Source organism: Prenolepis imparis, unplaced genomic scaffold (genome assembly GCF_030444845.1).
Source record: "Prenolepis imparis isolate NDT839.2.m4 unplaced genomic scaffold, iyPreImpa1.0 SCAF_5, whole genome shotgun sequence".
NCBI lineage: Eukaryota > Metazoa > Arthropoda > Insecta > Hymenoptera > Formicidae > Prenolepis > Prenolepis imparis.
In genome coordinates, this window is record NW_028141163.1 from 19,647,806 (window position 1) to 19,719,894 (window position 72,089).

At 31.7% G+C, this 72,089-nt stretch overlaps 4 protein-coding genes and 2 pseudogenes across 6 annotated transcripts; 3 read left to right on the forward strand and 3 right to left on the reverse strand.

The window, feature by feature from the left end:
• Positions 1–10,673: 10,673 nt before the first annotated feature.
• LOC145936508 (uncharacterized) lies at positions 10,674–17,883 on the forward strand (annotated as a pseudogene).
• Positions 17,884–26,037: 8,154 nt separating this feature from the next.
• On the reverse strand, positions 26,038–30,250 carry LOC145936273 (uncharacterized). Its single transcript, XM_083038320.1, has 12 exons — positions 30,207–30,250; positions 29,930–30,116; positions 29,252–29,428; positions 28,913–29,002; positions 28,504–28,542; positions 28,196–28,288; positions 27,958–28,083; positions 27,634–27,726; positions 27,302–27,555; positions 27,056–27,206; positions 26,813–26,978; positions 26,038–26,731 (listed from the first exon to the last, which is right to left on the reverse strand). The coding sequence occupies exons 2-11, from the start codon at positions 30,114–30,116 to the stop codon at positions 26,857–26,859; spliced, it is 1,332 nt and encodes a 443-aa protein (XP_082894446.1). The 5' UTR covers positions 30,207–30,250; the 3' UTR covers positions 26,038–26,731; positions 26,813–26,856.
• A 1,684-nt stretch (positions 30,251–31,934) lies between these two features.
• LOC145936719 (THAP domain-containing protein 2-like) lies at positions 31,935–35,035 on the reverse strand. Its single transcript, XM_083039182.1, has 5 exons — positions 34,819–35,035; positions 34,346–34,450; positions 34,185–34,229; positions 33,044–33,167; positions 31,935–32,280 (listed from the first exon to the last, which is right to left on the reverse strand). Exons 1-4 carry the CDS (start codon positions 34,969–34,971, stop codon positions 33,156–33,158), a joined length of 315 nt encoding a protein of 104 aa, XP_082895308.1. The 5' UTR covers positions 34,972–35,035; the 3' UTR covers positions 31,935–32,280; positions 33,044–33,155.
• A 58-nt stretch (positions 35,036–35,093) lies between these two features.
• On the forward strand, positions 35,094–42,650 carry LOC145936509 (uncharacterized; annotated as a pseudogene).
• Positions 42,651–48,355: 5,705 nt separating this feature from the next.
• LOC145936510 (uncharacterized) lies at positions 48,356–49,108 on the forward strand. Its single transcript, XM_083038760.1, has one exon. The coding sequence runs from the start codon at positions 48,356–48,358 to the stop codon at positions 49,106–49,108; it is 753 nt and encodes a 250-aa protein (XP_082894886.1).
• Positions 49,109–50,785: 1,677 nt separating this feature from the next.
• LOC145935958 (uncharacterized) lies at positions 50,786–55,881 on the reverse strand. Of its 3 annotated transcripts, none has more exons than XM_083037790.1 (9): positions 55,343–55,876; positions 54,879–55,009; positions 54,450–54,578; positions 54,145–54,250; positions 53,873–54,044; positions 53,632–53,800; positions 53,204–53,452; positions 52,490–52,544; positions 50,786–52,046 (listed from the first exon to the last, which is right to left on the reverse strand). In XM_083037790.1, the coding sequence occupies exons 4-9, from the start codon at positions 54,237–54,239 to the stop codon at positions 51,818–51,820; spliced, it is 969 nt and encodes a 322-aa protein (XP_082893916.1). In that variant the 5' UTR covers positions 54,240–54,250; positions 54,450–54,578; positions 54,879–55,009; positions 55,343–55,876; the 3' UTR covers positions 50,786–51,817. The 3 variants fall into 3 exon arrangements, 2 of the variants coding, with proteins under 2 accessions (XP_082893916.1, XP_082893915.1); XM_083037789.1 differs by having other exon boundaries at positions 53,204–53,455; positions 55,343–55,875; XR_014425309.1 differs by having other exon boundaries at positions 51,953–52,046; positions 52,490–52,605; positions 53,204–53,455; positions 55,343–55,881.
• Between the last annotated feature and the right edge of the window lie 16,208 nt (positions 55,882–72,089).

A 72,089-nucleotide genomic window follows, 5' to 3' on the forward strand; every position in this document is an offset into this window, starting at 1 on the left:
GCTGTGTCCGTGGTCCTCAACTCGACCATCTGAGTTACAGTTCTTTCGATGAAATCTGTCAGATCATGTTCATCTAACAGGGTTTCCATACGGAACTTCCAGTTGCTAAAGTTTGTTCCATCAAACAGAGGAACCTTGTATCTGTCTTCTTCCACCATGTTGTAGGTTAGTTTTCACAAACAGATTTCCGGAACGAATATGTACGATTAATTTACTTATTTCCCGTTGCGTTGACCTTTTACTTTTGCTGGGCGTTTTGTTGTGGGCCCATAACCTGATAATTATATAGCAGTGGTAGTAAATAAAGTAAGGTTTTATTTCGTACAGTAATATCTCAACGTACAATAATAAACGTGTCGTTATACAGAGTAACCTACAAATTAGTGCAGCGCCTTTTTCTAGTAACTAACAGCATAAAAACAAAAAGAAACTAAGAAAGGAAAACGGAAAAACATATTGCACGCAGCGCTATCTGTATCATGAGACAGTGTACAAATTGTCCTTTTAACAATAATTATATTATATTTTATTATATAATTATATGGATGTATAATACATACCTGTCTCTTTGTTCTTATATGTTTATCTCTCTCTTCTATCTCTCTCTCTTCTCATTAACTTCTTTAATAACTCAATAACTTCTTTAATAACTCTCCGTAATTTTGAAGACTGATCTTCAAAATCAAAAATTACGGTTAATTGTCAAACTGTCAACTATTAACCCTCACGATGACAGCCGCTCAATGTTACGAATATAACGCACAACGCGAATCGAGACAGCCAATCAGCATCGCGGAAAAGAGGCTTCAAAACTTCGATAAAAACGAAATTCACCCAGGTAACACGCCTTTTTTCAAAAAGGAAACATACTAGCACGCAGCGCGCGCTAACGCGCGCGCCTTTTTCAACCATTAATTAATTGATTAACTAAATACTTAATTAATTAATTATTTCGGCTTGCACACTCTTTTAATTTCTGCCTTGTCTATAAATATTACATACCGACAACTGTCGCCGCGTGGTTTATTCGGGGCTGACTTGATTATTAAAGGATTATTAATATTTAAGGACGAGCGATAAATTAAACTTTGGCATATTTCAAAAGTATATTGTTTGGACAACAATTTGCTGCCAAACAGATGTCGGCTTGCACATTTTTTAAATTTCTGCCTCGTCTTTATATGTATACTCTTTTAATAATCAAGTCAGCGACGTATAAATCGCGCGGCGACAGTTGTCGGCTTTCGATATTTAAAAACGAAGCAGAAATTGAAAGAGTTTGCAAGCCGACATCTGCTTGGCAGCAAAATGTTGTCTAAACTATATACTTTTGAAATTTGCAAAAGATTAATTTATTGCTCGTCTTTAAATATTAATACACCTTTAATGAAGTCCGCGTCGAATATACCGCGCGGCGACAATTGTCAATATTCAATATTTAAAGAATTATTAAAGGAGTCTTAATATATAAAGACGAGCGATAAAATTAATATTTTGTATTTTGTGTGCATATTTCAAAAGTACATTGTTTCGTATCACTTTGTATTGCGAAAATATATATCCATTTACATTCAGAAGAAGACAATTTCCAGTGAAATTGGCATTTGCTATGACCATAAATAAATCACAAGGACAGACTTTCGATAAAATTGCAATAGATCTTCGAAAAGATATTTTCAGTCATGGACAGTAGTAATACTATGCCGGTTCTAACTCAGGTCCTCTGAGGGGGGTGCGGGGCGCGGGGGGTTCTCCGGGGCGAGGGGTATGACGTCGCGCGGGGCAGGGGTATCTCGTAGGCGCGGGGGCTGACGTCACGCGGGTGGAGGGGGATGTTTCGACAAAGGAGGGGGGGTCTAAGCATGTTCGGCAACTGATTATCTTTGTGATTTATGGCTACCCGAAGCCATAAAACTATGTTTTTCATTTTATGGACATTTTATCATTAGGAAAGGAATGAAGATTTTAGGGCCGACGCTGCGACGAACATGTCAAACGTTATTTATAGGGGTGCAAATGTAAAAGCGTTGACGTTCGGCAGCTTTGTACCCTCGCGGAAAATCGGTCGTAAACGAGAGCGAAACATCTTCCTTAATATTTTTTTAAGGAAGAATGCAACGCATCGGCGCCAACGTTCGGCAGTTTTGTACCCTAGCAGAAAATCGGTCGTAAACGAGAGCGAAACATTTTCCTAAATATCTTTTAAGGAAGAATTGCGATAATTTTGAGAGGGATGGGGGTTGAAGCTTATGGAGAGAGTCTGTCTCCACATCAAAAAGTCTCGAACAGTCGCCGAGCGAAGTGAGTGTAAAAAAATAGTGAAAAAAGGACTGGAGGTTTTCTGCGCCGTACGCTCCCCGAAATAGTAAGTTGTACAATTTATTTAAAACTATTGTACAGAATATTGCAATATGTTTAGATATATATTAAATATTCATATTTTTCAGATGATCGATAGCATTGTGCAAAATTTACGACCGCAACACATGGTGGAGCAAGGCTTAACTGAACGAGAGTGGGTGAGAATGGTAAGGTGGGAACATCGGCGAATGTTTGCAGAAATGTGGTGTGAAACTGCGGAGGCGCGGGAAATGGATACCGTTTACAATGGGCTATGGGAAAACATGTACGCTCTTCGGGAGCTGTTTGACCTAGAGCCATATCCACCTGAACCTGTGGTGGAAAATTGGAACTAGTAAGTATTTCTTTTTAATTATAAATTATTAAAATAATTAATAAAAATTTTCTGTTATGCAGGAGTCCCCGCCCAGCCGTCGCCTCCGCTTCTCACAGCACCTAGCATTCGGCTGCCTCACCGCCTCGCATCCACAATCGTCGGCTTTACCATAGCCACCTCCATCACCGACAATTTTTATATATTATGATATTCATTTATATTTTCATCTTTATATTTTCATCTTTATATTCTTATCTTTATATTCATTTATATATATTTTTAAAAATTTTATATCCATTTTATATTCACATTTATATATTCTCATTTATATACATTTATATCCATTTATATTCTTTTAAACACACACACACACAAATGTATAATACACATTTATTCATAATTAAAAATAATTAATATTAAATTAATATATTCATTTTAAAAATTCCTCTTTTCCTTCACTGCGTCATCTCTCGCATGCGCCTCTCGCTCTCTCTCTCTCTCTCTCTCTCTCTCTCTCTCTCTCTCTCTCTCTCTCTCTCTCTCTCTCTCTCTCTCTCTCTCTCTCTCTCTCTCTCTCTCTCTCTCTCTCTCTCTCTCTCTCTCTCTCTCTCTCTCTCTCTCTCTCTCTCTCTCTCTCTCTCTCTCTCTCTCTCTCTCTCTCTCTCTCTCTCTCTCTCTCTCTCTCTCTCTCTCTCTCAATATTCAATATTTAATATTCAATATTCAATATTTAATTCTCGATATTCAATAGTTTACTAACCCCGCTCACGAAATGTTATCGAACTGTCACCGAACTTTCAGCGATTACATTCGCACCTCTTTCTCACAATATCATCGACCCTCACAATATCAATCAGACACGCGGAAAAGCGGCAACAATACAAGCGATACAAAACACACACTTCATGCGTATCATGATTTTTTTCATTATGGACTAGATTAACGCGCGCGCTTTGCGCGCGCCATTTATGTTATTTTTTATTTGTTATTATCTTTCTGCATATAATTTTTATACAAATTGTATTGTAATTGAAATATATTATTGTCTATTTTGTTTCTTATATATTGGATAATTGCAAAAGTTCGTGCCCGATTTGAAGTTATTACCACCATCTATGCAAATCGGGCACGAACTTTTGCAATCATCCAATATTATTGTCTGTTTATTACAGCATTAACATGAACAAATATTTTTATCAATATTATGATACACATCTGTTACTACTATCATATTACATTCTAGATTAATTTAGTGTTTTTTTAAAATTAAATTAATAGTTTTATTTTAAGAGCATGTATAACATACAATATACTTATATAAAGATAACAGTTTTAACATTTGAATTTCTCTTATTAATATATAATAATTTTTTTATTTTACATGATGAATGATTTTATTGGAGATAATGTATCCTCAGAATTATATGTATGTATATAGGAATGTAGAATTATTCATTCCCATAAAGCATTCTTCATCACAGGATATATTATTAAACAAATATAAAAAAAATAAATTTATAAATTATTATTGAAACATAAGTTTATTAATTTGTAATTATTTTAAATATATTTATAATTAATATAAAATTTATTAGAGTAATTACAATTTACATTGTAAATTTAAAACATTTAAAACATTTTTATTGAAATATTTCTGTATATACATAATTTTTAATTAATCCGTTTTGTCTTTCTTTTCCTAAGTAAATTTTTAATGATTCCCAGGATCTAACTCGCGAAAATGCAACATAAAGTTGTCCATGACTGAAAATATCTTTTCTTAAATCAATTGCAATTTTGTCAAATGTTTGTCCTTGTGATTTATTTATTGTCATAGCAAAGGCTATTTTAACTGGGAATTGTCTTCTTTTAAATACAAATGGATAAATATTTTCACAATATAAATTTATGCGATTTAAAAAGACTATCTCTCCTTTTTTATCACCAGTCAAAATTTCACATTTTAACAAATTATTTCCTAATTCTAAGATTAACAGCCTTGTTCCATTACATAAGCCTTCACTGATGTTCAGATTTCTAATTAGCATGATAACCGTGTATTTTCTTAATCGAAGTTCATGAGGTGAAAGACTCGTTGGATTTAAAGTATTCAAATACTCTGTTAAAATAGCTTCATTAATATCATGATTATCGTTAGTAGTTTCAGCAGTATCTATACTTGTATATACTCTTTCTGTTGATTCATCAAGTAAATTTACAACTTGTTTGTTTATTTCGTCTACATCAACATTTCGTGCAGAAAGTATAGCACGCTTTGCTGCAAGTCTATACTGATTGTGTTTAATTATTTCTTCGTATGTATCTTTTACTATATTCGCATTTAAATCTGCTATACATCTCAATGAAACTTGAACATTATTAGACTGATCATTCAAGGTACCATTACCCAAATCTAATAAAAAGTTAGCAAATTCATGTTCATGTGATAAAGTACGCATATTTTCTGTCAATGTAAAAATTTCGAAATGTTGCCATAATGTGCTAAATTTTATTGACAAATTTACAGTTTCAGAACGTGTAGCATTTTGTTTCACTGGCAATAATTGTCTGAAATCCCCACCAAGAATAAGAATCTTACCACCGAACAGTATATTATTTTGCATTAAATCTTGCAAGAGGCGATCCATTACTTCAAGAGCATATCGCGGTGCCATTGGTGCTTCGTCCCAAATAAAAACGTCTGTTTTTTTCAAACAGTCAGCTTCTTTTGATTGAATTTTTATATTTGATGTTGAGTCAGTAAAAAGAGGTACAGGCAAACCTAAAGTTTTATGTACTGTTCTACCATTTGGCAGTAACGTTGCAGCAATACCAGTGAAAGCCATTGCACTAACAACTTTGCCTTGAGTTTTGAGTAAATAGTATAACGTCGTGTAAACGAAAGTTTTCCCTGAACCTCCTGGACCGTCAATATATAAACATTTTATCCGTTGACTATCGTCTTTTTCTAAAAGAGTTAAAACATAATCAACAATATCTTTTTGCTTATAATTTAACTGACTGTACTGTTACTGACCTAGTAAAACTTCTCTTTGCAATTGTTCCATATCTTTTTCCTCATATTCTGTTGTTATTTGTTTCATTTCTGGAAATTATGAAAGTTCCCAACCTTCTTTGCGAAGTAATTGATCGATTTGAGCATAAGCTTTTCTTATTCCAATGATTTGTCTAAATTTTCGTATATAATCTTCGGACATTGCAACTTGAAATTCATTCCATAATTCTTTTGGGTGCACTGGTTGGCAATGTATTAGTATTCGGACAAAAAGTAGCCTAAGACGTCTTGGCATCATCCAGACAGAAGCTTCGTTCATTGCACGTTTCCATTCATCATCATCTTCAATTAGACCCAAAGCCAAACATGCGGAAGTAAACGTTTGATGCAATTCACCATTGACTGTTTTTAAATCATTATAACTTATTGCTCCTTTAACATTCAATAAAAGGATACGCAAGTGGAATAATTCGATTTCAGTTGGGCTAACTGAGTACATGCGTCCGATACAGTTGAATTTACACTGACGTTTTTCCCAACGATTAACTTTTGCCGTCAAGAATTACTTTTTTGAATGTATAATGTAAAGGTATATGTGTATACAAGTACTGACGTGCATCAACATCTCGTTTATTTAAATCAAAATAGTCCATTAACATTGTTATACGTTCTAAAGCAGATTGTACATTTTGTTCGTTTAAATAATTAGAGATAATTACATTTTGTTCGTTTGACAAATGTACAGGTAGACGAATAATAGCATGACTTTTCTCTTGCAATGCTTTACCTGCAATGCGCCAGCAAGCTTCAACTGGCCCTACATAACGTGCTTCGATAAAATCCTTGATTTCATCATGAACAATCTCTATATCATTTACATTTTCTCCTATGACTACAGATGCTGCATCATGACCTTTATAAATATATTTATATAAATACTTTACCGAGTTGATAGTTGAAACAATTTCAACATTAATATGACAATTAAAAATCGTTGATAATATTGGATAATAAGGAACAACAAATCGATTATCCACTACAAATCCTCCGGGTTTCTCATACGAAATGCTAGTGTCCCTTCGACGATATTGTGGATAACCATTTTCATCCATAGTTGTTTCCTCGTGAAAGGGTTTTGGAAAATGTTTTGAACATTTTCCATTTACTATACACCAATCACCACAAGGTCCATGAATCATATTTTTCATGATAATTTCATGCAAATTTTTATCAATACCACGATCGGGAATTTCAGCGGAAATATACTTATCAACAGTTTCTGAATTAGTAATTTTGCAATTTTGTTTCAAAGTTATTAACATATGTATGTGCGGCAAACCACGTTTCTGAAATTCGATTACATAAACAAATGCTTGTACCTCACCGAAAAATTCTTGTCGAACAATCAAATCTATCATATAATCTTTTTTTATATCAAAAACTCTAGCGCAAATATCAGGTCTATCAGCAGGTTGTTGACCAGGAAGCAAATTTTCTTTAATTTCAAGCCAATTTGGATTACATGTCATTGTAATAAAAACATCTGGTTTGCCATATTTGCGAACAATAGCCATCGCATCTTGATAATTTTGCATCATATTTCGAGGTGAACCAATAAATGTCGATGGAAGAATCATTATTCGTCCAATTTGAGTATTAGCGTTAGTTGCTACTTTTTCTAAATAATCAATCAATCCTTTATGCGTTTCCACTCTCAACTGTTTTTGATTTTCTTTGCACCAATTAAGTCTGTCTTTTTCTATTTTTACATAGTTGTCAACAAGCCATTGTTGAAATAGTCGTTTACCCATTATAAAAACATTAACATTATCACGTATAGCCATTCGGTATTGAACATACATAGATCTAGTTACACGTTTTCCGTTGGTTTGTTTAATATCATCACGCCAACCTTGTGTACCGAATGGATAATACATTGGATAAATCCAAGGTTCAACGTTTGGATTCATTATACTAACATATTTTAAAGTTTTATCACGTTTGTTTCTAATTGTAACATAACAATTAGGAATATCTCCATCTGCAGTAGTTGAAAAAATTGCAGCAACTTCGTTGATTCTTTGAACATTATATCTTCCGCGATCAATACCAGTTTTTTTATTTAAAAATCCCATTTTTAAATTAGGCACATTTAAACCTAAATTTTCTTGATTACGAACTTCTTCGTGCATCATTTGATATGATTGAGCAAATATATTGTTGCTGCGGATAATATCATCTAACGTATGCAATAATTCTTCATCGAGATTTGAATTTACATTTAAACGACATTCAGTAGCTTCGTTAGCGTCAAGAATAAAAAGTTGTCCATAACTTGACTGTTCATTTATAGCAGGATATAATGCAGTGTTAATTTGATAATAAACTTGACCTTGAATTTTGAAACAATAAGGTCCTCGTCTTTGTGCATTGAAATTATTCAAGTTAGCATTGAAAGATGCAAATGAAAATGCACTATTGTAACCTCGCAGATTTTTTAAAAATTCTTTAGATTTCTGATGATTTCTGAAGAAAATAATTGTTGTAGTTCATTAGGAAGTGATGGTAGAGGTTCCAATATAACTTTTCCATGACTACAACAATCGTTGAATGAATTACCTTTATTGTAAACTTTTTCAGCCTGAAAATGCTTTGCTCTACAATGTTGGCATTCTACATCCATTTTTCCTATATAATGTTGATTTAAATTATGATAGTCTATACTTTGAAATCCTTTATAATTGGCTCGGTATTTTTGTATTCTTTTTTTGTTTGAATCTGTGATATTATGTGCTTGCAGTAATTGTTCATTATCAGTTCTAGAAAAATTATCATTTACATTCACTGAAATTGGCTGATTTATTTCTATAGTATTTTCAACGACCTTCTCAAGTACTTTGTCGATAGTTGACAATCTTTGGATTACATTAACATTATTGTTATCAAATTTTGAATTCATAGTTGTCAAAATATTGTCGCTCTGTAATTTTGATATGCAGTTGTTGACTGTTGTAACAGAACTGCTCAAAGTCGACATTGTAATAACAGGTTGTATTACTGATGAAGCGCAACAAACATTTTCAACGATCAAAGGATATTTTGATTTACACATTGTAGATGGTCCGGCTATATTGTTTGCTGCATTTTCTTTCTTTCTCTCGCGGTATTTTTGTTGATTTAAAGCCATTCGTTCCTTTTTTAATCGTTGAAATTCTTCCTCTTCCTCTTGAGTACGAACAGCTTTTCGTCTACCCATTTTCAATTATTGCTAACGTAACTTATGTAAATTAAACAAAAAAATATTATATAATGTTAAATTTTATTTAAATAAAAATAGCACAACAATTTAAAATCAAATATTAAAATATTACATAAAACATAAAATAACTACTTTGATTTTATACAGTTGTCAAATTATAAAATTGAATAACACAATTATGTCAGAAATCAGTCCAATAATAAATAACTAATAATAATTAAACAATAATATTAAATTAACATTCATAAAATTTATTTATATATACCTAGAGAATATATAGAAAATATATAGAGAACATGTAATTTTATCTTGATAATAAAATACTTAAATTTTTAAATTAAATAATAATTTTATTATAAATGTTAAAAATTAAAAATGTCAAATATCACTTAAAATATCAAGTTTTTAATTATAACGTCAAATATGTATGTCAAATAATTGTATTTAAAGTTCAACTATGTCAAATTTTCAAATAACCAAACAAATCTTTGTCTTGGCAGGAAAATATAAATAATCAGTAAATCTGAAACAAAATATTATTTTTATTAGTTTAATATTTATATTTATCTTTTATGTAATGTATTTATTATTAAATAAAGTGAAATAAGGTGAAGAATGTGTAAAATATTACCTGAATATACCGTTTCGTACAACGAATATACCGTTTCAAGTTAAATATCATAAAGATTTAACGATGATGAAATGTCATCCACTGTATAAAGAAAAAATTAATTTAGAATTTTTAATACATAAAAATCATTCACGAAATTATTATTATCATTTTAAATAAATTATATATATTCATATATATATATATATATATATATATATAATATACATATATACATATACACAATTAAATTAAAAATTTTAATATTTAAATACAATGTATTGTATTTGTATTTACATAGAGTATAAGTATGTTATATTCTGAGATTTTTAATTATATATTTAAATATCAATTTTTTAAATATGACATTATTTATATTTAAATATTTAAATTTCTGTATCTTTCTAATCTGAATCATATATGTATATTATATTTAAGAAAAACTTACCTTATTATTTATATCTCAAACACTGTGTACTATTAAAACAAGTAATAATTTTTCCTCTGTTTAATAATTGTACATATCTATCATAACCTTAATAATCTGCGTGTTATGACAGTTTCATTAATTTGTGTTAAAAAACAAATCGATATTATTGATTATCGAAATCAAACAAGAGGTCTCTACTGTGTCTCTTGTCGACTCTTAAAAATTACAAAATCGTCATATTGACGTTGCTATGCTAATATATTAAATAAATTCGAGAAACATCCAAACTTGTGTATGAAGTTGAAATACCGAATTGTATTATTGTGATTTACTAAAATAAACAGTAAGTATTATATAAAGTTATATTAATTGGGACAGCATTATATATTATAATATTTAATATATACTTGTTAGAAATAATATGTAAATTGTAATGTGTAAGTTTTTAACCTCTTAAAATATTAAATAATCAGTTTTTTATTTGCTAAAATTTGTAATTATATTTTTTTATAAAATTTCATAAATACAATATATAAATATATACATATATATTTATATATATTTATGTATAAAATTTCTTTGTACCGAAAATAACAGATTTTTTAAATATAAAATTTTATGTTACATTTGTATTCTGTTAATATATTTTTTACTTAAAAATTGTAGGATAAAATTACAAAAATGAACAGTGAGTCAGACATTTACAATGACTTGTGCAATACTCCAACGTTATATGTTTCACCAAGGGAACTTTTCGAAGTTATGTTATCTAATGATGGTACAGTGTAAGTATTAAACACTCTTTATTTATAAAATTATTCTCATCAATTCAGTATTGTTGTTATTAAACTTGTAAAATTTCAACAGATTAGAGATAAAAGATTTATATATATATATAATATATGCTCAATGTCATTTGAATCTCAATGAGAAATGTTAGTTGAATCGATATCGATTTGACCAATCATTTTCCATTAAGAAATAATTGATATATGAAAAGTATTTATTAAAAATTTTACTTAAATTTTCATTAATTTCTTATTTTTAAATAACAAATGTAAAATATCAATTATTTTTATATGTATTTTTAAGATGTTTTATCAGTATGGTAGAACGAGTCGACAATAAAATTACAGTTAAAACTAAACATGGTGAGGTTGAACGGTGCCGAGTAGTTTTAACAAATAACAAAGATTGGAAAGTTCAAGTTACTATATGGGGCGACAACATAAATCGAGTTATACATAATATCCAAACGCCGTTTGTATGTTTTTTAACAAAATTAAAGTCATACTTTATCACAAATATTTATAATAAATTAATATACAAGTAAAAATATTAATTATTATTATAGGAACTACTTTTAACTTTTATATATGTAAATATATTAATTATTATAAAATGTATTGTAAAATTAATATGACTTTTAAATAACATCCTCATAACAAAAAATAAATTATTAAATATATAAATTTCATAAAAAAATAAAATGGTTTTCTTTGCAGTAAAAAATTGATAACAATAAACTGAATTTTAAACATTTAGAAATAATATTAATTTACTATAAATATTTGTGATAAATTATATCATATATGAAAAAATTATAAAAAATTTATTAAAAATGCTCAATTAATTTCAGTAATAAGAAAGTTTTTAATTCAAATTTATATGTTCATATTTCAGATAGAATAAGAAATTTTATTCTTACAATTAGTTCTTACAATTAAGTTCAAATATATGAAAATATTCTGTTCTTTTAATAAGTAAATGTTTTATAATAATAATTTTTTTATCATTATTATATAGGTGATACATATATTCAGAGCTTTTTCTCAACCTCGTCATTTCACAAGTTTGGGAAATGTCCCAATGGATTTGACAATCAAAGATTATACTATCGTAAACGTCAGTGGAAAAATTCGAAATACTGAAGAAATTAAATCTTACAAACCAGTTACCATTCCAAACATTTTGAATTCTAAAAATAAATATGGTGATTATAATTTTCATTTGAGAAAATGTACCACATATATATATGAAATTTAAATTAGCATATTCCCATTAAAGTCAAATTTTTATATTAATTTTATAAATATAAAATTTTTGTCTAAAAATTTTTTCTAAAAGTTTATTTTTTTAATTTTAATTTTTTATTTTTTATCTGATATTTTTTAAATTTAATTTTTATTAATTAAAAGATTGTAAAATATGTTGTATTTTAAATTACAATTTCATCTTATATAATTGCAGTGACTTTGGAAGCCTTTCTAAAATATAATTTCACAGAAGATACATTTGGTGAACCTGTATGCATTTCATCAGTAGGATGTGGAAAATACAGATTTGAAATACGATGTAAAGACCGTAAAATTCTTAATAAATTCGAAATAAAAACAAAGCTTGAAATATCTGGCATTCTTAAAACTGACAGAATGCCAAATTTCTTGCTAATTGAGAACATATCAGATATAAAAATCATACCGGGTACCATCTCAGATGAAGATCTTGCGAAAGCAGTGTTTCTTCCAAGGAAAAGGAAGTCTGACGATGACATAGAAATGGTAAATATTTTATTAAAAACGATATAAAAAACTTTATTTAAAGAAAAAATAATTATTCATTTTAATATTCACAGAAGTAATTAAAATATGCACAAATTAAAGTGACGGAAAAAATGCGAGTATCTGAAGATCAATCACCAAGTTTCGTTTTTTCAATAAAGAATGTAAAATTACTTGATGGCGAGAAAATGTGAAAACCTTAAAAAAAGTCTTAAATGAACATCATTTTTCTCCGAAAAAAGGAGGTTTTTATTATAAATTGTTCAATTAATTTATATAACTGTGTAAACTTAATTCAACACATTTATTATATTATCAACTTGTGTTACATTTTTCTATAAAAAAAATTATATATTAATTTAAGAATATGTATATGTAAATGTATTACATTTCTAAAAGAAAATGACAAACTTCTTATTGTAAATTGTTAAATTAATTTATAATAATAATTGAGTTAGAATCATAATAATAATATAATTATAACTGCGTTTTCTCTAAAGATTTTTATTGTAAAATGTAAAAAAATTCATATTTTTTAAACTATGTAAACTTTATACAACGTAAAATTTATTATTTTGTAACTTGCGTAGTATTTATCTATAAAAAAGTTTTGAATTTTTGAATCTTAAAAAAATGATCCAATTTAAAATAATTAAACTATTTGTAATCTAAAAGAAATATTTATATTACTAAATATAATATTTTTAATAAATAGATTTTTAAATCGAAATGACGATTTAATAAAATTAAAAATAACATATTTTAATTTTTTTTAATTTATTTATTTTAATAAACAAAATTTATTTTTAAATTAAATTTTATTATTTTTTAAAATTAAAATTAAAATTGAAAATTTATTAATATTTATTCTTTTTAACTTTCTCTTTCATTTGTTTTTCCAGAAGAAGCAAATGTTTTTCTCCATTTTCTAACGTCAAAAGTCATAAATTTTACGAGATCAGAGAGTAATTATTTATATAATTTATAAAATAACACAAAAATAAGCATGGCTTTAACAGAAATTACAAATACAGATTTGTTTACAAGTAAAGAAATTTTGGAGGAAATTGTAGAAAACGATACAACTTTGTAAGTTATTTTATTAATAATATGCTCGAATAATAAAATATTAATTAATTAATTAATTTAGATATTTACTCAACTAAATTATTAAATTATTAAATTATTATTATTATTATATTATTTAATTATTCAATTATATTTAATTATTTACTTTACTTAATTAAACATATATTTTTTTAATTTAATAAAATATATTTTTTACATTATAGTGAAATAACAGGTTATGTCAGTTCAATTTTTCAAATTAAATCAACGGAAAAAAATGGTAAAAAAATACATCTTTTTAATTTCATTATGAGCAACGGTGAAGTTACCATTCAAATCACAGCTTGGAATGATTTACCTTTAAATATGCTGATTTAATAACTAAAACAGAACAGGTAAATTATTCATATATATTACTGAAAATTTATTTAATATTATTGAATAATTTGTTATTAATTAACCCTACACTGGTCGCTTACTTTCTTATTTTTGTTTCTATAAAAATCACATTGAATTTTTTTTCTATCGTTTTTCTCACAATACGCAAGCAATAAAACATTAAAAAAGTATAAATATATTAAATAATACTTAATGTTTCTTCTAATATAGAAAATAATCTTCTAAATATTTTCTCAGTGTATTTATCATAAATTTATCTTTTTTAAAAATAAATTTATACATGTAATAAATAATAGAGCAACATATTGTAATTATAAAGAATTATTATATAGTTATTAAATAATGACTTTTTTCAACATTTATTATAATAATTAAAATGAATTATTGAATTATAGGTTTTTACTTTGCAAAAGGTGGTACCCAAAATTCCTTTGAAGAAAGAATTTCTACATAACGCGTCTTTTCCATATGAATTGCTAATCCGAAGTTGTACAACTATCATATCTTTTGGCATTTATAAAATACCACAACAAATTGAAAATATTATTTTAATTGAAATGCATAATGCAAGAGCAAAAAATGGTTTAGTAATAGGTAATTTGATATTTTGATCTTATATAGAGAATATGTCAACTTAAATTTTAGTTTAATTTTTTTATTATCGTCAGAGTTAAATTTTTATTTTTTGAACATAAGCTGCACTCGATAAAACTTAAACAAAATTCCAATTTCAACAAAAAAATTCAATTAATTATATAAATTAATCATCAAAATATTTAAATATATTTACAGAAATGATTCATTACGTGAAAATGATTTTTGAAAAAACATCGAACAATTTTTACATCGGAGCGATTACAGATAGTTACTATAAACTGTCTGTTTTGGTAACAATTGATGGAGATTTTGAAGATGATATCACTTATGGTTCGCAAATTAAAGTGACAGGTAGAATGCGAGTACCTGATAATAAACCACCATATCTTTCGGTTTCTTCAATAAAAAATGTAAAATTATTTGATGGCGAAAAAATGTCCTTTTTGAAAACCTTGAATGGATATCATCCCATTCCATAAATTTAAATTTATTACTTATTGTAAACGTTCTTATTGTTATGTACTTATTGTTCAACTAATTCATACTGTAAATTGCGCTACGTTCTTCTATAAAAAATATTTTTTAAGAATATGTATATATAAATAAATTGTTTCAAAAAAAAATATGTTATGTTTTTATCTAAAGTTTTAGATATTTATAATTCAAAAATAAAAGTTATAATCTATCAGTTAGTTTTTTATTTTATCATTTATTAAAAACGAATTTTTTTATTGTAGTAATAAAACCATTTTCCATATAGACATATAGATGTCGACATAGCATTGTACTAAATATACGACTATTTTTTTCTTTTAGAATAAATAACACAGTTCATGCTCTATATGTTGATGTATAATATTCACTCCAATACTGAACATCTGTAGTTTTCAGTACTATAAACACACAAAAACACAAACTTGCATGGTGCATAAACATATACATAAGAAAATTGATTACTCCATAAAAATAAGAAAATGCGCCTATGCAAGTTTGTGTGGATATACCTTAACAGTGAATATCGGAAAGCAATTTTCATATTTATTTATATTATGTATATGTTCGAGACGACCAATCACATTCAGAATAACGCGATAACAATGCAATCGCGATTAGCGACCAACTTAAGCATTTCATATCAATTTTCATATAGGATAGTATATATTTTAGTAAAATTTGAATAATCGATACTTTAAATTTAACAAGAAGAATTATATATAATAATAATGGCATAATATATACAATATATGCAATAATAAAAATAATATATTTAAAAACACATTTAAAAATTATTTTGATATTATATTTTAATATTACACTATTTTTATATACAATTAGAAATAAATGGAATGTTTATAAAATTTAAAAAAAATTAAAAGTAAAGGCAAAATAATAATTTATATAGATATAATTATTTTTTTCATATTATGAGCTTGAAATTTTAGCTTATATATGTAAATTTAATTACTGTTATAAACAAAAAGATATATGTGTATTTTATAGATGATATACATGAGGTATTACATAATGAGAACGATAACTTCGACTGCAACAACAGTATTTATAGTTATGAATATCCAGATTTCAATTTAATAAGTGACAATGACGAAACAGATGCATCAGATATTGAATCGATTGATGATGATGAAGCAGAGTTATCAAATGATGATGAGATAAGGACTGATGATGACTTCATACAAGATATTGCTACATGGATGAGACAATTCAAAACATCATCTCGAGAATCTAGGGTTGAGTTATTGAGAATTTTAGATTTACATACTAATGTAAAATTTCCGAAGGATCCACGAAAACTGCTTCATACTCCTACGTCTACAGATGTTACAGAAATGTGTCAAGGACAATACTGGCATAGTGGTTTAAGAAACGCAGTCATAAATATTTTAAGTAAAAGGCAATATTTACAATTAAATTTAGATGATAAAACAGTTAATTTCTTCATAAATGTTGACGATGCACCTCTTAATAAATCAACGCAAAAATGTCTGTGGCCTATATTATGTTCAGATGACATTCTTAAAGAAGTTGATGTTGTCGGTATCTACTATGGAGAAGGCAAACCGAATAATTCGAATAAATTTTTAAAACTATTTATAACTGAAGCGATTTCATTAGTCAATGAGGGTATTGATTTTAATAATTATAATTATAAAATACGAATCAAAGAATTGATATGTGATTCACCAGCTAAGGCGTATATTTTAATGGTTAAAAGCCACAATGGCTACGCTAGTTGCACAAAATGCTGTATTCATGGAGATTACATTGAAAACACAATATGTTTTCCAGGATTTTGCAATGTACTTAGAACTGATGAAATGTTTAAAAATTTTAATTATAGTTTAGATTATCAAAATGAAAAAACGAAACTCATAAACATACCATACTTAGGATTGGTATCTAACGTTCCGTTAGATTACATGCACCTTGTGTGTTTAGGAGTGATGCGTAAGTTAATATTGCTTTGGTTAAGCGGACCAATCAATAAAAATGTACGACTTTCATCAAACATTGTGAGTGAAATTTCTGATGCATTAACAGATTTAGCAAAATTTGTACCATCGGATTTCAACAGAAAGCCAAGAGCTCTGAAATACTTAAAATATTGGAAAGCCACGGAACTTCGTTTATTTTTATTATATTTGGGGCCAATAGTTTTGCGTAAATATTTAAGGAAAGATTTATACAATCATTTCCTAAAATTACATGTCGCTATTACTATTTTAGCTTCACCAGTTCTTTCTCGTAATGATGTAAATGTGTCTTATGCGGAACAACTATTAAATAATTTTGTTTCGAGTTTTGAAACATTGTATGGTAACAGATATATCAGTCACAATGTACATAATTTGCAACATATTGCAGCAGATGTTAGGAAATACGGGGCCTTAGACGAATTCAGCGCATTTCGGTTCGAAAATTTTATAGGAACATTGATAAAACTTGTGAAAAAGGCGAAAAGCCACTCCAACAAATTTCCAGAAGATTGAAAGAGTATGAATTAACGTCGCAAACCAAAAGAAAAATTCCTGGAAATATCAGATTGGAACAACGCTATCATAATGGTATTATGCCTGATCGTAATACATTCTTTTTAAAACAATATAAAAGAATGTACAAAGATGATTTTTACATTTGTATCACAGATAATAAGAATAATTGTTGCTTATTAGATGATGGTACTATTGTTGAAGCACTAAATTTTGCTGTACATGATAATATACAATATGTTATTGATAGAGAATTAGTTAAATTAAAAAATTTATATGATTATCCTATGAGTTCATCTGATTTTTCGATCTACGTATGTAAAGTAAATGAAGTTATTTTATGGCTATGTTCATCTATAAGGGCCAAATTACTAAAATCACCTTACAATAATAAAAATAAAGATTCCGTTGTCGTTTTTCCTATTCTCCATACTACAATTTAATACTAATATGTAAGAGTTTTGTAAAACTTTTATAATTTTACTCATTTTTATAAATTATATAATAATATTATAATAAAATAACATATATATAATATTGTATTTTTAAACTTTTATTTTATCATTAATTTTATAATAATAAAAAAAGTGTAAAAAAGAATAATTAAATAATTACTTTTAATTTTGAAAATTCTTCATTAACACACAGTATTTAAATTATATCATGTTCTAGAAATTTTAAATGCAATATAAAATTATAATATATATATATATATATATATATTTAATGCATTTTATAAGTTCTAAATAAGTTTGCTTTAACAAAATTTGAAAATTTTTTTTGAGAATGTACGAAATATACTTTTGTGATATCCTCCGAACATTTTCAGAATCTACCTGTGCTGTTAGATCGTTATCTCAGACGGCGCAATCCTTAATCATACTTAAAAAGGTACACGTATTAATTCTTCATATGTTAATAATATAATTAATTAATTACGGAATCATTCTTTAGAGATTTGAAATTGTCAAAAGGACTATAAACTACAAATCCGTCTATAATTATAAGTCTACATTATTTAAATTATTGTAAGTTATGATTCCATAATTTATTAATATACGACATTAAAGCCTAGTAAGAGCGAATAATTATATAATTCCTAAAAGATATAACCCAGTGAAAACAATCTAGTCAAAGTGATGTCAATATGACATCAAAACCGTCGTTTGTCATCATTGCGTCAAGGAAATAGTTTTATATGACGAAAAATTGACATCATCTATAATTGACATGCATGACAAAATATTATATAAGAAAAGGTGAAAGTACATGTTTAGATAGTAATTTTAATGTTATATGACAAAAACTCATTATAACATATATATACCCAGATAGCAAAATGTTAGCAGCATGTCGGCAGTATGACAGCAGATCTAATCATGACTTTACAGCAGATTCCTATCCACTGTGTCCGCAATTGATGATATTCTGCTAGCATAGTTAGTAAGCAAAATCTGACAGCAGATTGGCGACAGAAACTGAGCAGATCTGCACATATAGTTTGATGGCAGATTGGCGGCAGAAACCGAACAGATCTGTCAAACGCAATCTAATAGCAGATTGGCGGCAGAAATCGAGCAGGATCTTGCCATTTGAATATATAAGTATAATAAAATTCAATATCTTTCGATGAATATAACAGATGCATAAGACGTGTTATCCGCTACTTATAATTTTTTTTTCATAAATATGATATTTAATGTATAACATATTATATTGTATGTAGTTATATCTCACATAGCAATTAAATGTTCAATTTAATCTATTAATTAAATTAATAAAATAAATTGTAAAAATAATTAAATTTATATAATTTATAAAATTTAAGATATAATTTATATGAGAATTAAATTCTGCTTTATGCTTTAAATAGAAAGTAAATGGATAATTTTTCATGTATATCCTATTGATTCTAATAAGTTTAATATTCTCATGTTAGACTTGTCAGATATCAAAAATTAAACTGATAGAAAAATATACTTTTGATCTTTTATTAATAGCCACGACTTGCAGACTTTATATCTATTTTTAACAGAAATTTGATTGCGAGAAAATACATCACATAGCGGTAGATGAAGGAACTATTAAATAACTGCAAAATGCAGATCCTGTTGTCAATTTGCCATCAGATTGTGCGCGCGCAAATCTTGCTCGATTTCTGCCGTCAATCTGACACCAAACTGCGTTGCGCAAATCCTGCTCGGTTTCTACTACCAATCTGCTATGATAATTCTATACAAATCCTGCTTGATTTCTGCTACTGACTTGCTGCCAAATTATGTCAGCAGATTTTATAACATTTCTGCCAACGTTCTGCTATCATTATCTGATATAACAAGTTTTGTATAAAATCTGCAGTTTTTTTGCTGGCAAAAATATATAGCACACAGTTTTAATACATGCTCTTGACAGATTTGGCTATTTGGGTAGTCATTTTGATGTCATTTTGATATCAAAATGACTATATATTATAATGATACAATTTGTGATTTATATACCCTATTACAGCACAGAACATTTTACAATTACATTGAAGCAATAATATATTACAATCTTACAAGTTATGCAATGTAATATATTGTAAAGATATTTTATATGTGTATATATATATATATATATATATATATATATATACAGGGTGTCCGGTAATAGTCGCATCAACCGTCGTGTGCAGGTAGAGCTAGTTAAACCGAGTAGAAAAGTCCTCTACCATTTTGCGATATTCTCAATAATAAGAGAGAAATAAATTAAAGAAAATCAGCCAATTCGCGCGATGATAAGCGTGCGGCGAGAAGAGACAGCCCACTCGGGGGTCCAGAGTTAGCGCTACTCGTATGGAGTTACTGTCTTTTGTAAAGTGCTCCTCCCCGCTTCATCGCGCGCTTAGCAACCGTGTAACATTATACTGTTTCTTTTCGCCGCATGCTTGGTAACGACATAAAACTGGGCTGTCTCTTTTCGCCGTCGTCACGCGAATTGGCCGATCTTTATTAATTATTATCTCTCTTATTATTGAGAATATCGCAAAATGGTAGAGAACTTTTCTACTCGGTTTAACTAGCTCTACCTGCACACGACGGTTGATGCGACTATTACCGGACACCCTGTATATATATAGGAATATAACTGTAATATTATGAGAAATATTACAGTTACATTTATAAAATGTAAAAATAAAATATTCAGTAATTGTTAGTTTTTCTTCGTTTATGCTACAACGCTACACAAGAAGTCAATTGTGCGCATGCGTAACTTTTATTTCCACGGCTGCGCATCACATGTACTGTTCATGCTCGACGATATAGTTCTACGTTCTACGTCATCTGCCAGCAGTGCGAAATTTCAAGTGCATAATATAAAGTGATAGTTGATAAAAAATACAACTTTAAATCGAACAGATTGGATCAACATGGATAAAAGACAAGTATGTATGAATTATTCGTATAGTATTTCCTTGCTTTTTTGTGCAGCATACGTCTTTTTTTTTTTTTTTTTTTTTTTTTTTTATATTTAATGTGCCTTCAACCAGTTTAGTCTAGAGACCCTTTAATAAGAGTCTGGCCATCAGAAATCTGATTAGAGTGTTTTGATTGGTCCGCCATTTTTTCTCTAATCTAAGTGGGGGTAACTTCAGCGCAAGCGTATAATTATAAACATGTTCAATTTACTGACTAGACCCGACTCCGAGTCAGCAAATCGAGTACGCTATATTATCACTAACCTCAAAAATACTGACGAAACATCGAATAATATTCGAATATTATTCGTGCAGATTTTAGTTTTTTTTTAAACTGCAACTAAATTGTTTAATATTTTCATTAATAAAATAATTGTTTAACATGTAATATATGATGTATAACGTATAAATATTAACGAAAGATAGGTGCAAAGTTAAAATTTTACCATTCGATGATCAAGGAAAAAATTAAAAGAATAAAATGTAACAATTTGTTTTATTTTATTGAACTGTGCATCGCCATTGACTTACTGTCATAGTATTTACGTTTAACAATTGTTTTGTTATTCGCTATCCTCATTCTGTAAATTGCATATCTATTTGCTATCTTTAAATGTAAATTATGACACAACAAAATATGACTGTTACTTAAAATATCTAAAAATGTAGCAACTAAAAAGTTTTTATAACCACGATTGTTATTACACGATTTTTGATACTGCCTAAATATATACTCCATTTTTTTAAATAACAAATGTTTTATTGTTAACATAAAACAATGTGTTGTTTTTATAACTTCGCAATCGCACTAATCTCGCATATTGTGACAAATTTCGATGAGTGGAACCTAAACTTCGAATACAATGCTTACAAAGTTTTGTATTTTTTTTAATGCTTGTTACAATGTATCCAGCAATACTATATAAAATATTACATTCTACAGTATTTATTTCTTCTACTTCCTGAGCTGTTGGTTCGTACGATAGATTGGCATTTGATTCATTACGAGACTCACATTTGTGTTCAGCAATTACATCTAGGAAACCTGTTACATATCGCGCATCATCTTCTTCGTAATTAGCTCGAGAAATTGAACGCATATATAAAGAAGTGGCAATTAATTTAAGATTATTTTTCAATTGTAAAGCATTTAATGTAACATTTTTACTTCGAAGAACAGAAAAAAGATTCTCCACGCAGTCTTGCGTAAGTCTACCTGTCAGTAAGAATTGAAATTTCCTCTCACGAAACAGATAATCTGCCAATTCTAAAATAGATTTAGTTGAAATAATCACTCCCTTCTGAACAGGTTTAAAATCTCCTTTGTTACCAATATGAAGATTACTAAATATCTCTATAATTTCATTTAAAAATGAAACAGTATCTTTATATTTCTCCAAGTCTTTTGTACCCAAAGAAATGCAGCAGTGCCTTGAGGTCATAATCGTATACCATTTTACTATTATTTTAACAAAAAATGCTGTAGTAATGTATTCTGGTTTTGAATTTTCATCGGCTAAAAACTCCAAAGCAGTGCTCACTTCATGACTCAATAAATTTTTCGCTTTATTGACGCGCATTTTATCGAAATTATTCTTCGTATTGACATCGTTTATACTTATTTTTGGCGTTAATAAAAATTGAAGTTCTTTTTGTGCTAAAATTATTTCTTCGAAGTGTTTTGCTTATACCATATCTGTTGGCAAATTATATTTACGTACAATATTTTTAGGTAGTAAGAGGAACTTATTATTTAAAATACACGCTTTTAAATTTTTTAATAAATGGGGCACATCCGCGATAACATACAAATTACGATTAGAGTCAAATGGATGTGTGACATAATACATTTGTTATACTTTCCAGCCGTAATCCCAAACGCTTTCCATAAACCCTGATTGCAGGATCCCATGTCAGAGGTAATGGAATTTACGGTAAGACCTATTGATTTGGCTCTGTGAAGTATATCAACTATTATTGGTTGCAATATAGCGCCATTAAACCCATCACTTGTAAAATAATAACCAATAATTTGTTTCCAACGACATGCAATACCGCATAACATAAATACCATAGCGTGTGACGCTATACCTGTATGTTCTGGTAAAGTTCCCATACAGCAAAAAGACGTCTAAAGGATTACTAAAACTTGACATATTTTAGTCAAAGATATCTTTCAGTCAAAGCGTTTAGTTGCCGAAAAGATGACTTAAAGTTGGCTCATGACCCGAATTGAGTCACGTTTAAGTCTTATCCATATGATGACTGAAAGATGACCAATAGTAGACATCTTTCAGTCATCTTTAAGACATTTTTTAGACATCTTTTTAGTCGCTTTAAAGATTATTTTTGGATATCTTTTAGTCATCTTTAAGACTTTTTTTTAGTTATTTTTTTATTCGCTTTAAAAGATCTTTAAGACGTCTTTAAGACTTCTTTTAGATATCTTTTAGTCGTTTTGAAGATTTGAGGTTATGCTCTTAATTTTAGGTTAGGGTTAGGTTAATTTAAATATTAAAATAATTAAATATATTTCAAAAATTAATTCAAATTTATTTTTAAATATTAGGAAACAACAATATAAACATTTGGAAACAGTAATAAACATTTGAAGACAATGTAACAAATATTTGAACAATATAACAAACATATATGTTTACAATACTAGACTTTTTCCAGTACTGGACGTTGTATTTATGTATGAATATACATAAATACAACTTCCAGTAAGATCTGGCACCTTAGAAAAACGTAAGCGCAGTAAAGCGAATCAACCAATTACGGTTGAGCAGTAAGACAGTAATTAACATTATTATACTTTATTACATTTACAAGAGATATGATTCAGAGAATAAAGAGTAACACAAAGATAATATTCAAAAAGAGAAATATTCAAAGAGATAAATATATTTGGAGAAACCAAAAAAATAAACATCTACAAATGCAACTTTCAGTAAGAAGAGTTACTCTTTATTCCAATGACAAGAGATTGTCAATTCTTATTAAGATGAGGCAGAAGTTGTCGAATATTGAGAATATTATGCTTTTTTCTCGCCTCGTATTATAGATCAGACATATCTATCAAAAGCAGAAGTTGTATAAATTAATATTTATTTATATTTACAAGAGATGACTTAGAATAAAGAGTAACACAAAGATAATATTCAAAAAGAGAAATATCCACAGATAAATATTTGGACAAATCAAAAAAATAAACATGTCTACGAATGCAACTTTCAGTAAGAAGAGTTACTCTTTATTCCAATGACAAGAGATTGTCAATTCTTATTAAGATAAGGCAGAAGTTGTGGAATATTGAGAATATGCTATGCTTTTTTTCTCGCTTTATGTTAGATCAAACATCTATCAAAGGCAAAATTTATATAAATTAATATTTAGAACATTATACTTCTCGCCTCATGTTAGATCAAACGTCTATCAAAGAAATTGTTGAAAATAATGTGCACATGCATCCGTCGATATTAAATAACTACGAATATAAAGCCAATTAAAATACGTAGTATTGGTTAATCCAAAAACCATAAGTTGTACGCCATTGTTCAGAACAATAAAACATCGATCTAGGATTTATAGACATAAGTCACACATTTTCATGACTCGTTAAAGGCTTTTTTATATTTTTTTAATACGGACAAGAACAACAAGACCCATGTGCATAGACAAACAAAGTGAGGACACGCTATTCGGTATAAGCTGCACGAGCAGTACAGAGTGCAGTTTTTTAGGCGGAGACCTGCGCAAAACGAACGAGTTTTTGTGCGATCGGTGGGTATGCTCTCGCTGAACGGAATACACACACACACACACACACACACACACAGTATACAGGTATAAAGGATGTCTGGTAATAATCGCCTCACTTGTCGTGTGCAGGTAGAGCGGGTCAAATCGAATAAGAAAGTCCTTTACCATTTTGCGATTTTCACAATAATTAATGAGAAATTGATCAAAAAGAGAGATCGACCAATCCACGTGAGTAGAAGTGCGCGGTGAGAAGAAACATCTTACGGTAACGCGATACTAGGCGCGCGGTAAAAAGGTAAGAAGAGCCCTCTACAAAGGACGATGGCTACGAGCGGCGTATAATGTTGGAGCCTTGTATCAAATTATTCTCTCTCTCTCTCTCTCTCTTTCTCTCTCTCCCTCTCTCACTATTTGTCTGTCTGTCTGTGGTGATCGTCTGTCTGTCTCTGTCTGTTTGTCAGTCCTTTTCTGTCTGTTTCTTCGTCTGTCTTTCTGTGCCGCTCTGTCTTGGTCTGGGGTGCTTTCGCGAAAGATCAAAATGATCCAGATTAAAATGATCCGTGCGTTGTGATTGGCCAAATCTGAAATTTCATTGAATAAAGTTACAATGAGAGTCAATCTCATTGAAATTTTATTCAATGAAATTTCAGATTTGACCAATTATAACGCACGGAATGCACGGATCATTTTAATCTGGATCATTTTGATCTTTCGCGAAAGCACCCCTGTTTGTCAATCCCTCTCTGTATGTTCGTTTGTTTCTACGTCTGTCTTTCTGTGTCGGTCTGCCTACCTGCCTGTCTCTGTCTGTTTGTCTGTCTGTCTCTCTCTGTCTGTTCCTCTATGTCCGTTTGTCTGTTCCTTTCTGTTTGTCTGTCTATTCCCGTCTCTCTCTCTCTCTCTCTCTCTCTCACACACACACACACACACACACACTCTCTCTCTCTCTCTCTCTCTCTCTCTCTCCCCCCTCTCTTTCTCTCTGAGAGAGAGAAAATAGTTAGGCGCGAGGTTCTAGTGTTACGCGCCACTTTTCATAGCGATCGACCTTTGTAGAGCGTTCCTCCCACCGTTTCGCTGTGCACCTATCACGTTATCATAAGACGTTTCTTCTCGCCGCGTGCTTCTGCTCGCGTGAATTGGCTGATCTTTTTTTAATTAATTTCTCATTAATTATTTTGAAGATCGTAAACTGATAGAAGACTTCCCTACTCGGTTTAATCCGCTGTACTTGCATACAAAAGGTAAAGTGATTATTACTGGACACTTTGTACACACACATACACACACGCGCGCGCGCGCGTACATATATGTATATACAATATATGAAATGCATACACATGTATATGTGCAAATAGATAAAAAACAGTTGCTATTATAGAGACTATATAACTTGGCTCTGTGTCTAATTAGCTTTAACTTTCGTTATTTAATAAATGCATGTGCAACATATAAAAAAGAATATAAAAAATATATATCAATTGCTATTGCATTACAAAAACTACACTTACAATTAGTAGCTATTAATCGAAGTTTGCATTTTTATAATCTCATTGCAAGAGCATCCTTAATAAGATTTTGAGCTTACCGCTGCATTCGCGAAACAAAGTTCAACAACTTAACGAAGAAATGTTTTGATACTAAATAATAAATTGCAACAGTGCGGTTGGATAAAATACAGAATACAATACAAACTGTGAACTGATGATTGAGATGTCCTGAGACCGAAGCGGCACCGGAAACAATTGAAGCCGTGCAACTTGAACTGAATGATTGAGATGTCCTGAGACCGAAGCGGTACCGGAAACAACTGCAGCCGTACGACTTAAACTCACTCATGGGATGGAATGTTGCCATTGTTGTATTCAACGAACAATTTGCAACCTACATAAATAGAAACGACAATTTAGCAAGATCAAGATAACTGCAAGATGTGCGATGTTAAATAAGCAACATTACTTTTACCTTTGCAATATCTTGTTTCAAGAGCCTCCATTCATGAAATCAAATTACGTATGATTAAATTTTTTTAATTGATATCGATGTCTGTCTCCCGCTCTTCGCAACCATTCCGAAAATTTAGTTTTCAAATTGTAATAATTTGATGAAGTGTACATGTTTGAAATAGTGCCTAAAAAGAATTATTATAAAAAAAAATATTAAAACTTAGTTTAATATTAAAGAAATTTTATCAATTTATATAATTACCTAAGATAACATTCGCAAAAGCTGTATTTTTAATCCCTTCTGTCTGGCGTTGCCCTTCCCATGTTAGATTCGTAGCAAGTTCATTGGTAAGAGTTATGACTAAAGAATTAATCAAATGATTTTCTGCCGATTTTCCACCCATATTACGAATCTTTTTTTGGTATAAATTAAATACAAAATATTACTTAAAATGTTCATTTTAGGTGTTAATTTGTCTCTTTATAAAAATAATTTAAAACAACTTACAAATTGTTTTCGTTCTTCCTCATTCTCATTTAAATCCGTACAAAATTTTTTAAAGTCTTCCATAGACTTTAATGGAAAATCAGGTAACAGTTCCTCAGAGCAATTTGTTAATAATGGATTTTGCTCATCATTAAAGGCCAAGATTAAATCCAATTTTCGGTTCATCGCAGACAGCGAATCCAATTTTCTATTTACAACCAAGACTGTTTCCAGTATTCGATTTATTGATACTAAATCTTCTGGCGCATTTTCTTCTAAAAATCCAAAATAAAATATAAAATAATTAAATGAAATGTAAAAACAGTTAAGTATACGAATATACTAGAAAATACCTTTGTTTGAAGTTTCTTTTACATTAACATCCGTTTCTACATTTTGATTTTTATACTTTTGCATTATTTGTAATGCAGAATCATTCTTTTTTACTGGAAAAAAATAATTGTCAAAAATTAAAGATGTAGACCGATGGTAAAAATTGTACAAATAATCTATAAAAAATATTTTTTCCAATTACCATTACAAAATTCATGCTTCATTTCTTTCGTGATCTTAACATTAAGTGCGGGATTATAATCAACTAAAAAACAAAAGAATTTAAAAGAAAAAATATAAAAAATATAAATAAAATATAAAATTATAATAGCATTATTACATACTGTGTTTTATCACAGGAACAGGTCGCTTTTCTTTCACATTAAATAAAGGGGCACTCATAGATGTGTTTATCTTCTTTGGATGTTTTTCCAAATATTTATCTCTTTGAATATCTTTCTGTATATTATCTATTAAAACAATATATAAATTGTAATTAATTTTTTGTAAGCAATATAAATATTGTTAATAGCAAATAACTTTTAACTTCAAAAAATTCATTGCTTTGTAAAAAATAATTACCATAATCCAATAATTGTTCATTTATATTTGTTGATTCATTCATATCATCAGAAGAATCTGATGATGACAAACATTGAATCTGTTCAAGTGCATCTAAAAAAAGAATAAAAAAACGAAAAATATAATTTAATAATGAAAATCCATACACGTGTATACGTGTGTGTGTATAATTGTATATGAAATATGTAAATATTATGTTTAGTGTATTGTGTACATATAATATAATAAGTTCTATTTATAATCATATAAAAAATTACCTTCTTTCCTAACATCTATATCTGAATTTTTGTTATAAATATCACAATTACTTGGAGGAATCGAAATACTTTTTTTAACAGTTTTCACATCTGCAAATATAAAAAAATATACAAGATATTACATTTAAAAAATCTATACAACTATATAAAAACTGTATAATATAGCTTTAATTATATTTAAAAAATAACTTTGTTTTAAAGTTCTATTTATAATCATATAAAAAATTACCTTCTTTCCTAAAATCTATATCTGAATTTTTATTACAAATGTCATAATTACTTGGAGGAGTCAAAATAATTTTTTTAACAGTTTTCACATCTGCAAATATAAAAAAATATACAAGATATTACATTTAAAAAATCTATACAACTATATAAAAACTGTATAATCTAGCTTTAATTATATTTAAAAAATAACTTTTTGTTTTAAAATTCTATTTATAATCATATAAAAAATTACCTTCTTTCCTAAAATCTATATTTGAATTTTTATTACAAATGTCATAATTACTTGGAGGAGTCAAAATAATTTTTTTAACAGTTTTCACATCTGCAAATATAAAAAAATATACAAGATATTACATTTAAAAAATCTATAAAACTATATAAACTATATAATTATTATTATTAAAAAATTAACATCAGTTTGATTATTTTCCAAAAAATTTTTTACCAAAAATATTATTATTATTATTAAAAGCATAATATAAAAACAAAATTAAGAGTAAAATGTAAATATAAAAACAAAAAATTAAGAAAGAAGGAAAAATATTATTTAATTTAAATGTAAAAAACATACCAGAAATCGAATCTGTGTCAGTCGATTCTGTATCATTGTAACTATCATATACTTTACATTTTATTTTTCTTTTTAAAGGAAGAATAGTTTCTTTATTTTGGAGAGCGTTTATTTTTGCATCATCCAATGACACAAATTCGGCATCTTTCTCTCTATTTTTCGCCTCTTCAAATGAATCTACAAAAATGATGAAAAATATTAATAGTAAATAATTATTAAAAAATTATAATACAAAAAAGACTGTGATATACAATATATAAAATCAGGTAAAGAATGAGCTAATGATAACCAGGCGTGAAAATCAGGCGCAACACTCTTGTTTGTTTAAAATCTTTTAGTCTAATATGAACACGTTTCGGTTCCTTTGGACCATCTTTAACAAAATTAAATGAAAGAATAAAACTTCTCCGATTATCTGAAATTCTTTACACTTCTTTTAAACAAATTAATAGAGAGCTAATTGAAGATGTCGACAGATGTTAAGAAAATGCAATAAAATTTTTATTACCTAATTTGCTAAGGATGGTCCGAAGGAAGGGCCGAAACGTTCATATTAGAATAAAACATTTTAAACAAACAAGAGTATTGCGCCTTATTTCCGCTCCTGAGGCTCTCATTAGCCCATCCTTTGCCTGATTCAATATATTAAAAAATTATTTTTTATATTGTTATTCATACTAAATGGTCCCAAGAGATAATTATATGAAACGTTCTCCCATGACGATTGTGGAAATAATGCTTTTTTAATTGCTTTTGACGTATTAACACCATGTGATGGCCATGCGCATAATTTTTCATCAATATTAATCCATGATTGTGGTACAACTGAACACCACTTATGACCAATCGCAACGTAAAACATCATCTATATAAAAAAAGGGAGAAAACAATATAAAATTATATTAAAAGTATAAAAAATTAAGAACTAATTTTGTGCCGTCATCAATTTATATACCTGATATTAAGTTTGAATGAAGAAGTGGAAAGACACAAAATTGGTCCCTTTCATATGGAAGCAGTACAGCTTTTCTTACAATTTCGTTCACAGAAAAACATTTTAGTTCAGTTAAATCGTTACTGACTACAAAAACATTCATGTATTGGGAATTACATGGATAAAATTGAAGAGATGAATAATTTTTAAATTCTTGACCAATTATGACAGGATTCCCATTTTGTAATCCTATATAATTTATCATCGAAATTTTATTATTTTTTAAATAACAATAACAATCTCTTTGTGAAGAACAGGATAATTTAAAATCGCGAAATTTCAACGATTCATAAGAATGAGAGCATCCAAATGGAATGTCATTTTTTTTTTGCGAAATTAATATTGGATAATTTATTATATTCTTACTTTGCTTATATTTATTTGCTGTATTCTTCTCAATTATTCTACGATGAATTTGTGGCAAAGGCTTTTCAAACTTTCTCAACAATTTTTTTAAACTGTGCAAATGATTTTCGAAAGGAAAAGTGCTGAAACTATCCAGCGGTCCAAATTGATTTGCATCATCACTTAAATGTATTAAATTATGAACTGTATAAATCATATTATCTTTACCATATAAAATCTTATAATATTGAACAAAGTAAAGTAAAAGTTCTTTTGCATACCGATTATTTTTTAAATAATCTTGAGGATCACATAATATTCGAATTGCACAATGAAATGCAGTGAAATGTTTTAAATAATTGTAGGGGAAATATTTATATAACAAAATAGGACCAAGATATAATAAAAAAACTCGAAATTCAGTGGCTTTCCACCTATCCAATTCTTCAACATTAGTTGGAATCCTGACAAATTCAGAACAAACATATTTTTTTTAAGTAAGCATATCCAGAGTTAAATTTTTTATTTGTTCGCCGGATAATCGACACTTAATTTGAGTAGATCCTCTTAACCATAAACTCAGCAATTTTTTCATTTGACCAAGGCATATCAAATGCATGTAATCAAGCGGAAAAGTCGTAACCATTGGTAATGGAATTTTTTCAAAAAGAGATGTTCCAGTATGATGTTCTGGATTTTTTCGTAACTTAAACGATTCATCTGTTCGTAAAGGACAATTTTCATCAAGAAAAAGCATTCGACGATTTTCATAATCTCCTTCTACAGTACATTTACTGCATCCAAAATAACCATTATGACCTTTTGTAGAAGTTACAAATGATCGCGCTGGACTATCACATATAATTGCTCTAATTTTAACATAATACATATGATTTTCATATGAAAAACCAACTGTATTTAATTGCTTGAACTCTAATTGCTTCGACAAAATGTTGTAAAAAACTATTACATAAAGTTGGCTTACTATATCCATGGTATGCGCCCACAATAAAAGGTACAGAATCTTCACAAACGATTTGAGCTAAGATAGGCCATAATTGACTTTTAGAACTTTTGGAAATAGGAAGACCATCGATATTTACATTAATGTAAATAATATTATTCGAAATTAATATATTTAATTGTTTTAATTGATCAATTATTCCATTTTGCAAACCATAGTGATAGTAATGTCCACCCGATCGGTTATAAAGTATTGTAGAACATGGAGTACGCATTAATGTTCTACCGTCCTTAGGAAGGAGATTATGACCTTCGCTTCTTAATATGCCAAGTAAAGAAGTTAAACTTTTTTGTTCAATTTTATGTTTATCAGTCCAAAGAATTAATTTTTTACCAAGTGAAAGTTGCTTATTAGATAACAGATGTTCTCTTTCAGAAGAAATAGAAAATGTAAAATCATCTACTACATTAGACCGATTGATTGCTGCATTGGTAACCATATTTTCAGAAAAATTATCACAAATGTTATTATCAAGAACAAATTGAGGCACATGATGACAGATTTTTCTATCAAATAAAGGATTGCTTGCTTTCTGATTTAAATTATTAACAATTTGTGGAACGAAATTGTTAGAATTTTGCATCTGCTTTAATCGACGATTTTTTTGTCGCCGCGATAATTCACGAAATCTTTTCATTTGTCGCATTTTAGTGCTATTTGTTGAACCTATATATTATAAAAACAAATTAATATTAAAACATAATATCCTGTTTAAATCTACTTTAATAAAATATATACTTTTCATTTGGTTATATATACATATATATATATATATATATATATAACTGATTATAAAAAGAAAAAGAATTTTGCAATAAATTAATTAACACACTGGAAACAACCATTTAAACTGAAATAAATTATATTTATTACAATCATTTATAAATCTTTGCGAAAAACAAGTATTTTTTTTTGTGCCACGACGGAACTGTTGCCAGTTTGGGGACGCGCAACACGCCAAGTCGTAGGGCTTCTTATTCACATAGGACGCGGAAACGCTTATCGCGCGGCAAGAAGCAAAGCGGTAGCCAAGCGGTTGGCGTGTTGCGCGTTTCGAAACTGGCAACAGTGCACGACGGTCCTCTGTTCGGCATGTAAAACGGAAAAGTACCTGTATTCTTTTGTTTTACTCTTTTGTGCCGATGAATTATATAAATGTATATAATTTCTTAAAATATAGTATTAATTAAAAGATTAATAGTTTTTATTTCTTTGGCAATGTTCTAATAATTAACAAAAGATCTAATATTTAATAAAGGTTCTGGCGTTTCGCGAGCATAACCTCTGCTTCAATATATATAATTTACAAAAAATCAGTTGTTATTAGCAAAAAAACAAATATATATATATATGTATAAGTATAATTATTTTTTCTAATAATTTATTTAAAGATTTCTTATAATTATATATTAAAAGAAATAAGAATTACCTTATTTAGAATATGAAGAATATGCGGGATCGCTCTTCGCACCTGCTCTTCTCTCCGTGATGGTCGGGAACAAAAGAGATCAAGACCAGTCGCAGTTCGCATCTTGAGGGGGCTACGAGTTGAACTTGCAGCACGCATGATAAAACAGTTTTTACTTTTTGATCGATATATTGAGTATTGGAGTTTAATAATGTTAAATTATAATATAAACTATATAGTATAGCTGTTTTTGATTGGTCGGAAAGATATTTTTTTTTTTTTTCATTTTACCAAAAAAGAGAGCATTAAAAAAAGTCTTATAGATATCTTTTTAATGATGTCTTTTTCGATAGGTATAAAAGATGTCTTATAGATATCTTTTTTACGATGTCTTTTTCGATAAGACCAAAAGATGTCTTTTAGACATCTTCTCGCTTTGTCGAAAAGATAACTTGAAAAAGACATCCTCTAGTTATCTTTTAGTTTCATTTGCTGTATGGGTTACATCACCAATGTAACTTTGAGAAGAATTATCAAAAAATTTCCCTGATGAAATGCTGATTTCATCATATACTAAACAACATTCTTTATCAATTTCGTTCCAATTCGACACCTTCAATTTTAAAAAATTGAAAATATCGTCCGAAATTCCGCTTTCAAATTTAAAATTTTCTATTTTTCTTCGTAACGTTCGAAGTCCTGGCAAAGGAAATTTCTGACGACGAAGTTCTTCGTAACCGGTGATGCCACAAGAAAACCTTAATTGAAGTGCTTTCATAATCGATTTGTTGCTCCATTTCTGTACTCTTTTATTGTTCTTTAAAACTGCAATTTGATCGTCAGTGAAGATTTCTTGTAGCTTACTTAACAGAGCTGCATAATTAGATTGATTTTTTTGTTTCTTTCTCAATTTTAAGTCATGTCGTGCAGTAAGCATGCATTTTTTAAATTTTCTTAGTCTGACATTCTGATTTTTAATTATACGTGATTGTTCACATATAATTTGTTTCTGTTTTTTTATTGTACACGACATGTTTTTAAATTCACTATTTTCTTTTTTACTTTTGGCACTTTCTAGTTGCACTTCATTCTCGCAATCGTTATTTTCTTCTTCATTTTGAATACTTTGTACTGATACATTATGTTCGTAAACACAACCTACCTCATCATTCAGTGAAGCATGTCTCATGTTTTCACGGTAACTTTTCTGAAATCAAATATTTAAGATTTACCATTACTAATTTACAATTTTTAAATAAACATATAATGTTTTTCCATAAATTTGCATCTGCCTCTTATATGATTTTGATTTTTAGAACTTACGATCTTTTTGGCTTCACTTCCGAATATCGTTGCCACAGCATTTATCTTAAGCTTTCTTTTTTCGTCAACTCGGTTATTTTCCCACATATCATGTGAGAAATGTACCTGAAATAATAAATAGTAAAATCTTAAATATTTCATTTTAAACAAGTCACGATGAAAACATCGAACATGCTTCATGAGGTAGATTGTGTTTAGGAACATGACCTGTCAGTTCAAAGTGTCTAACAATTGCGATAACCGCGATTAGAAAGTGTATAAAATAAAAAGAACAGTGAACTTAAAAACATGTCACGTGCAAAACAAATTAGAAAATGATAAACTTAAGATATAGAAATCATGAGTTAAAGACATAAATAATTGATTATTATAAATAATCTGCTATAGTTTCTTAATAATGTCTAGGTATGTCATTTATATGTCAGTGAAAAATAGATTCTTATACACAATTGTATAAATAATTCTGAACATACTTCACACAGAAATGATCTTTCAGTAGGTATCCACTCTTTTCTATTAACATTTGCTGCCCATTGAGCACGCCGAACTGGATCTCGGGGAAAAATTTTCATTACAAAACCCTTTTCGTCAGAATTTGTGCAGTCAGGAGCTACACAACCAGTCATATTGCTGAAATATTCAATAACTATATAAATGATTTATAGATAAATCAGAAAAAATAACATTTATTATTACATGTAATACATACTGGATGAATTTAAAATTAATTTTGAAGTTTTGATTACTGATGACAGTAAGTTTAATTTATATCTTAAAAGTAAGATTATATTGTTTTATACAGATATTTTACAATAGTGTAAAATTAAAAATACTTACCTAATAATCTGAATATAAAAATCCTCTAATAGATAATGTATATATGATTCTCGAGAATGTGTTCTTATTTTTTCAATTTTTTTTTCAATTACTGATGACACTGATTCAATCGTTGATGCGGACGGACGATGCAGACTGAGGTTAGATGATATCACGTGATATTACAACGTCATTAGAGAAAAAATGGCGGACCAATCATAATGCTTGAAATCGAAATATCGAAATACGTGATGATGGCCAGACTCTTATTAAAGGGTCTCTAGTTTAGTCCAATTGTGATTATTTAGGCACTCAGTTCACTTTTTCTTTTCAGTACACTCATACAGTCTTATACTCTTTGTATCATTAATATTTCTATTTCGTACAGCATACGTCTGTTGTGATTGAGGTTAAGGTAAGATGTTCTTCTCATGGATAGTGATGATGTTATATATTGCTGTTTTCATACACACACACATTCGCTCTATTCAATCTATAATAATATATATTATATATAATAATAAATTTGTGATACTACTGGCAGTTCAGGCCGTGAATGTCGGAATGCAGCTATATAGCATGAGGCTCTGTCGCAATGTCCAATGCTTGTGCCTAATTTGTATATATATAAAAAATAATGTCCAGAGGAGGTTTTTCTCATATTTCTTTAAGTGTCCGTAAGTAAACATCATATATATCGTATAAGTTTTAAGCACTTATAATAACGTAATAATAAAATAAGAAAACATTGTAGCAAAGAATGAAACATGACATGAGATGAACATGATAAATATTTAAATATATCATTTAAAACAAATAATCTGAATTTCCTATGTTATAGCCCGAACTATAACCAGTAATTATTAGGAATAAGAATATTATAAAACATTTTTACTTATAAACGAGCGCTCTAGCCAAGCGCTCGTCGAACGAAAACGCTAACGCAGCGAAACACGCACGAAGCACGGAAATCGCGAGCTGCAAGCGAAGGCCAGGGACTTCGACCTGCTTCGCTTGCATTTAGACCAAAAACGCGTGAATATTATTAACCAATCGGGGACTTGTTTCCAAGGGCCTCGCCCGTTGAAAATCAAAGAACAAAAGAAGATATAAGACGGAGAGCCCGCCCGCGAAGGCAGTCTCGAATAAAACTCCTAAACATCAAGACGGAGTCGCTAATAAGAATCCGGAACATCAGGACGAGACTCACTAATAAAAATCTGAATCATTAAGAAGAATTACTAATAAACGCTCGCTAGCCAAACCTCGAATGTTACGCGAATATTTAATTAAAGAAATAACGAGAAATAAAGTGAAACCAAATTTAATCATAAATAAAAGTGTATTTTAAGAGAAAGAAAAGAGTACAACACTCCTAACTTCCTACGAAGTCCTGCACGACCCGAGGATCCTCATCCTTAATTCGGCGCAACCCCAGTGCCTTGCTCGAGGCACACAATACCTAACATATATTACAATTATAATCATTCAATATAGCAATGTGCAGGTTCTGATATACATTACCAGTATTGAAAATATATAATGTACGTAATGTAAACTATAGATTTCAATACTAACAATGTATATCGGAACATGCCCTACATTGGATGATTATAATTGCAATATGTTAGGAAATTAGTATGTATATATTCGGACACTTAGAGAGAGGGGAAAAAAATATTTATGCGAACAGTTTTGCTATAGTCTTTGAATTCATATAGATGTGTAATTAAGTTATAAAATGTTTATTGATAGAGAGTAAGATTGTTGTAAAGATAGTTTGTATTATTGTGCACTGTATTTGTAGTATTAAAGTCATTTATTGAAAGTACTGAAATTCATACACAGAATATCTGAATATTGTAAATTGCAGATTATATGTAGCCTCTATTTCTATAATATGACAATGCATTTTGATTCTATATGTAGAATCGTCATGAGCGGATTCTGAGAAGGCGAGCTGAGGCGGAATATAAACGCAGATTGAGATTGCAATTGCATCAAATAGAATATGATGAATCAAGTGAATCATCCGACGCATCTCATCATTCAAGTGTACACGAAGAAGAGGTTTTAAGTTTGGAAGAATCAAATGTTGCGGATGCGGATATTGATATGCAAAGACAAGAACAATTTGAACAAGAGCAGATAGAAGATGACAGTCAATCTGAGGACGACATTTCAAGTGATGAGAATAATGCAGATTGGTCAACAGAAAATACACAGGATTCCATGGAGGATATCACTGAGAGTGAGTTTGATGAAGATGTCTACTTACGTATGGCTCTGACAGAATGGGCTTCTTGTGGTGTTTCAAAAAGTGAACAGTTTGTTGAGTCTTTTATGCAAAGTGCATCCAGAATTTCCAAAGACATATGTAACCTTACTGAATACACCTAAGACCACGACAGTGTCTGAGGTTGATAACGGGCATGTGTGGTACAAGGGAATAAAAAAAAATCTTGATTCCTTTTTGACACAAGAATATTTAGATACTCATGAACAAATACGATTGAATATCAGCATAGATGGATTGCCTTTGGATAGAAGTGGAAAGTTACATTTTTGGCCCATTTTAGGATGTAAACCATATCATAATCCTTGGCTGACAAGACTTGTGAGCCTTTTATTATTAGTGTTTATTTTGGTACAGAGTCAAAGCCCTCAACACTAGAACAATTTTTAGAAGAATTTATTAAAGAGATGGAGGAACTTTCCACAAATGGTTTTGAATTTAATGATCATATTTATGATGTGTCTATACATAACTTCATTTGTGATGCTCCAGCGAGATCTTTCGTGAAATGCACCATTGGAAATAATGGATTATTTTCTTGTGAAAAATATGAGGTTGAAGGTGAATGGTACCATAACAGGATGGTTTATTTGAATAATGGACAGAAACGCACAGACCAATCATTTATTGACAGAAGAAATCCTGAGCACCATCAAGGATTATCACCATTAGAAGAGCGACTCAATATTAAAATGGTCTCCCAATTTAGGCTTGAATATCTTCATCTTGTGTGCCTTGGTGTGATGAAGAGATTTTTAATGCGATTATTAGAAACAAGAAACCGAGGCAAATTAATAGATGAAAACATAGAAGCTTTTAAAAATACTTCAGCATGGATTAGACAGTTTATTCCCAGAGAATTCAACCGAAAGCCTTATCGATTTAAGAAGGTTGCTCATCTTAAGGGTACAGAGCTTAGAAGATTTTTACTATATGATGGTATTAAAATAATAAAGGATCATACTCCTAACAGAATATATTACACTTTCTTACTCTTCCATTGTAGCATTTATATTTTAGCTTCTCCTTCACTCGCGCAGAATAATGCAATGAGAAATGCTGCTAGAGAATTTTTGAATTTATTTGTACAATCTAGTAGCCATGTCTTCAGCCGTGATTTTATTGTGTTTAATGTGCATGGACTTATTCATCTAGCTGATGAATGCGATGAACATGGATTCTTGGACTTATTTAGTGCGTTTCCATATGAAAATTATTTGAAGACAATCAAGCAATCATTACGATCAGGATATCACCCTTTGCAACAATTACCAAGAAGAGATGCTGAAACCAATGGACACTTGTCAAAGCCGAAGAATATTATTTGAGGGTATACAGTTGAAAGGAAATCATATTGATCCCAATGAAACTGTTCAAGGGGAACACTATAAAATGCTTACAAGCAATAAATTTATATTGAGATGCGTTGCTCCTGATCATTGTTTTAAAACTGAGGACGGATCAGTGGTTTTATTGTGAAAATATTGTTTATTCTGAAGACAATGTAGTGATCCTACGTGGACAGAAATTTCAGACACAAAATAATTATTATCAATATCCAATGGACTCATCCTTGATTGGCATCGTTCTTGTTTCCCAACTGGATGAAACAGTTAGATCCTGGGAGATGAATCATACAATTATGAAATGTATTCTTATTCCTGAAAATATAAGGTCATATCTATGTATTCCTCTTGCGCACAGCTCTTGTGGTATATTATGACTACTGATAAGGGTAAGGTTTGTTCTGTTGTGCGATTATTGTCTGTTTATGTACCTGTTATATGCTACATGGTTATTGTTGTTTTCTACTACTGTCTCACATAGTCGACATAGATATTAATCTAGTTTATTTTTTATGATATGGTTTACATTTCTATTTTTACTTGTGATTTGTGATTAAGATTTCTCTGAAAAATAATCAATTCTTGTTGAGATAAAGTAAAATTATAAATAATCAATTCTTGTTGAGATAAAGTAACATTTCTATTTGAAATTTACTATATATTAATGTTTTATGTGTGTTTGAAGTTTATAGCAATATATATATATATATATATACAGGGTGTCCGGTAATAGTCGCATCAACCGTCGTGTGCAGGTAGAGCTAGTTAAACCGAGTAGAAAAGTCCTCTACCATTTTGCGATATTCTCAATAATAAGAGAGAAATAAATTAAAGAAAATCAGCCAATTCGCGCGATAATAAGCGTGCGGCGAGAAGAGACAGCCCACTCGGGGGTCCAAAGTTAGCGCTACTCGTATGGAGTTACTGTCTTTTGTAAAGCGCTCCTCCCCGCTTCATCGCGCGCTTAGCAACCGTGTAACATTATACTGTTTCTTTTCGCCGCATGCTTAGTAACGACATAAAACTGGGCTGTCTCTTCTCGCCGTCGTCACGCGAATTGGCCGATCTTTATTAATTAATATCTCTCTTATTATTGAGAATATCGCAAAATGGTAGAGGACTTTTCTACTCGGTTTAACTAGCTCTACCTGCACACGACGGTTGATGCGACTATTACCGGACACCCTGTATATATAATGTATATATCTATTTATGAATAAGTATTTATATTTTTTTTTAAATTTATTGTCAACATTGTTTGTGTAATTTGTTTGATTGTCTTGCATGAAAATGTATGACTTCTCTTTCTTCACTTTATTAAAGTATCTTAATTATATCAAGCATTCAAGAATGTTATTCAAATATTTCTTTAAAATATTAAATATTTATATTTATATTTATGTTTTATATTTATGCATTTATATCGTTCTTGTGTAATATATCATTTCTTTGTTGAGCATTATATATAGTACTTTGACATTTGTGCACTGTTTTGAGTATATATGATTTTAAGTTAATTGTATTTTTTTATTTTATAATGTGTTTATAATGTGTGTTATTGTTTTTTCCAGTATGCCATGGTGGCCTTCATAGGAGAGGAACAAGAAGAAGGAGAAACAATCGCAGTAATTCCTGTTACATGGATTAACAAGCCTGACGATAAGATTACTGATATGTTCTGGCCTCCAAAAAATTGGCCTGAAAAAGGATCAAGATCTGTACACTTAAAGAGAGCTGTAAAAAATTGTATTGTACCTAACATTCATTGGCCTCTTCATAAAGGATCAATTCTTCACTTATACCGTAAGTTTGTTAAATATGATATGTCAATTTCTTTTCATCTATTCTTCATTAAATTAAGTTGTATCTAGTAAATATAAAATGTTTATTTATTGTGTTTCTTTCCTGTGATAATTGCAAGTTTAAGCTGATGCTTTAAGTTCTAATCGAATTTTTTAACATTACTATTACATTAAATAACTGTTCTTTAATAGCGCTATATAGTTGAAAATCTGTTGAAACTGTTATTACTCTTACATTTGTTACTGCAGGTGAGTATGATGATGCAGTTAAAGGTTTGAAAAGAGCTGAGGATGAAACATCACTTGAAACAGAGGCAAATGATGCTCCACGAAAAAGGAAGCCACCAAGGCGATACGTAGACTCATCTAATGAAGACAGTGAAGATAAGGAGAACAATATGCCACCTCGAAAAGAAAAAGGTCCTCGTAAAGGCAAAGTTAGAAAACTTAGCGATAGTGATGATGAGAGCGACTTCAAGATTTTGCCTTAGGTGAACTCCGACGTTTTGAATGCAGTTAAAAAAAAATATGCATCAAATACAAGATAAAGAGAGTGAGACAATCTTCAGAAAGCAACCTGTCGAGGAAAATTTTGAGTTTAAAAGAATTTTCCTTAAGAAGTTCCAAGATAATCCCAGCCAAGGTGAACGAAAACAAAAGCAACTGCAAAAGATTTGCAGTGACCAATCTCCAAGTATTATCTGCAAAAAGAACGAAAAACGGCGAAAAATGGATTATACTGGGCGGAAAAAGTCTGTGTCAGTGCCAAGCAAAAACTATGTAACATTTTCGAGTAAAGCTTCTTCAATTTTTTCTTCCATTAAGGATAAAATTACAAGCAAGAAAATCTCTGAGGTACTTAACACTTCTTTTCTTAATTCGTTAATGTCTGCACCTGATTTTATATCAAATGATGATATTCATAAATACTTAATTTTCATTTCCATCCTCAGATAAACACTTCTGATAAGGAATCTTCATGTTCCTCTCAAAACCCATCATGTTCAATACAGACCATCACTTCTAGTGCAAGCTTTGGAGGAAGACTCTCTTTATCATCGAATTCGGAGATTGATCAAAATAAAACTCATTCAATTTTTAACAAAGATGAAGAAACAAAGTTACAAGAGGAGCCTCGTTATTTATTTAACTTTAAAAATAAAGGTATTTACCTGTGTTTATGGTTCAAGTATAGTTATGGCTTTTTTTCTTAGCAGGTTCTTAGTAAATATGTTTTTCTTTTATTAGATAATTTTAAATGCAAAGATTGTCACAACGAAATTAAGCTGAGCAACACAGTACTTTTGGAAATTAGCAAAAAGTTGGATTCAGTGGTTATTAATCAAGCAATCATTATTCGGTCTGTCAATCCAGATCATGCTAAATCCATGATACCTTCTAATAATATTCCATCTATTCCACTGAAGACAACGAAGGACTTTCAAAAGATGGAAACGTTTTTAGCAGCTAATCGTATTAATTATGAAGTTATGGTATGTTCTATGTGATGCTAATTAATATGTATAATGCATATTACAAATTTACTAAGCAATCATGATAATCACTTTTTGTGCCCTAACAGCGAGATCAGCTTTTTTCTAAATGTACCAGTGCTTTTGGTGCATTATCTATCCCCTCAGAACGCAGTGTCACAGGGAACATTTTGTCTAAATTTATTTCAAATGATCTTGCTAAGCTGATAAGTTGGACCGGATCAGAAGGCGATAAGATAAAGTTTTCTGACACAAAACTATGTGAAGTTGTATTTGGTAAGTGCACAATTTATATTACAACTTTTTTAAATTTATCACATTTTATAATTTTCATTTTACTTGCATTAAGTTATTATATTATTTTAGTATCCATATGAAATATATATCAGTGTATTTCTTCTATTAATAATATTTTATTGCAATCATCTTTGTGCAGGTGTAGTGAAACTACGATTTCCTGATAGCTTTCTTACTGACGCTGAAGCTAAGATGAAACGTTGGTTTCAAACTGCCAATGGAAGAAAAGTTGAGTCGAATAATTCTGATACCTAAAATACATTTTTTTTTTCATTACTTGTATTTGATTAGAAAGTTATAAGTTATTATTGATGTTAACTTTGTTTGTATACTTTTAATTATTTCTGACAGAGCTAAGCAGCATTAGTGAGGTCTCTGATGATTTGTTAACGTGCAATATTTTTTTGTCACAAGACTTATGAATTTTTGTTACATGACTATATAATATACAAGGGGGGTTCAAGTCAAACCAGGACTTTTTTCTGTTATTCTTAATAGAAAATAGTCCCGGTTTGACTTGAACCCCCCTCGTATTGTATATTTCTAAGTAGATATATAACTATTCAAAATATACAAAACATACAAAAATTCATAAGTATTCTTAGTATCTCACTAAGCAATACCAAATATGTTTTATTTATGTTTTTAGTTTAATTTGCTTATGTTATGAAAAACTTACGAAATTTATTTGTTAATTAAATTAATTTGTTTATTTTACCATTAAATTGTATAGAGTTTAGTTCTTTTTATTTTTTCTATGCTCTTAAACTTTTAGCAGGAATATGAATTGTCTTTCAATATTTGTTTTAGATGTAGCTTTCATAATGAGACTTTTATAACTTTAGTACTTTAGAAACTTTATAAATTTTAGTTACATAACTATATAATTGTGCCAATCTGGAAATTTTATGATATTTATAAACAGCAATAAATGTTTCATTTCAATGTAATTTAATTAATTTTAAGGCTTTTGCACAATTTTCAGGCAACAGGCAATAATATAGGAACAAAAGGAATAGAAAATATCTACCAATAAAAAAAGAGAATAGATTTACATATATTATTCTGCTATTGGTGGATATTTTCTATTCCCTGTTCTTATTGTTTGTTGCCTGGTATTGTGCAAGGGCCTTTATAATCCTTGCATTTTATTCCTGTAGAGATAATTACTTTGACATCAAACTGACGTCAAACTAACATCAAAATGACATCAGGATCATCGTCAAAGTATGGGACGTTTTGCAGTCAAATTGTACTCTTTTTGCCATCATTTTGATGTGTCTTTTTGACATCATACTCTTCATCAATTTGATGACATTTTGACATTATTTTGACTAGATTGTTTTCACTGGGAAAGTGCGTTATATCTTGCAGAATCATTTTATTACATGGGTTATTCGAATAGTTAATAATAAGAATTTCGACAAAAGGGATCAACATATATAATATATCTTAAATTTAATTATCGTACGAGAATTTAGCGTACTCAGGATTCTATAAATATGATAAGCTATCTTAACGACGCATTGCATTACATCGCATTGCTTAAAGTTACTGATTATGGTTGCGTTTAAATGTTAATCATAAGCTCATCTTAATATTAGTATTAGATATAGGTATACATATTTTAATAATAACTTACATTATTAATTGTTAGGATTTGTGATTAAGTATAATTTTATAATGAAGCATTCTATTTAGTCCTAGATGGTTAAGCGCGCGTTCTGGGGTCCCTAGACGACGCTTGGTTGGTCGCATCGCTAGTGTTAAGATGGTAATTGCCAATTAAACTAGATGGCGGTGATTGGCTGCGAAAGGTGGACCCCAGATTCTAGTGGAATTAATTAATATGTAAGCAGAGAGAAACCTGAGAGCGGCCACCGCGATTTAGCGGACGCGTGTACTGATGCGCCCCCTGACAAAGTGGACATGAACTACGTCGTAACGCTCGGTAAAAAATATAGAATATGGTTCGAATCCGTGATATGGTTCATATCCGAACTACTTGGATAAGAACCGAGTTGAGAACCCAACAAATGAGTCAGACAAGGACCAACAATCCATTGCTCTGGCTTTGTCTCACCAACGATGCGCGAGTCTCGTGGACTCATGCGGCGGCAGGCACGAGGTTTCATGTGTAGCGTTTCCGTAATTCGGAAAACAGAATTTCATGACGTTAATAAATAAATTAATTAACCTGACCTAATATGTACATATTTATTGAATTTGTTTTTAATAAAATTTTTAATTATTATATATTATGCAGTCCAATTTATTCTTTAAATATTTTAAGATTAGTAATTTAACTTACATATATGTATAAGAACTATTTTACATTTACAATAAACAGATTTGTTAATTTTTTAAATATATATATATATATATTAAATTTATTTGAAGTACAAGGATTTAAAAAACTATAGATTTTAAAGCAACGTATTCAGTTTTTGATAAGCTATAGATATGAGCGTTGTATTTGTATGTAGGTGAAACAAAAGAAAAGCGCAACAGCGCTATACTTGGTAATCTTGATATCTCGACGATTCAGTCAGCGCGACGATCTGTACGAGTAACGTTCGGTTTTGCGAGATTTATATATTTTGTGATCTGTAAGATTTATATATTTTGCAACACGTATTGTGTTATCTGATACGATTAGTTCTAAATATCGCGTGTGTACGCGTGTATTTTTCTATTGTATCAATTTACTTTTCTTTTTCCTTTTACGTGTTGTTACGTGATTTCTTCTTTTATATATTTCTGATTTTTAAATTCTGTATTTTTTATTTCTTTTTGTAATTTCTTTTTACATCGCATAACGATATACAAATATGTCGAGTCAGTGTCCCGTGGCAGATTACAGTAGATGTATGTATAAAGACTGCAAGAATGGAAAATCGCATGGGAAACGGCTTTTTAGATTCCCAATGCAAAAAGACGTAAGATGTAATATATGGATACGCAATACAGGTAAGTGCAATAACTATACATAATGTTTTAATTATATTTCTTATTAATTATATGGCTCACACTATACGCTACGGAGCGGAGGATAGGACGTAGCAGATCCACACAAGAATTTAACAGGAATCGCGTTACGTAAAACAAGATTATATTTCACAATAAAAAACGTATTAATAATTAACAGAGAACTTTTACAATAATTTTCAAAAAAACCGCGAGCGACGGTCAATCGTACGAACAAGCAATCCGTAACTTTCGATAAACGATCGATACTAATCTTTCTTCTCAACAGCAGAGAACTGATTGTGAGCCGGCGTGCGCGATTGCGGGAGAACTTTTATATCCTCGATTTTCGCAAACGTTCAGGGTATCGATTATGTAATTTTTCTTTAGAGTAAAAACGTGAAAAGTGAAAATTTATCAGTGATTTCGCCAATCACGCAGGCATATCCGAATCATATTTTCACGATTTGAGAAATCCGATTTATCATTTCTTTTTTTGCTCTGCTTTTTAATGCATTTTTTATTTAGCGATACAAGAATGCAAGTGTCATTCTATCTTAATTTTCCATTGGATATCAAACAAAGATAGAATATGATGTGTTAACGAAAGTCAACATATCTCATTCTATCTTTGTTTGATATCCAGTAGAAAATAAAGATAGAATGACGTTTGCGTTAATTTGTTGTGTTAAAATAAAATGTATGAGAAATTTTCATCGAAAGTTTTCATGCGCCTTATGTACCGTGTACGCGGATAAGTTTAACAAATAGTATGCGTGATGCCGTGAAAAAGGTGGCGGGTTAGAATGCTGCATATTGCGCGTTCAAATCCTACTTTTTCCAATTTTTTCTTTTTACATAAAATTTAACAAAATGTCTATTTCACATTAAATCAACGCATATGGAATAAAAAATTATTTTATTATTAAATTTACGCACGCATACTATTTGTCATATCCGCGTGCTTGGTACAGAAGCCGCACGAAAACTTGATGAAAATTTCTCATACATTTAACTTTAACACAACAAATTTAGTTTAATATTTCTGTTACAGGAAATACTAATTTGCATAAACTGTCTGCCAACATTTTAAGAAAAATGGACTTGTGTGAAGACCATTTCCCTGTCACGTCATTTACCAATGAGACAAAAACACGATTAATACGAGATACTGTACCAGTTGCATATAACAGCGCTGGCTCATCCGAAAACGAACACAGTATTGAAGTAGAAGGAATGCAAATCCAAATGCAATGTCCTAACGATGGAAACATAGTATTAGAAGAACGAATGCCTTTATATGAACAAAATATTGAAGTGGAAGAAATGCAAAGACGTTCTACAACAGTACCTAACAATGAAAATAACATATTAGAAGAGTGTACTCTAAGGACATACAGACCTGCAATTTTAAATTTTGAAATGTCTGCGGAAGAGGAAGACGTAATGGAATGGGTGCATTTGGAGCCTCCTAAACATCAAAACGTGAAATGCAATGATAATAGCACTCAAAAAAATAATCCAAAAACAAAAATCAAAGCATTGAGAATGGAGAATTTAAATGTACGTCTAAAAATAAGGCGCTTAAAATATCAGTTGCGATGTATGGCACAAACGTGTAAGTGTAAAGAATCAAACCAGAAAAAAGAAGAAAGAAAAAGTAAAGAATTTAATAAATGAACAAAAAATACATCCGGTAGCAAAAACCATGATACATTTACAACTGCATACGCCACGTACGCGATACACTGAGGAAGAGAAAATGCTTTCCAAGCAATTATATTATTATTCAGCATCAGCATTTTGCCAGAATTTTCCTGGACAGAGAACAGTTAGAAGATGGGTAGAAGAATACAATATAAAACCAGGATTTTGTGATGTTATATTTAAAAAATTAAAAGAAAAAATTGCACAAATCCCTGAAGAAGAAAGAATATGTGCCTTGAAATGGGATAAGATGTCCATAAAAAGTTATGAAGAATATTCTTCGAAATTGGATGAGATAGAAGGTCTCGTTGATTTAGGACCTCTGGGCAGAAAAGCAGAAAGAACCAAGTGCGTCTTTGTCTTTTGCCTTGATAGTTTGAATGCACGTCATCCATGGCGACAACCATTAGCGTATTTTCTCCCAGGCAAATGTATGAAATCACATGAAATAATTCATTTAGTTGAGATGTGCCTAGATAAATTGAATGAAACGGGTGCTGATGTGAAACTCTTAACATGTGATCAAGGTACAAATAATCAAGCCACTTATAATCAACTAGGCGTAGATGAACAAAGACCGTATTTTATGTACAGTACAATAATAAAAAATATTATGTTTTATATGATTTTCCGCATTTGGTCAAAAGATTAGCGAGTTTCTTTAGAACGCATGACAAGTTATATTGTAAAGGAGAAATAATTGCATCATATTCTGATTTTGTAAAGACCTGGTGCATCGATAATGCGACAAAAGGAGGCTCAAATTTGTTATCCCATATTACACACCCATAGGCACACATTCGTCCGAATTGTTTTGAAGCGATGAATGTAAAAAGAGCGTTTCAATTATTCAGCCATAGATTTGCAGCTGCAATAAAATTAGCTGGTGACGAAAAAGAATTAAATTCAAATACATGGAAAGCAACAGCTGATTTTGCAGAGTATATGAACAACGTAATTGATGCCTGCAATTCGTATAGTCTTAAGGTCATATTCGGTGGAAAACGGCCATTATCAAGAAAAAATCCTGATATTGAAAATCTATTATTAAACTTTGTGCAATGGTCTTCAGGATGGTCAGGAAGTTTCCGGACAAAATAAATAAAGTTCCTTGCTTTAAAGGTTTTGTCATTACAACACAAGCAATTCTTGAACTGTATAAGGAACTTGCAAATAAAAATGAAGAATTTGAACTTGCAACAGGCTTATGTAACCAAGATTCAGTAGAACATTTTTTTTCAAAAATTCGGCAACGCGGAAGATTTAATCCTAATCCAACAGCAAGAATGGTCCGACTGTCATTCAGACATATAATTTCAACAGGTTATATTCAAACAAGTGATAAAGGCAATGTGCAATGTCCTGAAAGTGAGGCTCTCATTAATAAACCAAATCAGCTGGTTAAAACGGTTGAAAATTGTATGAATAAAAATAATATTGCTATTATTGATGATGATAACGATAATGTTGATAATACCGCGGTAACAGAATTTTTTGAAAAACATGCAAACATGCTCGAAGAATGTGATGTAGACACGAATAATGTAAGTATGCTTAGTAATTATGACGAAAATGCGATAACATATTTTGCAGGATATGTGGCACGACGATGTTTCGAAAGGAATAATTGTCAAAACTGTCGTGCAACAATGTTGAAAACGCCAATGGAAGATGCGACGCCAAATAAAAAATACATCGAATATCGTGAATATCCCAATGAAGATGAGAATGCTCCGACAGTTACGAAATTAGTTCGACCAACAAGCCTCTTTACAGATGTAATCAAAACACAATTGATGAGCTTTAATCAGACATGGCAACATAATTGGGCATCTACACAGGTCCTTGAGAAGATTGCAAATAAAGGTATATATGCAACGAATAAAACGCACCTTGGATGGTTTGATACGAATGATAAGTGTTACAATCATCACATACAAGCGTTAAAATTTTTATTAACTGTTAAAATATATTCGCGTACACGATATAATAATCGTGCTGCGAAGAAAATCAATGCATTTAATATAATAGAAAAGTAAAAAACTTATCAAATAAATAAAGTTTTGTAATAGATTAAAGAGTAGCCAAAAAAATTACAAAACGTATTAACTTATATATTTTAACTTACACAAAAGTATGAAAGCCTTTCATTATTTTTATATTATTATCTAAAAATTGATCATTGTGCAAATAATTTTTGCAATTATTACTTCATATAGTAAGGAAAAAATATTTTACATTTACTCGCGGCATATAATGCGGAACGGAATAAAACGATCGCGGCTCTTCGAACGGTACGATCTGACTTATTTATTTACATTTATACTCGCGGCATTTAATGCAGAACGAGTAGAACGATCGCGGCTCTTCGAGCGGTACGATCTGACTTATTTATTTACATTTATACTCGCGGCATTTAATGCGGAACGAGTAGAACGATCGTGGCTCTTCGAGCGGTACGATCTGACTTATTTATTTACATTTATACTCGCGGCATTTAATGCGGAACGAGTAGAACGATCGCGGCTCTTCGAGCGGTACGATAAAAGATTGATTGCAACTTGCTCAATGAAATTTATGAGAAATATAATAGTGTGCATAATAAATAAAAATTCGCGGCCTTATATGGCGGATCGAATAAGGGAGACAATTAACTCGGAATTTTTTAAAATAGAAACATAATTTTTTACCTTTTTTATATATTTATTAAAGATGCAAGATATACATATTTACATTTTTTATTAATAAATATTATGTCTATATTTTAAAGAATTCCGAGTTATATGTCAATTGGCCTCCACACGTGGCGTCTCCTGGAAATGCTCTATATGAGTAGCTAACAATTGACATTTTAAGATTGTAATGTGTGTTATGTGTGTAATATTTTATATATATATATATATAATAAAATTTTTTTTTATTATTACATTATTTACATTCTAAATTATTTTACAATGTAAATAATGTAATAATAAAAAAGAATTTTATTATAAATATATATATATACATATATAATGTATGATTATAAATTATGTAGAATTTAAAATTAAGTAATAATTTATAATCTAAAAACAGAAGAATATATTTTAGAGTAAGAAAAGAGAGAAAATTTTATTGCAAATTTAAAATCTAAATTTTGGTTGATTAAACGTTGGACAAAAGGATTTTAAGAGTTAATGATGAAAATTACCTCCTTGTATAGCGCAAATATATTAATTATTCCAAAGGTAAGAGCTTTCCTTAAAATACAAACGACTTCATCGCGCTTTAGACCTTTAGCTGTTAGATGCAAAAGAGTATTCGATGGAAAGTTTTATATCAAATCCAAAGGCAAATAGCTATTATTGTCAGAAGCTTCTTCGTTATGCCATGTGCCATGTTAACGCATAAAAAGAGGCGAATACTTATCCATGTCCAGAAGAAGCCTAATTAAATTTTTTTTAATGTACATTATATTTTCTGTTTTACAGGAAGATAAAATTCTATATACTTTATTAAAAAAAATCTACAATTTATTGTAGATAAATGTAAACATTAATTTAAACACATCATGGATATTTGTCAATTGATATATTATAATTTTCAAACTTACTGATATAATCTTCTATTTATATTATTTAATTAATATATTCTCTACAATTTATGTCAAAAAGAAAATGATCCATAATATGTAAATTAACATCATTTATCTTAATTGCGTATATAAATAATTTCAAAATAAAAAATATCAAAATGCCTCTATATCCAAAGAATCATATAAAAAATTGCTTTGTATATATTATAATTTTTCTAATTATCATATTAATTGTATGACTTTAATTTCTTTTGCTGTACAAACCTCTGATTAAATGTTTTGGGTTTCCACAGACACAATTTCGAAGCTGTAAAATATCTCGCTTCTACTAATGTTATCTTTTATGAATTGTCGCAAGTCCACGAAGTGATGAAAACGATTTTCAATATGAAAATTGTACACTGTACAAGGATCGTCTTCACTCTCATTTCTATCAGCGTTACTTTTCTCACATAGGTTTTTCTCAAGAATGAACTTTCGCATTCTAGATTAACGAACAGAAATGTAGATACTCTCATTACTTAGTTAAAACTAACTTATTTATTCAACTCGTTATCGAATTATGTAATGGAATATCTATATAGTATAGTAATGTTATGCTACAATGTAAGAATATACATATAATCTCTGAGTGAAAAAAGAGAAATATTGAATATTCCGTTCTAATCGGCGTACATTAATTACTATATGTACATTAATTAGTAATAAATGTGCAAAACAATATAAGTAAAATATCTGTCATATATTTGCATATATGATTTTACTTTCATAGCATTGTAATAGCTTGTTTTTAAAATAATACAGATCGAGTTTTTCGGAATGTTATTAGAATTTGTTAAAAAAATTTCTTCATTGCTCTGATGCGATTCAGGATCATTATTCTATTACATAACATTTTCCATAGCTAATCCACATTAATATATGACATTTTTGAAATATTATTTCTAATAAATTGTATGTATTCCTTAATAAAAAAATTAATTGTATCTATATGTAATTACTTTTTGTTTTCTCAAATATCATTTATATCCGAAGTAATCGACATATTGATAGTGAGATAAATCAGGAATGCGAAAATATTTATAAAATAAAACAACTATAATATATGTATTATATAATATATGTATAATATATGTATTATTATGTATGTTTAATATTGATAAAAAAATAAAATTTAGTAATTAAAATTATAGTTAAAAACGATTGGGGTTCCGCGGCCTCTTTCTCTTTGTACTCCTCCTCTTCTCATTCCTCTTCCTCCTCTGCCTCCCATTCCTCTTCCTCCTCTGCCTCCCATTCCTCTTCCTCCTCTGCTTCCCATTCCTCTTCTTTCTCTGCTATTTCCTTCTTCCTCTATTTGGTCTCGCGTTTCTTTTTGTTTCCTACGCGCAGACCATTTATATCTATAAAACAGAGAGAAATATATATATTATAGCTTGATAAAAGATATCATTATATTATATATTTACACACACACACACACACACACACACACAATTACACACATTTTTATATATTAATATTAATATATATGTATATTTATTGTTACATCCGCGGTCCGACTCCGCGATATATCTAAGCGCGCCGCGACTCGCAGCATACACTCGCGCCGGGAAATAATATATATAATAAAAATAAATATAATTTTTGTTGTTAATTAAAGTTCAATTTGAGCTTTTTTCTTAATTTATCTTATTATTTCCTGACGCGAGTGTGAATGTGCGAGTCGCGGCGCGCTTCGATATATCGCGGGGTCGGACCGCGAATGTAACAAATGTGAAAAACGCTTGAATTCTATTTTCTATTGATAAAATACGAAATTTAATCCAAAATTTTATAAGCATACCTCGCATCGCGTTCGGCACGCTTTACACCAGCCCGATGCTGTGGTCGGGAAACACCTGCTTCAACCATAGATATAGGAATATAGAGATGGAGCGTCAGCTCAAGGGGGGGAAGCCACTGCGGGAGGGGCGACGAGGTAAACATATGCCACGTTTTTATTGGATATTATTCTACGCATGCGTCGTAGTATACGTTAGTGTCAGTATATGTGCAAAATCCGCGAAGAGGTTAATAGTGTACAAAGCAAATAGTAAAAAATGTCTAATTGTAAGTGAATGAAATAAATTATTCATATGATTTTATACACAAGTATAATTTATTATATAGAAAAATATGTATAAACAAATTTTCCTACCTTATACATAATATTAATTATATAATAATTATATTATATATTTATTGCACGCGTTTACATACCTTGAAATAATACCAGTTTATTATATATTTGACGCTTATTGTTACTTTTATTTATAGAATTTAATGCTATATAATGCAATCTTACTTTTAAATATTTTTGTATAATGGCTCGTATACCATTTAGAAATAGTTTTTACATGCGGCAAGCGAGAATAAAACATAGAGCGAACATATTCATAGGCACGTGGAGAATAGAAATGCAGTGTTACGGCAAAGCAGCGTAATTTTTCATCATACTTTTTAGGCACACGATTTCTTTTCATTAGTTGTTGAAAAATGTCACCACTCTTTGACTCACCCAATGTTTGTAGAACATCAGCTTGCTCATTATTTAGCATATTCTTCTCCCTTATATGATTCAAAACACTTTTTAATGTTGCTACTTCGCAAGTTTTCCTACGCAAATTTTGTTGTAAACTTCGAATTTTACTTCTATAATTCTTCTTTAAATTTGCAATTGCTTTCCTCAACCGGCATTTCTCAGGAGAGTTAAATATTTTTGTAGGTGACATCATAGTTGTTTTGTCTGCAGTTGACGTTGAAGGTACTGCTAAATATAAAAATTATATTAATATCTCGATATAGATTTTTAGAAATTATAATTAAAATTGTATTCTCTCTTATATATATAATTAAAAATAATTATATTTTCTTAAAATAATTGAACTTATTCATGCCTTCTCAAAATTATATCATGATATAAAGATCATAATAATTCTGTCTCACCTGTAAAACCATCTGTAATTAATAATGATGTATTGTTTTGTTCTGGTGTTCTTGGCCTTGGTGCGTTTTCTTCTTTTTGTATCTTACAAACATTATTGTCGAATAAATCTGTTTCTATTTCCACAGTTTTCTCATTCGAAACGGATAATATCTCTGTTTCATGTTCTTTCTGAAAAATATAAATAGGAAAAAGAAAAAGAGAAAACCATTTTTATATTAAAATATTTATTGTTGCTCATACCTCTATCCCTTTTGATAAACTATTAGGTAGAAGTGTAGCATTTGCACATCTTTTATTAAAATCTTTTTCCTTAAAATGATTTGAACATAAATATGCTCTATTAGAAATTAAAGATGCATCCAGATTTAAGATCTGTAGCCAACGATTACGTGCTATCGGATCTTTTGGAAACCTATACAATTATATACAATTATATATCGTTAAGAATTAGATTTATCATAATAAAACATTCTAATTTAGCATTATTTTTAGTATATGTATAAATTTACTACCTATGGAATGAAACTTTTTTTTTCTTTATTCCGGAATTTATCAATCTTTTCCAACCACTCATATCCGATCTTTTTTGCAAGATTGTACACAACATTGGACCATTGTCTAATGAAATAAATAATATATAAATAATTATAATTATATAAATAATTTTTATTTCATTTACCCAGATGAGATTCCGAGACTATTTGCTTTGTACTTTGTACATTTAACCTCTTCGCGGATTTTGCACATATACTGACACTGACGTATACTACGACGCATGCGTAGAATAATATCCAATAAAAACGTGGCATATGTTTACCTCGTCGCCCCTCCCGCAGTGGCTTCCTCCCCTTGTCTAAGTATTAAGCTGACGCTCCATCTCTATATTCCTATATCTATGGCTTCAACATCATGTTGCTGCTGTTGAATTTCATCATCAGTAATGAATCTAAAAAAAAAAAAAAAAAAAAATTTTAATGTAAAATGTATTTGTGTGTTACATATTATTTATACATATTCGCGCGCACAAAAAAGGATTTACAATTCTATGTTTTTATTAAATAATCGAATAAAAAAATAAAAAGATATATAAATATTATTGTGTGTGTGTGTGTGTGTGTGTGTGTGTGTGTGTGTGTGTGTGTGTGTGTGTGTGTGTGTGTGTGTGTGTGTGCGTGTGTTTTACTTCAATATACAAATAATATTTTAAATATATATATATATAATTATACATATAACAAAACAATACCTTTCTTCATCTCCCTCATCATCACCACTGTAATCCTTTAACAGTTCTTCCAAGTCTTTCTTTGTTTTTTTAGTTTTTCCTCTCTTTCTATCAGTTCTTCTAACTTTCTCTTTGCTTCTTTTTTGTCCATTCTGTAATAAAAAAACATTACTACGTTTGTGCTAATATTTAATGTTTTCTATGTACATATATCCCAGCAAACACAAAATGACAGTAACATAACATTTAATACAATATGTTTTATTACGTACAAGGCATGTTGCATTTGCACATACATTGCAATTAAATTGTCAATTGAGTAAGTATAACATATTGATGTTATTTTTACTTTGTGTTTGCTGGAATAAATAATATATATATATTCTTCACATACGCACGCACGCACACACGCACGCGCGCGCGCGCGCACACACACACGCACACATGTAACTATAAATGTATAATATTAATTAATTAATACTTACTCAACTTCTAATCAATCTTCTATCTATCGGACGAGTGCACGAGATGGATTGTTGGTCCTTGTCTGACTCATTTGTTGGGTTCTCAACTCGGTTCTTATCCGAGTAGTTCGGATATGAACCATATCACGGATTCGAACCATATTCTATATTTTTTACCGAGCGTTATGACGTAGTTCATGTCCACTTTGTCAGGGGGCGCATCAGTACACGCGTCCGCTAAATCGCGGTGGCCGCTCTCAGATTTCTCTCTGATGTAAGAAAACAAAATAGTTCAATTTAAAGGTAAAACCAGAGAGAAGCCTGAGAGAGGACATGCCGGCGATTTTCGTGGGACGCTTTAACTAGGCCGTACAGCAGCGCCGTACATCACCTTTTAGGAATTTGTACTACGTATCCACATCCACTTTTCGATACCATCGATTATTTGGTTCATGTCCGTGCTAAATACATCCACTTTCATTTCGAGAAATAAAATCTAAAATCATTTTTTACGCATGTGTGTCCACACATCTTATATCCATAAATTATAGATAAGAAATATATTTCGCGTATATAAATAAATTTAAAAAAAATATATATTGTATATATATATTTTATATGCGATATTTTACATTTTAACATATACATATATACACTACGTACGCACACGGATGAATATATATATGTGCGCATATATACAATTAAAATAGTAAAAGTAAAATTATATAATTATATAATTAAAATTAAAATTATATAAGTAAAATAGTAAAAGTAAAATTATATACATTTTATAATATATTTTACTGAATTTTTGCAATTAAAAGACATCAAACACGACTTAAATCGGTTAATTTTTAATTATTCATATATATTTATTAATTAAAAATTATCCAATTCATGCGTCATCGTGTTTGATGTCGTTCTAATAACTGTAAAATTTCATTAATCTATTATACATTTACTTTCAAAAAGGTTAAATAAAAATAAAGGTTTAAGTCCTTATATATTTCATAAGACATTTAAATTCATAATTATATATATATTTGTTATTATATATATGTACTCGTATATATTAGATTATAATTATATTAAAGGTCTCCGGATGTCGAAGCGAGAACGAGAACGCGAGGTTCATGTCAGTTTCGCAGTCTTTTACGCGAGGCTTTCTTCATTTATAGTATTTCACGAATACATATGTATATGTATATGTCATCTTACTATAGAAAATAACATTTTTATAATTCGCATTTTGTCTGCTGAAAATAATTTTAATGAATTAAAGATTAAATTATCCAATTTATGTCGTGTTTGGTGTCATTTTAATCGCTAAAATTTCATTAATCCATTAAAATTATTTCCAAATCGATAAAATACAAATTAAAAGTTTTAATTTTTATGTATAAAATGTTTATATTCGCGTGAATTATCGTAGATAAGAAAAGGTTCCCGATGTCGTCGAAGCGAGAGCGAGAACGAATAAAGAGCGAGCGAGATGACGTATCATCAAAGAGTTCCGAAGTCTCCTCGCGAGGCTTCCTTTATCTAATCTTTCATATGTCATATGTCATGTTACTATAGAAAATAAAATTTTGATAATTCGCAATATATCGAATTGAAAATAATTTTAACGGATTAATGAGACTTTTGCGATTAAAATGACACCAAACACGACATAAATCGGATGATTTTTAATTATAAGTAATTAAAATTTTGATTACATTTTTAGAAGAATTTTTGTGGAGGAGATTGTAGAGAGGATAACAGGGAAGGTGGCAAAGGTAGGAGAGATAACGGAAAGGATAGGAGAAAGGGGAGTCTGGGTGCTAATAGTGGAGATGAAGGAGGAAATGGATAAAAAGGAGATGTTAAGGAGAGGAGGGGAGATACACAAGAGATGGGGAATTTGGATAGACGAGGATTTAACAATAGAGGAGAGAAGTGCAAGATAGAGGATAATGGAGAAAGCGAGGACGGAAAGAAAAAAGGGGAAAACGGTAGAGACGATGAATAGGAGATTATGGATTGATGGTAAAGAATGGTGCTGGGACATGGAAGAAGGAAGATGGGTAAAAGGAAGGAGGGTAGAAATGGAAAGAATGGAGTAATAAAGAAGGTAGAGGATAAAGAAGAAATGAGAAGGATATAGGAGGAGGAGGTGGAAAAGTTGGATACAAGGAGGGCGAAAGAAGAGAAAATTGGAGGGTCCACGGGAAGAAGAAAGAGACAGAGGAAGAAACAGTCAATAAAATCCATGATATTGTATTGGACGACCGTCGAGTGAAGATACGCGAGATAGCCAAGATGATAAACATCTCAAACGAACGTGTTTTTAATATCTTGCATAAACATTTGGGCATGAAGAAGCTGTCGGCCAGATGGGTGCCGCGCTTGCTCACAATCGACCAAAAACCACAACGAAATTCAGTGAACCACTTGTGAACCATTCCATGCGACGGAGCAGAGTCCCCATAATACTTTTTTTTAGCTTTTCTTCAATGGTTTTTCCACGCAAAAAGTAATGTTTTATTAGCACACGAAATTCACTTTTTTCCATTTTAGCAAAAAACACAAACTTATCCGCTTTAGAACGCTGTCAAAAAATTTCTATTTGACAGATCTACTTGAAACTTGGTGTGTATACTTAAATAAGATGGTAAATATCAGAAATAAAATTAGATTGCGATTTGAGTGCCATATCTTGTAAAAGTCACTGACTTATCGAACTGCCCTCGTATAAATAATTATATATAAAAATATCTATAAATTATCTATAAATATAATTATCTATACATTTATATTAATTATTTATATTTATTATTATATATTATATATATTATATATAATATATCAATGTATAATTATTTAGATTTTAGATTACTTATTGTTAGATATTAATTATTTTCTATATTACACACAGTATATTTACCACATATTACACCTTTACTCGAATAATAGAAAAAAAACAGAAAAACGTCTTTATTTTTATGTTCCTATATTTTTTAACTTTTATTATGAATAATCATATATATATTTACTTGTAATCATAATATTATGCTATGTATAATCGATCGTTATGTATAGCACTCTTGATTCATATGAAACCTACTCACAATATACTAAAGTTAAAATTAGAAGAAATTTTATAAATCAATTTTTTTATAAATAAATTTGAATAACTTTATTAACAAAGATGATGAGTATAGATGCAATGTCTACAAGAAAATCTTTAAAAATAAATCTTTAAAAAAAAACGCTTATGTAAACATTTGTGCTCATTATAAGTACTTGCTATACATTAGTATATTGTAAGTACTGATAATTTGAAAGCATTAATAAGTTAAATGAATAAATATTATGCCGACAATATTAAGTACAAGATGTTCAGTCTGTGCCATATAAAAGCTCAAAGCTTCCATCAATAATTAATAGTCCAATGAATATAGTAATCGTAACAATTATTTTTATATAAAATTGTATATTTGAATAGTAGTGATACTAGGCGGGTTCTAACTCAGGGGCAATGAGGGGGGGTGAGGGGCGAGGGGAACCCAGGGCGCGGGGAATGACGTCACGCGGGGAGGGGGAATGACGTCACGCGGGGAGGGGGAGGCGTCCGCGGGGAGGGGGAAGCGTCCGCGGGGAGGGGGAAGCGTCCGCGATTTTGGTAACGGGTCCGCGAGGGGTCCGCGGGGAGGGGGTGGCGTCCGCGAGGTTAGGGTCCGCGAGGGGGCCGCGGGGAGGGGGAAGCGTCTGCGATTTTAGGTCCGCGAGGGGTCCGCGGGGAGGGGAGCGTCCGCGAGGTTAGGGTCCGCGAGGGGTCCGCGGAGAGGGGAGCGTTCGCGATTTTAAGGTCCGGGAGGGGTCCGCGGGGAGGGGAGCGTCCGCGATTTTAGGTGACGGGTCCGCGAGGAGTCTGCGGGGAGAGGGGAATCCGCGAAAGACCGCATGAAACTTTTTGGGTGAGGGGTCTGCGGGGAGAGAGGAACGCGAAGGAGAGCGCGAGGCGCACGCGAGAGAGATGACGCAAGCGAGGCGTATATGCAAGAGCGAGAGAGATAGTGCGAGATGGTTAGGTAGCGAGATGATGCGGCGATTGAGAGCGCGAGGTGTTGCAGCGAGGCGTATATGCAAGAGCGAGAGAGATAGCGCGAGATGACGAGAGGTAGCGAGATGACGCGAAGGAGAGCGCGAGAGCTGATGCAGCGAAGGAGAGCGCGAGGTGCACGCGAGAGAGATATTACAAGAGCGAGAGAGAGATGTTGCGAGACGATGCGGCGATGGAGAGCGCGAGAGCTGATGCAGCGAAGGAGAGCGCGAGAGGCGGACGCGAGAGAATTTTTTAAATATTTTTTTTTAATTAATATTTTTAGGATGAGGAAGGGGAGAGGACCTATTCTAAAATAAATACAATTTTTTAAATATTTAAAATAATTTTTATTATATAACTATGTGTGTGTGTGTATATTTTACAAAATGTTTGTGTGTGTGTGTGTGTGTATTTTACAAAAATGTTTGTGTGTGTGTATGTGTGAATTTAAAATTTAAAATATTATATACATATACTTATACATATACTTATACATAAAATATATAAAGCAGCGCCATGATGATCGAAACACATGGGTCGATATTCCATGACGATCGACCCATGTATCACCACTTGTGGTACGAGGCGGTGCGTGAGGTGGTGGTTGCGAGGTGGCGGTGGGGCGGTGGCTGTGAGGCGGCAGGGCGGAACTCCTACATGACAGAAATTTTTATTAAATATATTTATTTTATTAAACAATTTATTATTTTAATAATTTTTAAATGAAAAGAAATACTTACTAGGCCCATAATGGCTCCAGAACATGTTCGGGAGGATAAGGTTCCTCCCCGAACAACTGTCGAAGGCACCACACATCATCCCATTCGCCATTAGGGACCTCTTCCTCTATGTCACCCCACAGCAGATCGTTAAAGTATCGATCATACTCCCGACTTATCCGCACCCACCTCGCAGCCACAACCTCACGCACCGACTCGTACCATAAGTCATGATACATGGGTCGATCGTCACGAAATATCATATCGACCCACCTGGGTCAATCGTCATGGCCCAGTACTTCTTCAAAATTCATTTTAAAACTTTTACGATATTAACACGTCAAACGCTAAAAACTTTATGACGAACATCGCGGAGACAGACCCGCTCTCGGTAGGAAAAGTAGGGGATGTATGACATAATAGCTTGAACGCTTACTCGGCACATGAGATAAGAAAACAGATGGTCCGAGACAAAGATTCCATGATGAGAATAAGCATATGAATAATATTTAAAATTGAAACCACCTTCGAACGTCAATAGAACCACGTTCGAACCACCTTCGAACCACTTTCGAACCATGTTCAAACATCGATCGAACGTCAATCAACCACGTTCGTACCTCGATCAACCACGTTCAAACATCGATCGAACGTCAATCAACCACTTTCGAACCACGTTCGTACCTCGATCAACCACGTTCGAACATCGATTGAACGTCAATCAACCACGTTCGAACATCGATCGAACCACCTTCGAACCTCGATCAAACATCAATCAACCTCGATCGAACCACCTTCGAACCTCGATCAAACATCAATCAACCTCGATCGAACATCAATCGAACCACGTTCGTACCTCGATCAACCACGTTCGAACATCGATTGAACGTCAATCAACCACGTTCGAACATCGATCGAACCACCTTCGAACCTCGATCAAACATCAATCAACCTCGATCGAACCACCTTCGAACCTCGATCAAACATCAATCAACCTCGATCGAACATCAATCGAACCACGTACATACATCGATCAACCACCTTCGAACCACTTTCGAACCATGTTCGTACCTCGATCGAACATCAATCAACCACATTCAAACCTCAATCGACTATATTTAAAAATTACAACATAAGAATGCTGTCACATGCTGAAATTAATACGAGCACGTGTGGACATATAATACTTGTATGCGTATGAGGAAAATGAGCGAACAAAGATAATATTATTTCAATATTAATTTATTCAAAAAAAGGGTGTGGCGAATCATTGTGATGATTTGACCACCAATTAAATATTTTAAATACATTTTCTAAAGCACAATTTTTTACATGTTTATCGCAACGTAGGCTATAGGTAGTATCTAAGTTGTTTAATGCAGGAATATCTTCATAGTTTGCATCCAAGGTCTCAATAATGAAACCGTTTCTCGCATCGTCCATTATATTGGTCAACCATTCTCGCTTTTCATGGCCTTTTACGTACACAAGAGAGGATGTCTCTTCTTCTTCTTGTATCATACCAGTGATAGCTGTTGTAATCAAACGCTGAGCCATGCAGTATGGAACGCTTCCATCTTCCCATTGCAATCCATGATGATTTCGAGTCAACCATGAAGCTTGACGCCTCTCCGATTTTATGAGCACACCCCATGGTACGGGGCATGCGAAAAAATAATGTGAAACAACGAATCCTCTTCTCAGAATCGCCGCTTCCTTCACGATAAATCGTTTATTGAGAATAAATCCTTGCAGATCCACAAACGTCGGTACAACCATTTTGTTGCAAGAATGTTGGACGACTGATGCAGATTGTTAAAAATCTCAATCATTTATATTACATCGGAGGAGGGGATAATTGCTGATTATGTAATTTTACGAACTACGTTGGACAAAGGACAATATTCGACAACACGATCATGCAAGATGAGACAATATGCTGTAGTATTTGCCGGTACATCTTCCTTACATTCAAACTCTATTCTCACGTCCACGGTAGAATTTTTGACAGAATCATTTTGTCGCGAACAATCAATAACTGCGAGAGGACCGCAATGTAGAAATTTCGCGATAGTTAGTACATTCTCAATATCACACCCGTAATAAGATTTGCGAAAACGAGAGTACATATCAAACAAGAGTGCGAATCTATTTTTTTCAAAATCTAAATTTAAATCATCATAGGGATAAGATTCAGAGTTTAGATACAGCTTTACGTTGGCTAATTTACAATGATCGAATACAGTAACATCTTTTGTCATAATATTTTTTCTACCAGTCTGCAGTGCAAAGATCACATATCGCGGCTTTTCCAGCTGAGAAGCAGTTTTCACAGTCCATGAATGCTTGGTTGTACTATGTAGCAGAGGAAATTCGTATAGATCCCAAGCGCGAAAACTCATGTTTAAGAATTGCCCGCTTTCCAATGCTCGTAGCAAGGACAGTTTATTAACCTCATTCAATAGTACATGAGGCATACGCCATTGTATCTTGAGTAATTCAATAACAGCTTCAGCAGGTCCATACAGACAATTGTTGTCGTTGCGCGAACGTATCAAAATTAATTCATGGCGAGCATTAATCACAACACGTTTATAATCTTCGCAAAATCCCAATAGCATGTTGAGCGGCACGCAAAAGTTGAACATACAAATTTCATTACATGACCCATTATGTGTCATATCCCATCCAGCATTCTTCAAGATTTTACTTCTCTCGGTTGTTAAAGAAACATAATTTTTCATCGTTGAAGTTATTCCAACGTTTCTGTTGCGATCAATCTCCACACCATTGAGTTCATATCGAATTTCATCAAACATGAACGCAACACAATTATTTGTTAATATCATCGTTTCATTTGCATCTATTTTAGATGTTATCAACTTTCCCTCGACATACAAAAAGCTTTCGCACGGCAACGTGTACAAATCCTGGTGGTGTATAGGTATCCGTATCTCGTCGCTATGTCCAAGCGATGTGTTAGCATATGGATTGTATGTATGTGTCTCAACCTTGACGATACGATCATCAAAGACTGGTTCACCACCAATATTCAAAATATAAATCATCTTTTCGTACGATGAATCCCAATGATTTTAAAAATTCGCGATTCAATGCGCTGAGTTTCTTTTTAGTGTAACGAGATCTCTGATTATTGTCGCTCACTGCCGCAGTTGCTCTCGCAAAAGTATTGTCCCTCGTAATGTCCCTCGTAAAATTATTATCTCTCACGTGCTCCGTATCATTTAGCACGAGCATCACACGCTAATTTTGTCGACGCCGTACGTGCAATCTTACAGTAACTTCCTCTCCTCGAAAATCCAACAATCGTCCTTCTTGATCAACAATGCGTATCGTTAGATCAGTAATGCTCCGTACGACGATCGGGAGATAAATGATCTGTGCAGGCGTTTCCGATATCTTATATCCTGGCGGCACGCTCGGTGAAAATTCATGTATCGTGTGTACGCGCTTGTCATTACTGTACGCACCAGTGGTGACGCTACATTCTATACGGATAATATTCACGCTAATAATATTTATAGGTAAATCCGAATCATGCCATTTGTGAGGTTGCAATATACGATTCGATGAGAATCCCAACAACGATCCTATATTGTGTGGTTTATTAAAGTTTATTCTATAGATGCATTTGATTTCGCTCTTTAGAGTATTATGATTGGCGCGAAGCGCTATTGCATCTTCATTCTGCTCTTTATTGGAAGGATATTGTGAAATTGCACGTCTCAGATACTCATCTATAGCATGTATTTCGTATGATCCTTCGGGTATTGTAATTTCCTTGTCATCGTTATCAAAGTAAAATTTATTATTCTTAGAATTTACATTCGGAATCGTATGATAAGTTTCAAAATCTGTTAAACCGAGCTCATAATCACCATTCGATAAATCTATAGCTGGAAAGTAGCTTACAGCGAGAACGCTACTTTTGCCAGTCAACGTTAGTGTTAGCGACATGTTGTCAAACTGAATCGTGATGATGGATTGACAGGTTTTATATCAACCGTTTGAAGAAATCGTAAACACAATTGTCCACAATTATTCTGATTATAATTTTGATAGGATGTGTGATTGTATTCTATTTTCGTAACATTTAAATATTGCACCAACTCTTTGGGTGGTCGTAGATTACCAAAACTATCGAAATATATTGATCGATTTCCCCTCTTTACATATGCTACCCAATGGGTACCGGAACCATCAACGTCATCCAAATTTACAATACCGCTCTCATTTTGTCGCACACCGTTTATTGGTAAATTATTGCGCATGAAAACACCTCTAAAGAATGGTATACGCATACGTCTTGCCAGTTGTTCTAATTGTACATTAGTTGTTACACCCACAGGCATTTTTAGCGTTTTTTTTTTGACGTTTTTTTTTTTTTCTTAGTTGAGAATCCCTGTCCACGCTTGTATGGAGCGAGATAAACTCCACGACCTTCCATAGCGCGATTATGACGTTGCATTTCTTCAAGCTGACGTTGCGCAGCCTTGCTATCATTCACAGCCTTTGCGACTCCCGCTGCTCCACCGGCCAACGAACCGAGAACACCCAACAATGGTAAAATTGGCAAGATACCACCACGCTTCGCCACAGACAGTATTCGTTTCTTCTTCTTTTTCAAAGATTTTTTCGTCTTCATCCCCATACCGAATTTTGTCTTTGCTTTCATAGCTGCCCAAACAGTCGTAGCGGCTGCTCTTTCACCAAGAGTCGAATCTCTCGCAGTAATACGTTTTCGCGCTTTCGCAGCGAGTATATTATCAGCAACGTGTCGTTCTCTGAGGGCGTTGCTTTGAGAATATGCAATGTCGTGCTCGCGACACGCGGCATCCAATGGATTAATACCTCGATCACCTCTAGCCAATCGCTTTTCCAGATGAGTCCCCGGACCGCAAAACTGATAGCCGGGGATATGTAATTCGATCGGAAGTGCGTTTATCGCGCGATTAAAGAGACCACTACCTATTTTCGTTGACATTCGCTGCAATCCTTTATCATCGGCGCTGGACCGTCGATGTGCGTTTGCTGCCACGGTCGATTGTAATGTTTGAAACATCGACGAAAGGTCTGAATCTCTGGATCCGCCTTTATGTGTTCCGGAAGCTTGTCCCACACGTAGTGGATGTGATTTTCATATCGCAATAAAAATGCTTTTGGTACAAATTGCAGCTGTTCGGCGCTTAAACCGTGAATATCGGAAGCGCTTGTTAGCAGAACAAACATTTTTTCAATACTGAGTGATTCATGGTTCCGCACAGCTATAAATAGGCTCTCCATGACTCATTCATTCATTCGAGAGAAAACATGCGGTTCGTTCAGCAATCGACGATAATCAAAGTTACAAATTTCGACGATAAAACACGGTTGATGTCGGATAAAGAAATACGCAGACATGGAAACATACTACCGAATACTATACGCGGAATCATTTGCGGTCCTTCGAATTGTGGTAAAACTAACGCGTTGATTAGTTTGATTGAAAGCCCGCACGGCGTTTGCTTCGAGAACGTGTACGTATACTCGAAATCGCTTCAACAACCGAAATATCGATATTTGGAAAATTTGCTATCACCGATAGAAGAAATTGGTTATTTTACATTCTCTAATAATAGTGATGTCATTCCACCGAGTGATGCGCTTCCGAATTCCATTTTTATCTTTGATGACGTGGCATGTGACAAGCAAGATACGATAAGAGAGTACTTTGCAATGGGGCGACACTCGAGCGTCGACTGTTTCTATCTTTGTCAAACGTATGCCAAGATACCCAAGCATCTTGTACGTGACAATGCAAACTTATTAATTTTATTTAAACAAGATGGGACAAACTTGAAACATGTGTACAACGATCACGTAAATACAGATATGTCATACAATAATTTTCGCACATTTTGTCAGAAATGTTGGCAACATAAATATGGATTTGCAGCGATTGACAAGGACAGTCCGCTGACTAATGGACGATACAGAAAAGGATTTAATGAATTTGCAATACCACAAAGCACTTAGTCGCTTTCGATGCATTGATTGAGCAACGTCTAAATTGTAACATTATGAATAACGATCGTGAAAAGATTGTGTTAGAGATTGCGAAAACGAGCGATTCAATCCGTAAAAAATATCGTTTCTTGAAAACTGGTAAAATGGAGGAGGACGATGCATTGGAGAGACATTTTAAACCAATCTCTGAACCTCTGAAACAGCTTGTTGAAAATACAGTTGGTGTTGAGTCTGGTGAAGAAAAGATTGAACCATTGAGTATGCTCGGAGAGAAAAAAGAGCTTAAAACAAAGCGATCAAATATATCATTGAGCGGTATAACTTCTACTCCAAAGCGAATCAAAAGCAGGCGAATGCAACAATTATTGGATGCAACTACTTCTACTCCGATACTAGATGTACAGCCAAGGCAATTATTGCATGATAAGACATCTATCGAGGAAATTTTCGAGACTTCACCTCAATCGCTTGTGACATCAATTCAACATTCATTACAAACATCCGATGGTCAAAATTCATTGCGAAATCACCTTGGTCCACTTGCTCAAAAATATGTGGCAGCTATATTGAGTCAAGATAAAAATTCCACGATGGATTACGTATACGGTGTTAAATTTATCGACAAAGGAATGACGCTCGGTAATAAAAATTTCGATGTGGATAAAAATGATAATATAATTATCGATGGGTCAAAATACGTTGGAACAGCAGGTCTTTACGAGTTGGTTTTCAAGAGAATTCCCGACGATGAAATATATACTGCGAATGACTTGCAAAACTATAAAAGTATATTAATAAGAACAAATGCTCACAGACGAAATGGTAATGTGAATCAGCCTGTATTAGGTAACAAGGGATACAAATATAAATATATAATCGCACCATTATTCTCTGATAAAAAATCTGGAAAAGGTATACCACATGCTATGATCTTAAACAATAATAAGATTGATTACGTGCATTGGAATGATCCCAACGAGTTGGTAGATCGTTTGCGATTGCTCGAAGCTTCACGTCAAGCCGGCAACAACGCCCACAGCAATGAAATATTATCGATTATCGAGGAACTTTACGAAGCTCGTATTATTATAAAATAAGTTATACATCCACGATACGAGTCAGTCTGTCAATATTAGTGGTATCGAAATGTCGATTAATAAATTTGGATTATCACTTGGAACGTCGAATAATAATTCATATTATCAATGGGATGGATTACTAAGAAATTACGTGCGCGATAATACTCTGTGTCTAACAACCTCCGGCTATGACGCAAGGTCGTGCAAGATACGACGTGTAGCGCAACCAGAAGATGATAATGATGCAGCCAACAAACGATATGTCGAAGCGAGTGTCAAGCTTTTGAGAGATCAACAGAAAGAAATTGAGAAAAAAATAATCAGGCTTGAAAGGAATATGCAGGCGCTATTATTAACGCTGGATAAAATGGCTGTAACGCAGACTACATCAAAAGATACATAAAGAACTGTACGTGAAAATTATATCACATTATTATAAATATGCCTCGATCAAACACCTCTGAAAAGCAGCTACTCGTGGAGGAATTGCACGCTCCAGCGAGAAGAAATTTTCCGCGTAGACGTGTCATAGTACATGGATACGACGACCTGTGGCAAGCTGACGTGGTCGAGATGCGTCCTTATGCAAGAGTCAACAAAGGATACAATTACATACTCACCGTCATCGATGTGTTGAGCAAGTATGCATGGGCCCTGCCGCTCAAGAATAAGAGCGGACGCGAAACAGCTGACGCTATCGCTGAGATAATTCGAGATAGCAAGAGATGTCCGAGAAACATGCAAACCGATAGAGGAAAAGAATTTTACAATGCAAATGTGCAGAAACTCGTAAAAAAACACAACATCAATCATTACTCGACGTATTCTGTTATGAAAGCCTCAGTAGTGGAACGATTTAATCGTACTTTAAAGAACAATATGTGGAAAATGTTTACACTTAATGGTAATTACAAGTGGATTGACGCGCTATCCCGACTCGTTGCAGAGTACAATGCGCGAAAACATCGCACTATCGGTATGAAACCTATCGATGTTACTCCGGAGATTGCCGAAAAACTTTTAAATACGGTATACAGTAACATAAAAATTGCTGCTCCAGCAAGATTCAAAGTAGGCTGGCAGGTACGCGTGAGTAAATTCAAGACCGTCTTCGAAAAAGGTTTTACACCAAATTGGACTACTGAAATATTTAAAATTATCAAAGTGCAGAAAACTAATCCTGCGACATATATACTTGAAGATTTGCGCGGAAATTCCGTCGCCGGAGGATTCTACGAGTATGAGCTACATCATGTTGCAAATCCCGATGTATATCTCGTGGAAAAGGTTTTGCGGAAAAAAGGCGATGATGTTTATGTGAAATGGTTGGGACTGGATAAATCTCACAACTCATGGATTCATAAAAATAATTTATTATAAACATTTATTTAAAATATTTGCACACTATTTTACAATATATTTATCTAATAATTTTATAAATACAAATATACATATAATATACATATTTATATAAAATATACATATACAAAATATACAAAATATACATATTTTACAACAAATATTATTTACAAAGGTATTTTATAATGTCCCCATGGTAATGTATCAGTGGTTTCAGGTATGATATACCGCTTGTCATCGTGAGGACTTAGAGCAATTTTCGTCTCGCGAATGGTGTATACTTCATGCAATTTCGATCTTATACATGACTGACTACGTGCCATTTCAATCTCTTCATTCAAACACCGCGTCTAATCATCAAACGTTATCGTTCTCGCGACAACGTTACTCTTGACACCTTTTACTTTTTTGGTATCTTTCTTACCATCCACTCGTAATGCATACATTTTTGCTCTAAGCCCTACAAATTCGGTCATTATCGTACCGTTATTTTCATCTTTCATTAGACCTGGCACTTTTTTATTCACGAGCGGTATACCATACACATTGTCAGCAGCGTAATCGCTCGTATCAAATTTGCTTACGTCGCGCTTTATATTCTTATACACATCTTCACATTCGATGTGGTATATTAGGCTGTCTGTGTCTGTGTACATTACCCTGCATCTGTCGCGATATAGCGGTGACATGTACTCGTGATGAAATTCGTATAAACATGTTTTGGAGATGTCGAGTATGCACATGCCAACATAGATTGGTTTGTAAAATTTTACTTCGAGTTTACGTAATTCTACAGCGATTAGATTTTCTGAAAAGATGCTTCTACTGTGGAAATTTGGTTTCGCAATCATTGCCTCTGCACCGTATCTTCCTTCCCAATGTGTGATAAGTTTTACATCAACTCGATTACGCACATTTTCCATCGTTTTGCCGAATACTGCGTTATTCATCAATTTATATAAATTTTTTTCAAAATCATTTTTCGCGTGTGTTCTAAATTGCGTATTAAGTTCGATATAATTTCGAAGCCATGGAGATTGCATGAATTGTAATATGCGATGTATTTTTGCAACGCGAAGGGCGTGACGCGTACATTGCTGCAGGTTGCGGTAGTGTATCACATATCGCTTCTTGTTGTATAGCGTTGCGAGAAGCTTATCTTCCCGCTTGCCTGGTGGCTTGTCGCGTGTCGGGCAAAACGGTAGGTCAGTGTGCGCATTGTGAAGACATTGTGGATATTCTAAATCTACTTCAAGGATGTAGCCTGTAGGCGAATCGAGCGCGATAGATGATAAATTGAAACTAGACATGTCATCGACCCATTGAAAATCAGCATATGGCAACGGTTGACACATTGCCCATCCATACAAATTATTTACATCGAAATACATTAGATATGAAGATGGTTTTAATGGATCGTACGACTGCATATACTTGTTATTAGCGTGTGCATATCTGTTTGAACATTGACTCAGACCACTGCGTATACCCCGTTCGATAAACATAACCATGTCGATATCGGTAAGCAATTCAAACGTAATATTTGTATGCTTTAACATGGCATCCCACGTATATCCGGGGAGAGTATAATAATATGCGGGGTCGAGCCCATAACTCTCGATGCAAGTGTTGCGGAAATTTTCAAAAATATCTGCTAATAACAAGACATCAGTTTTTAAATATAAGTCGCTATATTCACCTAGAGTTCGAAGGGAGAATCGATTCCAGACGTTCTCAGCGTGCGCGTAATCGCTCTCTGATACAGTGTCACCGGTCAAGGAACTATAAAACGATTCGCGCGGCGGTAAACGCGTGTCCTGCAGCTTGTCCACGCAGTCAATGTACTCGTATGGAAAGACACCTTTTCGCGTCAATAATTCGAAATTGTGAGTGGATAAATTTTGAAATTTCAATTGTAAATTTTTGAGTTTATCTTTACTTAGAAATGATGCCAATTTATCGAGACTAGTATTGAGAAATTTATATGAATCGATAAAACGTAATTTAATATTTCTGGATTTGTCTTCTGCAATTTGAACATTTTTTGTAAATGATATATATTTTTCTTTAGTTATTGGAAGTAATTCGATTCCTCCTTCGAACGCTGTAGCTATTTCCTTAATTATGAAATGTGAGTCGTAACCGGATAAATTATGAAATACTATTGGAATGCAAAAAGAGTTTTTATAATTTAAGTTGCAATTTGAGTGTGCTGGACCTCGGTACCGCCCGGTCAGATGGCAATGATCGCGTACGCGTGTATCGTCATCTTGCGTGAATGGTTTCTCACATATATGACAATGCGTCGCGCTATGAAATTTTTCCCACTCGTCTGATGTTAAATTTACCATGGGGACGTTAGTTGCTAAAATATTCTTTACGCGTATCGCTAAATTTTGTAGTTGTTTGGAAAACCACGAAACGCAATCTACACTACGACGAGAATAATACTCGGATAATGAATCGTCATATGAGCAATGTACATAATATGCTATACTAAATACTTGGTGATGTTGAAAGTTTTTTTCTTCTTCCGTCTTTGCTAGCACACATTCGAGATCTGCGTATACGATAAAAGGAAGTCGCTCTTTCCTGGTATAGTTGGTGAAGCTGAGCCACTTGTCCTTATCGCTCGGTAACCGGATAGCGCAGTCATTCATCTTTCCGCAGTCTACCATATGTGACTGCAACTTGTCTTCCGAACCGAAATAATGCAGACATCTGTAAAATAACAATTATAAACACTTTATAAATATTTTATGATTATTTAATATATAATTTGCAATAAATATACATACCGATCGCAGATATATTTTCTGTCATTGTTTTTGCTCAATTGCGAGCTCACGAGCCGGGAGAGATTCTTGATCCATGTGAAATGTCCAACGCTGTTGCTGTCTTCCACGTACAGCAAGTTGACGTGTCTGTCTTTCTTCTGCTCACTGAGACGCATTGGGACAATGTTCTTTTCTTCGATACAGTACACATTTATCGAAATGTTGTTTGATAGTTCAAATTTCTTAATTTGATTCACAGTCACTGGAAACTCAATGTCTTGGAGATTCAGCACTGTCGAATAATGGGGATATGAAGATTCCCGTTCCACATTTCTTTCTGCGGGGTACAGAGCAGCGACCACCGCCCACGCGAAACATGCATTGTCTTTAGATTGCACGTTCACTACAGCTCTTTTGTTCATTATTTCTCGCGACAATTTAATGTGGCATCCCGCACGCATTGGATTGTATTTGTTTATATTTACAGTTAAATTGTTTATTCGCAATAATGCCCAACCACTATCACGTTCTTGAAATTCTTCTAGCGATGCTAGTGTGGGCTCGATAACGCGGCGTTTGTACCAATCATGTAAATCGGAGGTGCGAAAGATTTCAAAGTTTTTCATATTGATACTTTTATTAGCATGCTTATCACCCGACACGAACTCGCCATTAAATATAGTGTTCACTTTCACACTAGTGTGTTTTTGCAACACTTTT

What these genes read in the sequence shown, in the direction of transcription:
- LOC145936273 (XM_083038320.1), bottom strand. Translation starts at nt 30,116, where the DNA reads ATGATGTTTTACGTTGCGATTGGTCATAAGTGGTGTTCAGTTGTACCA. An exon ending in TGACACAGATTCGATTTCTG is followed by an intron (nt 29,003 to 29,251) that starts GTATGTTTTTTA and finishes TTATATTTGCAG; the next exon opens with ATGTGAAAACTGTTAAAAAA. An exon ending in TTTTGCGAATGTTATCTTAG is followed by an intron (nt 26,979 to 27,055) that starts GTAATTATATAA and finishes AATTCTTTTTAG; the next exon opens with GCACTATTTCAAACATGTAC.
- LOC145936719 (XM_083039182.1), bottom strand. Translation starts at nt 34,971, where the DNA reads ATGACTGGTTGTGTAGCTCCTGACTGCACAAATTCTGACGAAAAGGGT. An exon ending in AAAGATCATTTCTGTGTGAA is followed by an intron (nt 34,451 to 34,818) that starts GTATGTTCAGAA and finishes TTATTATTTCAG; the next exon opens with GTACATTTCTCACATGATAT. An exon ending in GAAGTGAAGCCAAAAAGATC is followed by an intron (nt 34,230 to 34,345) that starts GTAAGTTCTAAA and finishes ATTTGATTTCAG; the next exon opens with AAAAGTTACCGTGAAAACAT.
- LOC145936510 (XM_083038760.1), top strand. Translation starts at nt 48,356, where the DNA reads ATGGTCCGACTGTCATTCAGACATATAATTTCAACAGGTTATATTCAA.
- LOC145935958 (XM_083037789.1), bottom strand. Translation starts at nt 54,239, where the DNA reads ATGTTGTGTACAATCTTGCAAAAAAGATCGGATATGAGTGGTTGGAAA. An exon ending in TGATGTTCTACAAACATTGG is followed by an intron (nt 52,545 to 53,203) that starts GTGAGTCAAAGA and finishes TGGTTGAAGCAG; the next exon opens with GTGTTTCCCGACCACAGCAT. An exon ending in CGTGCCGAACGCGATGCGAG is followed by an intron (nt 52,047 to 52,489) that starts GTATGCTTATAA and finishes TCTGTTTTATAG; the next exon opens with ATATAAATGGTCTGCGCGTA.